Source organism: Nipponia nippon, unplaced genomic scaffold (assembly GCF_047370975.1).
Source record: "Nipponia nippon isolate SJK-2023a ecotype South Korea unplaced genomic scaffold, ASM4737097v1 scaffold_5, whole genome shotgun sequence".
Lineage (NCBI taxonomy): Eukaryota > Metazoa > Chordata > Aves > Pelecaniformes > Threskiornithidae > Nipponia > Nipponia nippon.
Window position 1 is genome coordinate 21738831 of NW_028262369.1, and position 71145 is coordinate 21809975.

At 41.5% G+C, this 71145-nt stretch overlaps 3 protein-coding genes and 1 long non-coding RNA gene across 13 annotated transcripts in view; 2 read left to right on the plus strand and 2 right to left on the minus strand.

Annotated features, from left to right (window-relative positions):
• Positions 1–3503: 3503 nt before the first annotated feature.
• On the minus strand, positions 3504–35980 carry LOC148052080 (uncharacterized). The gene is made up of 3 exons (XR_015699291.1): positions 35918–35980; positions 18572–18860; positions 3504–3992 (listed from the first exon to the last, which is right to left on the minus strand). It is a non-coding gene; the product is annotated as an uncharacterized LOC148052080 (long non-coding RNA).
• A 3550-nt stretch (positions 35981–39530) lies between these two features.
• Positions 39531–54793, plus strand: DEPDC1 (DEP domain containing 1). Of its 6 annotated transcripts, none has more exons than XM_087732193.1 (12): positions 39531–39585; positions 41557–41822; positions 42502–42652; positions 43863–43981; positions 44418–44548; positions 44869–44916; positions 48217–48357; positions 48786–49664; positions 50288–50460; positions 51418–51594; positions 51876–52061; positions 54082–54793. In XM_087732193.1, exons 2-12 carry the CDS (start codon positions 41590–41592, stop codon positions 54220–54222), a joined length of 2379 nt encoding a protein of 792 aa, XP_087588319.1. In that variant the 5' UTR covers positions 39531–39585; positions 41557–41589; the 3' UTR covers positions 54223–54793. The 6 variants fall into 6 exon arrangements, with proteins under 6 accessions (XP_087588319.1, XP_087588316.1, XP_087588318.1 ...); XM_087732190.1 differs by lacking the exon at positions 39531–39585 and adding an exon at positions 40540–40677; XM_087732192.1 differs by lacking the exon at positions 39531–39585 and adding an exon at positions 40540–40677 and having other exon boundaries at positions 48813–49664.
• Positions 54794–60124: 5331 nt separating this feature from the next.
• Positions 60125–71145, plus strand: part of RPE65 (retinoid isomerohydrolase RPE65) — a 12180-nt gene continuing 1159 nt past the window's right edge. The window contains exons 1-14 of one of the 2 annotated variants that reach the window (XM_087732938.1): positions 60125–60155; positions 61485–61567; positions 61947–62097; positions 62697–62804; positions 62895–63036; positions 63722–63869; positions 64155–64236; positions 64677–64809; positions 64932–65071; positions 65747–65876; positions 66732–66846; positions 66945–67039; positions 67148–67259; positions 68695–68852. In XM_087732938.1, the coding sequence (XP_087589064.1) occupies positions 62728–62804; positions 62895–63036; positions 63722–63869; positions 64155–64236; positions 64677–64809; positions 64932–65071; positions 65747–65876; positions 66732–66846; positions 66945–67039; positions 67148–67259; positions 68695–68846 (1326 nt within the window). In that variant the 5' untranslated portion in view covers positions 60125–60155; positions 61485–61567; positions 61947–62097; positions 62697–62727 and the 3' untranslated portion in view covers positions 68847–68852. Of the gene's footprint in view, positions 60156–60737; positions 60784–61484; positions 61568–61946; positions 62098–62696; positions 62805–62894; positions 63037–63721; positions 63870–64154; positions 64237–64676; positions 64810–64931; positions 65072–65746; positions 65877–66731; positions 66847–66944; positions 67040–67147; positions 67260–68694; positions 68894–71145 lie in introns of those variants that run through there. The other variant, XM_009461191.2, reaches the window with a different exon arrangement.
• LOC104009235 (methylcrotonoyl-CoA carboxylase beta chain, mitochondrial) overlaps positions 69304–71145 on the minus strand; it is a 14375-nt gene continuing 12533 nt past the window's right edge. The window contains exon 13 of one of the 4 annotated variants that reach the window (XM_087732935.1): positions 69304–69417. In XM_087732935.1, the coding sequence (XP_087589061.1) occupies positions 69412–69417 (6 nt within the window). In that variant the 3' untranslated portion in view covers positions 69304–69411. Of the gene's footprint in view, positions 69418–69761; positions 69892–70283; positions 70405–71145 lie in introns of those variants that run through there. The other 3 variants (XM_087732936.1, XR_015698945.1, XM_087732932.1) reach the window with 3 other exon arrangements.

Below are 71145 nucleotides of genomic sequence, written 5' to 3' on the forward strand. Positions count from 1 at the left end.
TGATTGCAACAAGTACCCCCATAGCATTCTAAATTTTTGGACATACAACAGGAAAAAAATCATTATTATCTGAGAATGCTGGTGTAAAACTGGAAAACGTAACCAGTTTCTGTGATTTAGATAAATTGAACTGCAGTAGCAAGGACAAGGTATGAACCCATACCCCTATATACTTCCTAGAAGGAGCTGGAAAACTATTTCACTGAAGTCAGGGGTTCAGCAACAGAGCTGTTGGTGCAATGTATGTCTTCTCACAAAGAGGTACCAAGCACCTGATCAGAAAAGGCATAGCAGAGAAATTCAGGGCAGCTCTGATTAAATGGATTAAATAGAAGAGATGCCCAGCTGACCATTTCATGACCCTGGAGGATGTGGTGACTGGGCTAGTGCTACCAGGGATAAGGAAGGAGGAAGAAAAACCTGACCTCAATTAATCCAACTAACAAGCTTACAGCCACCATTCTGTAACCTGTACAGTGGCCAGGTGCTGTGCTCTTGTCTGAGTGGCTCCTTAGCAGGACTGACCACATGCATCAGAGCTTTAACTGATGGTTCAACCTTTAATTAGCACCTGTCCTTCACAGGCCTTCCAGTCAATGCCATTCCTCTCGAGACAGAGATTTGTGTTTGTTTATTTTTTTAAATGTAAGATGTGTCCCTGTGTCTTTTCACATCCAAAATACCATCTCAGGATGAGAAACAATAAAATTGAAGCCAGAATAAACAACATTGGTTTCCCAGAACGTGTCTGGAGCTACCCAAACCCCTGCCAGCAGGAGCTTGGAGCCTTTTCCCACGCTCTACCTCTCACACCATCAGGTTGTCTATTTGCAGCTCTAACTCGCAAATATACATCATACGCAGGCTGTCAGCTTGACTTACAGAAAAATCTTTCAAACAAACAAAAAAAACTGCAATTGATGCTACCAACGAGCTGAGTGCCAGAGAGATGGGCAGCACAGAGCACACTGCTGTGGGGATGGGGTGCACCCAGGTGAGCAACGTGCAAAGGTGTGTTCTAGAAAAAAACCTGAAACTCACTATTTTTCATGCAAAGCAATAAGGAAACCTTATTCTTATTTAATGAAAGATAAATGCAGCTAATCACAGTATTTTGATCTATTCTGCATACTTCAGGTCCCAAGCATTCCTACACACGAGCAAACTTAATGACTAGAACAGCATCGTTACTACAAGGTAAACCTATATTTATGATGTGATAGCATCTGCTCTGCAATAGCTTTAAATTAAGAGGTTGGCATGGCAACAGATGCTCCCACACTGCTGTGTCTGCCTCGTGCTGCCATTTTGCTCAGGATCCCTGGTGGGTTTAGGATTAACCGCCTACAGTATTTCATTTTGACTAACGAAGCTGTTTTTGGCTGAAGCATCAAACAAACAGCTGAAGCCAAGTATGGACTGTGTACTTTTTGTTGCCTAGCTGCTCTGTAATTTTAAAACATGTCTTTCTGAATTCATGCTATTTTTGGTACTCCAAGCTCCTCCTCAATGCGATACCAAGCAGCCGTGACAAACCATGCTGAGGACTGGATCCTGGTGAACACCTTGTTCAACAAGTGTCATCGGTTTTTGTTTCCACATTGTCACAGCATACAGAGCAGCTCTCAGACGCTTGCGTTGTCCACGTGCTTTACCGAGGACCCAAGGAGCAATGCTGTCCCGCAGACAACGTTTTGCACAATTTTGCTCCACCCAACACCCTCACAAGCCCTCATGCGGGGGCTGATTTCACCATGTCTGAACAGCAGCATCGCAGTGTCTGCAAGTGGTTTGTTGTGTTTGGTATTTAAAATTTTAAATACAGAAGCTTTCATAGGCTTCTCCACATACACATCCGTTCCTGCCTAAGGGAGAGTAAAAATCCCATTTCTTCTCAAATAAAATGCCAAAGACCTGTCAGCAAGGAGACAGAAAATGGCCCTTTACACCACTAGGCAGACCAGCCCACCAGACATAACAGGGCAGTGTTGTGTCACTCTGCTGCCTGCTGCTTGGATGTCACTTGTGAAGAACCAGATCGAGAGGGGATGATAGCACCAAGTGCCTCTCCAGCAAGCCAAGGTGGGCAAAAGCTGCCCACAGTTAATTCCACCCAGCACTGCCAGTGAGGAGCCTCACCGCCACGCTTCCTGGTCCATTCTTCCAACATCCGACCTTAAAATCCTGTCCCAGTTCTGCTCTTTTTATTGAAATGTTATCAGTTACGCTAATGACTTTATTAACATAAGGCAAGATTTCTCCTAATACCTACTTTTATAGAGTGTTTTCTCTGTCTCTCCAAGGTACCTGCACATTACATTAAAGCACATACAGTGTCATTGCTCTGACTCCACACAACGCACTAAACAGGGCAAGGAAAACCTTCCCCAAACAGCTGCAGGTTATCCCATATGGTGTCAACCTGGCTCACTCCAAATTTCCACAGCAGAAGCAGCCACTATACTTAATGAGATATTTTTCAAAGTAAAAAAAAAAAAAATATATATATATATGTGTCTGAAGAAATAGATCACATTCTGTATACTCTGGGGGACACTGTGTACAACCTACAGCAGTTCCCACATGTCAAGATTTTGGGTTCTGTTTCACCAAACACACCTTTTCCTGTGAAGGCACCAGAGACTTCCAGTCATTACTGGGTAGAACACACATACGGGGCACATCTGATTCGTGAAGACAAAGTTACCTTGCAAGTACAGGTGGAGTAAGCATTCCGTAACAATTGCTTCCTAACTGGTCTTTCCAGAGGCCAGTTGGCTTTTTCAAGGCAATGCTGGTGGCCAGGTTGATGGAGGACCAGAGGGAGCCGTGCTCCCCAGGGCATGAAAAGACATGAAACAAAACATACCCGAACAGACATGAGCCTGCTCACTCCAGCACTCCTGGAGCAGGACATCTTAACAGCTACTGAGTGCTCAGAGAAAGGGAAGTTCATTGTCGATGAACTGGGTGCGCTGGGGGAAACAGTCTTCCTGAAAGCAGGGGAGATGATAGGTACAATAGGCAGGAGAACACCATTAAAAGCAGGGAGGGAAAACCAACCCGTTTCATGCCTTTATACTTCTTTTTGTTAAAGAGGAGGTTCTTTTATGGTTTGATTGATTCCTGAGACATTTCTCAGCAAGGTGCATCTCTCTGTTGGCAGCCTTCCCAAAGCCAGCGCTCACCGTCTGGCTTGCCGACACCCAGGCCACGGCTCTGGACTAAGCTCCAGAGCACTGCCTTAAATAACCCAGCAGACAGTGATATTATTACAAACATGAAATCAGGGATGCTCAGACAAGTGATAATTTTAGTTAGCAAGAAAAACATTGCTCATAGCAAAGTTATGAAGTTTATTCATAAACTTCATTCTTATTTTAACAGCTTTTGTCACATAGTTATTCACAAATAGCAGCACGATAAAGAAGCAGAAAGGATAGGTCAAGAATGCAGCCAAATTTTTCAAAACAATTTTTGCGAAGCACTCTACAGTTGTTAGAAGTTAATATCAAACCCCAGTACAAAAAAAGAGATCTATTAATAGCCTTAAGTTTTTCCAAAGGAAGATCAGTTCTCCCTGTAGCAAACTCCTTAATATGCAAAATCTCCTTTTCCTCACAGCACCCTCCAACCAGCCATATAAGATCTCTGCAACAATGGCACAAGGCACACCAGCTTGTAATCAACTTTCTCGCACTGTTCCTAACCTCTGCTTTTCCAGCATCCTTCTGTTGACATCTTTACCTTCCTTTTAATCATCTGAAGTCCATGCACCTGCACACCACTTCTGGGGCTTTAAGGATACCACTACATCTTTCTTCTCTTCTTTGGGGATCTTCTTTTTCCTTTCTGACCCCATTGCTCTGCTGAACAGCTTCACCGCAGCACCTCTGGGCACTGCCTGCTGTGAATTATCCACAACACTGTGCGCAGCTGGAAATGATTGAAAATACACAGCAACACTAAACCCACAGGCTGAGGTCCTTCTCCTGAACAAACAAAAAAAAATTTTTAAAAGTCAGTGAAGAGTTGAAGGCTACTTGTTGTAACTAGTGTTTAGTATAAAAAGGCATGGGATGGTCTTGGGGGTAAGTAATGCTGCTGTTGAGAAGATTTTGCCTGGATCACCATGTGCTTTGTATAACTCCTGAGTAAATGAAAAAAAGTCAAGATATGAGCTGTTTCTTGTCTACAGCAAACCCATAGCTACCATGGAAAGGTCTCTGGATGGCTTCTAGACCAGCAGGAAGAGAGGAGGAGAATTTAAGAAAACTCATTTTATTCCAAGGGTAATATTCCTACTGATCAACCAAACCAGGAGCTGCTCTGAAGCTATGAGGCATGCCAACTACCTTCCATACAAATGCTGCACAGGTAAATTTTAACTGACTTATTGTGGTGGGTTGACTTTGTCTGGGTGTCAGGTGGCACCAAGCCGCTCTATCACTCCCCTCCCCAGCAGGACCAGGCCAGGGGGGAGGAGGTGTGTGGAGAAAATGAGATTTAAAAAAAAAAACAAAACCCTCGTGGGTCAAGATAAAGGCAGTTTAATAAAAGCAAAAGCAAAGGCTGTGCACAGAAGCAAAAGGAAAACAAACATTTTATTCTCTACTTCCCATCAGCAGGTGATGTCCAGCTATTTCGCGGGAAGCAGGGCTTCAGTACGCATAGTGGTTCTCTGGAAGACAAATGCAAATAACAAATGCCCCCCATTTCTCCATCTTTCTTCTTAGCTTTTATTGCTGAGTGGGTGTCATATCATATGGAATATCCCTTTGGTCAGTCTCGGTCAGCTGTCCTGGCTATGTCCCCTCCCAAGACCTTGCCCACCTCCAGCCTACTGGTGAGGGGGGAAAAAAAATGTTGGAGAGACAGCCTTGATGCTGTGTGAGCACTGCTCAGCAGCAGCCAAACCACTGGTGTGTTATCAACATCTTTCTAGCTACCAGTACAAAGCACAGCACTATGGGGGCTGCTATGGGGAAAAATTAACTCCATCTCAGCCAGACCCAATACACTTATTTTCAAGGAAAAGTCTTCAGCAGTGAAACTATATTGGCTGTGAAATGTTGGCTGTAATTCTGGAAGCTATAGGAAAGCCAGAACAGAAACAAAACTTGAATGAGATGCCTTCAAATGTATCAACAAAACTGAGAAACAGAAAAGCAATGATTACATGGTTAATTAGGAAAATAAAAGACTCATTTAAAAATAGTGCCATCTTGTAAGGAAAGGAATTAGGAAAGATATGTACTATACAGCAGAAAACTGAGTTGCAGAGAGCATTCTGCTTGCAGAAAGGAAATATCCAAATGCATTTTCCAGAGACATAGTACTAGTCAGGGCTTAACATATCTTCAAAGCACCACATGAGCAGAAGTTTAGCTTCACACTTCATTCTTAAATTTAGTTCATTTTAAAACCCTGCATGTGGCAGAGCTCTTCCCAGAGTCAACCTCACTCCAGCTCTTTGTTTCCCTGTAATTACCCATTGCACATGTTTTAGTCTCACTGAGACCCAAAGTGAATCCAAAACGCCTGGGCTAATGCTGGGGAGAGCACAGCGCTGTCCCCAGCCCCAGGGGACAGGGTGGCAGAGTGCAGGCTCTCCCAAACTGCTGCCTGGTAGGAAACATACAGCAGAGCATCCTAAGATGAGAGATGAACTCTTCAAGCTCTACGCTGCTGGTTCTACTGGTATAGATACAGATAGGTACGTCTCTAGAGATCAAGAGATGTCCCAAGCCATAATCTATAGTTCTCACATCTGCAACAGCCATCAAGACAGGTAGGTACCAACAGGATTTCCAACAAGGCATCTCAAGTTCTCTATGCAGGCACCTCAAAACAAGCCACAGGTTAAAGACAAGCATTCGCCATGACTTAAATTCTTCTGAACATTTTGTGGCTGAATCAGGTCACGGTATGAGAAAATAACTGCAGTCCCATGGGGTTGCTCTGTGGCACCATGGACTTTAATGATCAGCTATTAAATCAGCTCAGCTGAGCTCTAGTTATTAAGCACATTGCAGTTATCACCCTCATTTACACAAACATACTACTCCTCTTACTCAATCCGTGGTTATGCTTCTATGCTGTTCATTTATCAATAATAATAACCCTAATTAGCTATGAAATCCAGTTCTTGCAGTTTAAACCACATGTTCAAACTTAACAGATTCTTTTTTTTTTTTTAACTACCCTGAATCAAGGGAAAATTTCATGGAAGTTTTCATGCAAAGAAGATCAAGATTTAACACCTCATCCAGCTAGTAAAACAAAACAGCCTCTGATTTTCAGTGAATACAAATCAGTCTACACAATGAAATCTATACAAGCCATTTAATTTTTCAATTAGGGGTCCATCCTTCTACCTCCTCCCTGAGTGCCAAGAGATACAGATGTGCTAGAGAAACAGGCCAAAACATTGTGCTTGCTGGTGCTCTGCATCCACGTGAACATATTCTTTCCATTGTTTCACACTTAAAACGATTTCACAGGATTTTGGCAATAAAGAACAAAGTTCATTTGTGGCACATTAGTTAAAGGAAACACAGAAAATTAATCCATGCACACAGCAAATGAATGTTAGTGATCAGAAAATAGCTACAAAGAAATATCCAGACATAGCAATCATTCTTAAAAAAAAAAAGGAAAAAAATAAAGGCAAATTGCACAGCAAGCTGTTTACAGAACTCAAGAACAGAAAATTACCTGAGCCCAGGAAATCTCTGCCAGGCAGAACACATGCACAAAATAAAGCAGTAGAACTACAAACACCCTGAGAGCTGATATGCCACTTCTGAAGGTGCAGAAGGTGCTCTCCCAAAGATTTATTTGGGCATGGACTCATCATGTGAAACGAATCCAAGTTAGCCTCAAATGGCACTACTTCTGCATTCTGCAAGCCCCAGACTTCAAAGACACTCCTGACCATCATCATAAAAGATCTAAAGACACTTCACACATGCTAAGCAAGTAAAATATTAAATTCAAATTCCACCTCCCTGAATTTTTAATTATTTAAATTTCAAAGATATGTTCAGACCAATATATACTAACAATAGTTTAAAAACACCTTAAAAATACCATGCCTGTAAACATAAATATATATTCGACATCTTTATGTTTCTGCCTTAAGTTTCCATGTTTTAAGGACTTACATTTACAATAAAAATAATTCTAAAAATAGACACAAAAGCAATTGCTCCACCTATTCTACCCTGCTCAGGAATCCAGTCCCTGCCTTGCATCAGGAGGGACACATGTTGCAGGGTTTGCCGCTGACTCCGGACAACAGCAATCTCATGAGCGGAGACATGGAAGGGGAGTCCAGAAACCTCTGGCAAAGCTGGCACTGGTTTTGCTTCATGGGCATTTTCACGGCTAGCAAAGATTTTTGTTACTGTTAATTGGTACAAGACAAAATAATCCCAATAAAACCTATTGCAATACTGGGTTAATCACACACCACAAAGGGTGCTGGCAGTCAACAGCAGCCACATCTGCAGGCATGAGCCTTTTTCCTCCATCAGTGCAGTAACAATACCTGCACGGACAACAGGTCTTCGGTACTTAAGTCCCAGCAGCAGCCAGTGAATGCCATGCTCCAGACAGCCCAACATAAACAGGTAGCTTTGGGCTAGGAAGGCCCTAAAAGTGCTGTGGAAGAGGCACATTCTTGCAGTGAAAGCAATGACACCACTATGCCATCAAAAGGGGCACCTGATAGCTACCACCCACATCTACGCCTTGCTCATCAGCAGTGGAAAACGTTCAGGTGTCCTGACCCACCTCTTCCCCTAGACATATATAATGTTTCTTGGACACCACCTCAACCAGACCTCTCCCTAAGACTATCTGGTTGTTTTACTGGGAAATGAAAGCCACAGGCTTTGTGTAGGTGCCTCTGTCCCTGCAGGAGAAGACTTGGGTCTTTCTACTGGAGAACCGAGAGGAAGAAGTTCTGGGCATGCTGCACAGCCTACAGCCAAGGTGACAATACACCCAGTGTATGGTGACTGTGTCTGATATGTACGCAATATATTCTGTAGAGATACTGATTATATCTGAATAATGTACTCAGGACAGATTTATACACCAAAAACTGCTTGTCTCAAGTTTGCTCCTTGCCACAAGCCAGCGGGGTGCTGCTCCAGCCAGAGAGTGTCACTGGGCAGAGGCAGCTTTGAGAGTGTTTTCAATTCTCAACTTTTTTCCCCTGAACACATCATTACCCACAGGTGCGGCCCACATTCAGCCAAAAACTCTTCCCCTGGCTTGTTCTCAGCCCCTGCTCCACCAGCTCTGGGCTTTCCTTTTTACTTTTTCATAACCTCCAAGTTTGGGGGGTTTACGTGATTATTATTTTTTTCCTCCTTTTCCAGACCTACACAAACTTAAAATGCAATTACCAGCAAAATCCTCCTGCCCCCAGTTATTCTGCCATTAGCTGGCTTTCCTACAGGACAGCATTGGAGCAAAGGCTGTTAGCAGCTGAGGCCAAGCAACTGAACTATCACATGGGTAATCCCCCCCCTTCGAGCCTGGGGCAGCCACAGATAACACCTTATCACCCTGTTCATCTCCAGGAGAAGGCAGCACTGTAGATAATATGCTTTTATTCAAGTACTTTATCAGTTGAGATTTTTTTTAATTACATCTTTTTAAATATTATGCCACAGCACACAAAGAAACACTCCCAAGGAAGTTAATTGGGATTAGGTATGGAAAGAGCAGTGGCTCTTTACTTGGAGGCTCTCTGCCTTGCAGACCGCCCTGCACAGGGGAGGCAGCAGCCCTGCCCTGCCTGCACCCCTGCCCCCAGGATGGGGGGCAAAGGGTCTCACCAGGGGGCCCAGGCTCTGCCAAGCATCAGGAAAGAAAAAGTCAAACACTAAAGACATTAAGCAGTTCTGCTGTGAACCTTGTATGCGCATGGCAGAGTATTTTTCCTTTAATTAGATTTTTCTACAGCTCAGAGGACGCTGTGGGACCATTACAATCTCTGCTACGACACAAGAAAACAAAGCTTGCAGTTCCACACTTACAACATCTGAATAATATAAACGGAGTGGCTTACAAAGCAGCAATTTACCTAGGCACAGTTCATACAGCCTCTGTCGTGATACATTGGATAAATGGGCTGTTAAGCCAGAAGGGATATTGGTATTCCTAAATTGCCCCAATTTTAGACACTTCAAAGCTCCACGGAAATGCCATAGTGTATGAGCATCCAGGCAATGGCTTTTCAACACACAAATATTTAAAGGACACTTCAGATAGGTGCTGCTGATGCCTGAGATGCATTCAGTGAAAAAAGCAGAAATCCAACTGCAGCCACCAGAGAAGCAGAAACACTAAAAACCTAAAAAGAGACGGAAATGGGCACTTGCAGGGGAGCTCAGGTACCCACCGGTGCCTCAAGAGAAGCTCTATTTAAGAAAAGGACCCTCCAGAAAGCAGCCTTCGGGGGTGGCGAGCACAGGGGTGTTTGGGAAGGCGCTGCAGGCAGGGTCCCCCCCGCAGGCGCTCTGCCAGAGGGTTGCACTGGCTGAGCTCTGCTGCATCGAACAGTGCTGGAGTCTTTCAGGATGGCCCTCAAATTTCAAGAGCAATGTGCTAACTTCAGATGAAGCAAAAGCATATGAAAGAAGGGAAGTTTTTAAGGTTGTCGCTATGAGAACATTACTTATTCCGCTGCTCTACCCAGGCCTCATCTCATTGCTAAGCAACGCGCAACCATGCTGACGCCGCAAGCGCTAGCACCTACTTTCCTTCTCCATTCCCAGCGCTGCTTCCTTGGGATGCTGCAGTTTCACCCTTGCACCTTGAGCTCCCCATTCTTCTTCTCACTGCAGCGGACCTCCACAGCTTCTCCTGCCACCACCTCCCAACACACCAGCTTGCTGGGGAGCTCCTCCTGGGGGTTGCCCTGGACCTGGCCCTGCCTGGCATTTTTGGTTTCTTCGGGGGGTATGGGAGTTTGTTTGGTTTTTGTTAAGCTGAATCCATCTGCTGCCTCACAGCACAGCTGCACAAGCAGTTGTGCTGGCCGGTTCAAGGCCAGGGGAGCATAGGAACAAGCAGGGAAGGGCCAGGAGTGCCCCAAGCCAGGTTGCCAAGTACTCTGCAGCACACAACCCCGGGCTCAACAAAATCCCCAAGCACGAGACACAGCAGTTACCTGCCATAGCAAACACCAGCCAGGCCCCATAGCAAACACCAGCCAGGCCCCATCAACTGCTCTGTGCTCCTTCCAGAGAGCTTAAATGTTGCTGCAGTACTATTAACATATTGGATTTGGGGAGCCCTTTGATGCTGCTCCCCTTCACCTTCTTTTATCTGATCTGTTCTGAAATTCTCTTTTGTTACTGAACCCATAACCAGCCCATTTCAGTCCATATGACCCCATAGTCCGCTCACTCACATGTTTTACAGCTTCGTTTTACCATGCTGGCACAAGTGTCTGAAGCAGCTTATGGCTGCGGCTTCCAACATTTCACATTTCCTTATCGGCATCTCACTCCTCACTCATTACACTCTAAAATCAACTATAGAAAAATGGATAACACTAATACTTTTAGTAGCATGTACCTCCTCACATCACATACAAAAGGGGCTTTTCCAAATGAATGTAGCAGTTTGTATGGTAGCAGGTCTCCCCTGCTTACAGAAATAAGCTTCCAAGATCATTCTGGCTCTTGCTTTTTTGCCTCTAGCCATGCTGGGACTCCTATTACATTTCATATCTATCTTCTTTTTATTGCATATTTTCTTCTGGTTGAATTGCACACTGAAGTTTGGATCTTCATGAAATTCTTACATCTTCTCAAAACACTTTCCTCTGAAAAGCAATTTTGTAAAAAGGCTCCACCTGCCTCAGCAGGTTTGCTCCCTGCATGCATTCAAAGTGCTATCTGCTGACATCAGTGACAAAAATTAGTTTTACTGAGTTTTATTTCCACAAACTCTGTGGTTTTCACATAGCTGAGACTGAAAGGATGTCTGCTCTACCCCAAAGGTCACCACTAAGCCACTGCTACTGAAATTAAGAGGTGTCACAGGTTTTATTAATGGCTTGAGCTGGAGCTTGCTCTGAGAGTTCAGGCTGCATTTCCAGGGATGGCAGTTAGAAAAATATTTATGCTGAAAACCACTGATACACGCCACCTCGAACCTCACTCCATCGCTATCACAAGGCAATTTTTCAGACCGGAATTGCACTTCAGAGCTGTCCACCTTATCAGGCATTGCTCGCACTCACTGTTGTCCAACACTGCAGCAAAATGTCATCTTTTTTTTCTTGGGCTCTTATTCTTCCAGTGCATTGATAAGTTTCATATTGCTCCCACTTCCTTTCTTAAATTCTGTCTAATAAAGTGTCACATCATTCTGGCACCCAGTACCTGTTTCCTTCAGGAGCTGTGGTATTTGTACAACCAGGCTTTCATACCTGGCCCTTCTACACAGACTTCAGAGACCTCTTCAGTTCATGCCGTCTGCTGGTTTGTGCATTTACAGCAATATCATAGAGGATTTGATAATGCAAAACACAGGGTGAAGCATGGGACAGGAGACCATGTGGGATGTCCCTGCGCAGCCTTTCTGCAAACGCTCCAGGAAATATTTCACTGCAGCACGGGGCAGAGAAGAGGACAGCATCTCAGGCTTCAGCCTTTGTGGTGAGCTTCGATACACTGAGAACCAGGTGAAAACACTTGCGATCCAAGCCTTCAGGCTCCAACCACACAAATCTTTCCAGAGATATACGTAAATAAATGATTCAGACCTGCAAGGAACCTGTGCCTTTAAAAATGCAAAGAACTCTAAAATGCTACTGAGCACCTCATGTTCCTCCACCACCAGCAAGAAAACATTCCTTGCACAGGACATTTTAACAAAGACTGTTACTCTAGGCATTCCTCATGCAAGAGATATCAGTGAATGCAGTGGATATTACTGAAAGTTACAGAAAGCTCTATAGAAACAAGAAAGATTTCTTGATCTGGTTACAGGCAGTAAGAAGACAGCAGGACTTTGCTATACACCTACTCTTGGCCTCCTGGACTGTTAGAGCATCTCTCCATGGAGCCCAGGGCTGCCCTTGCTCTCCAAAGCAAGGATCGCTGTGGCCATTCCCTGACCAGCCTGTACAAACTGCCCAAAATATCTCACAAAGCCTGCTCAGGTACAAGGCTGCTTCTCACATGGCAACAGCATCACGTCTACAGCAGTGCCCACCTGTACGAGAGAACATCAAAGCTGGGAAGAGCAGGACAACACAGGGATGGAGGAGATGGCAACGAGCTGCCCTAATTTAATGCTGGTTTTGAGACCTCTCTCTAAAATCTGGGACTATGACATGATACATCAGGCATCCCCACATCCAGCATGCCACCACATCCAACCTACCACTATCAATATTACCGACCCTGAACAGTGCTAGTATTAACTTTCGTTTAAACTACAAGAAATATCTTCTAATTCTAATATATTTAATGACAGATGCAACTAATTTTCAGAGCTCCCACATACAAGTATGTCCATTCAAGTAATATAAAGTTTTGCAATTCAAAAAGCATTTCTTCCCAAAATTCACTCCGGGTACCTTAACTATAAAATACAATGGCCATATCTATGCAACATTGCATAGTTTTAGTGGATAATCATAGTCCATTTGGAATTAAATCAGTTACACATATTAAGTCTTCATATTTTATTAACACATCAATTTAAATTCAATATCAAAATTAAATAACAAATTTTGTTCCGAATCATTATGAGCAAACTCAAAATATGGTGGGGTTTCTGTTTCCTTTTTGGAGGCAGCAGATACAATTTCTCAATACTTGAATGGCAAATGAAGAGCATAACCTTGTTTCAGGAGGCTCCTTCTCTTGTGGGTTTTAAATAGACTGTCACGAATGCAGACCTGCATCTCCTTTCTGCATACCAACGTAAAGCACTATGTGCACTACCTTATGGGCTGAAAAAAGACTCAGGACTCGGCAACTTCCCATTAAAACTACAACCAGTTTTAAAGGAAATGTCACAGCCAACTCAAATCTACCCATATTAATAAAAAGTTTTGTCTATTTTCTATTCTGTTTCAAAATTAAAGAAATCTATGGTTGCCTTAATAATCCCAGGAAAAGGCAGCTGTGTAGCAGAGCACTAGCCTGTTAATAGCACTCTTGCTTTCACAGTTTTACCATTTTCCTTGGTATAACTGCTTGGAACAGAGAAGCCCCTTTCATTTGTGCTCAAGTTTGATTGATGAGGAACAAGACAACCCTTCTCCTGGGTAATTACAATTTAGTCTCCTCCCCCCCCCCCTTTTTTTTTTTTTAAAGATTTCCCTTTACTTCATTATTTTTTCTCTGAAAAATAAGTAAATAAAACCACACCTCCATTATAGACAGTGCCCAGCCCAGACGTCCCAGTCAATCCAGCCGCCAAGAACACACCCTGAGGACATGCCCCCTGCTAGGGAGGACGCAGGGAGTGGGGGCCCAGCACCCAAACCTCCACTGCTGGGGGCCCTGAACCATGACTGCAGCACTTCCAGCAAGCAAAGAAACCAAACATTTTGAAACCCACATGGAAAGCAGAGAGATACCCCTCCCAGGACACAGATTCCTCTGGTTCAGGCACCAGCCACCCATCGCACCCAAGCCAGGCTTTCAGATGTACACTGTGGTCCTGAACCAAGGCTGAGGACGTTGTTATCACTTCTCTTTTGGTATTAAGGAATAACAGCTTAACATATTTTGCATGAATTAAGGTATGCTTAATACCTGCCTCTTAAATAAATGAAACCTAACTTTCAATTCTAAGGAAATACTACAGCACTGCAAGTCTCCATTCAAATGCATCTCTGAAAATACAGCCTGAGGGAAAATAAATATTGCTCAGTTTAGTAGTGTGTCACATGAAGTTTAAAAAATACAATTTCTCATCTCCCTGAAAACCCACCAGCTATAAGGATATGCTAACCAACAGACACCATGCTGCACTATGCTGATCAAATCAGAAAAACAATTTTACCAGTCAGTGAAAAAATGGCAGTACTTCACCTGCTAGTTCTCACCCAGACAGCCAGCTAAGCCCTCGAGATCTATTCCTTGGGAGATAAGCAAAAGCAAACGCATAATCCAAAGCAACAGTTCCCTTCTTTACATTTAATCTACCCAGTCTTGCTCTCTGCAAGTTAGCCCTCATGCCTTGTCAGCTCATCCCATTTCTAAAGTGCAATACACAGTGCCTCTCCAGACAAAGGATGGTGCTTTTAATGGAGGCTTCATATGTCAAAAACATGTATTTTTAATTAACAACAGAGCTTGACATCATGGGTAATTCACTACCCACACATCTGACTAATACACTGTCTCCAGACCAGCTGAAGAGATAAAAACTCACAAAAATAATAAAAGCAGCTTTTTTTTTTTAAATCCAAGCACAAAAGAGCTTTAGATACAAAGCTGGACAGTAAGCACACATTATTGTTGTTTCCTACGCTGGCTTTTCTCATCAGCAAGGTGGCTTTTTCCAATCACATATTATAGAATAAAGAGATTTACAAATCAAGAGCATCAGAGAGCTGCTAGGCAGGGAAATCGCAGAGTTTTTGCTTATCTCAGTACCTTAGCAGCATGTACACTGCATAAAATACAATGTTGACATTCTGCCAGTAAAACTGTGGGAACTCAAGCATCAGATTATTTTCTCTTCTCACAGTTTCTAGGCTTTTCAAACAAAAATTTAAAGCAGTAGATTAGGTAGGAGTGATTCCCATTGAAACCACCAAGCCACATACCCATCCCTTCTTATTCAGGAGATGCAAGAGCCACACTCAGAACAGAGTTTGCATAAGTTTTGCTCCTGTCTCAGGGTTACAGTTTGGAATCTAAAGTACAAGGAGCTCAAATTTAGGAGAAATAGAATTTGGTCCCATAAGTTTCCCCCATACATGCATGATAAGAAAACAGGACTGCTGCAGGAAGAGTGTGCTTTCCTTCAACACATGCACGAGCTACAGAAGAGGAAACCCCTGGCCAGCTGCAGGACAAAAGGTGGGCAGAGAGCACCGAGGCTGCGGTGGGCTCTGCCCACAGGAGATCACCTGGCTGTGCCATTGTGCCAAGTCCCCACTGCAAGTTGCCAGAGGTAGGGTCAAGTAGGCTAGAAGGGTTCCGTTTTGCTGAAGCGTATGATTAAAGAGTTTATTCTTTGTGATGCTGGAGACAGGCATGGACTTCAGGGCTGGTTTGCCAGGAGGCTTGAAGTTTGGATGCAGGGATTCAGGGCAGGAGCACCCTAAACAAGTGCACACAGAGGATGGACGTCTAACCCCAGAGAGACAAAAGGCACGACAGATTCAGATCCAAATTGGGAGGGACGAGAGGAGAAGAGGAAGGAAGGTAAACTGATACATCAGAGAATTTCCATTGAAAGTGTAATTTAACAAGTCTTGATAATCCATTTTCCTCAACTAAATCAATGAGGTGAGCTGGGCGCCTAAGCCAACAGGTCCTCATGTGGCCAGTCTTTTCTCCATTTAATCTGTAAAATATCACCTATGTCGTGTTTACACAATAATATATGGCACTAATATATGACATTTCAGATTGCAACACAATATTGAATAGAACATAAAAGAAGTCAGAGAAACAGTGGCCTGCATGTGCAAGCAAAAATAAACCCTAGACCAGCAGGAAAAAAATACATAGTCTTTAAATACATTTTCTTTATTCAAATTCTGTTAAGTATTATGAAGTGATCTTAAACATCCAAGTAAGACTCAAATAACCTATAAATATAGAATTAATACAACTCATTAAGAGCCAGGTTGGTATGTTTATGGATGAGCCTGGGCACAAAGGAAGCAGTGAAGATAAACCAGAGAAATACAAGATGTAAAATGTCGGGGGGGGGGCTGCAAAAGGACATGGGATCTGGCTGCTCGCTCCCACTGGCACTGCAGAAACCCAGCGAAGGAACCTGTGGGCTGGAAAGACTCTCACAGGTCATGATTGTCAGCGAGCTGGAAGCCTTCAAAACCAACAGATACAGCCCCACACCATGCCTTACAAGAAGTACAAAGGGAAGGAAAACTGCTGCTACCCATGCAAGAAGCCCAGAGAGCAGCAGCCCCTTCCAGGGTGAGGGCTTGCGGGCACAGCCAGCCTCTGCTCCACACACCCCAGCTGCTCCACAGGAGCCCTGCTCCACCACAGGCCCTGCACTGCTGGGGTGCTCCATACCAAAACCCCATCACAGGGGAGCATTGGCATGATCCATCAGAATTATTTATTTACAGAAAGGAAGCCAGAGGCAAGTCTATCCTAAAAACTGCTGGGGCGGCCATTAGACATGCTAAAACATATAAATTCTGTTCAGTATAAATGCATGGAGACACAATACACTCCCAACCCCACAATATATGAAGGCAAGGTACACTCAAACTTCACTACAATGAACAGGAGATGCTCTAGAGATAACAAGAAGTTGTATATAAATATTGAACAAAGGCTTCCTTGTTCCAGCCCTGTTAACTGACAGTCACTGAAGGCATTCAATTGTTATGATAATATTGAGTACCCAGCAGGAAGGTCCAGAAAGATGCATGTAGTGTGAGAAGAGAAAAAAGGTATGTGGGAGGGAGCAGCAGACACCTGCACAAGCAAAGGCTTTCAGAAGAGTCTTCTTAGCAGATAGTGGGGTGTCACCAAATACTACCTACACCCGCACTCTTCTTACAGCACGCTGCAAAGCAACTTGGAGAGGGAGCCGCAGGGTACTTATAGCCTTCACTCAAACTACACCTGAAGGGTTTTGCTTTTCCAGCCAGGGAGGATATATCTGGCCCCACTACTGTATTTAGTTTGACAGAACTGCTGCCACTGTTTTTTCCACGCAGTAACTAAGCAGGGCTGCAGCAGCCACCCACTGCTGCGCAGCAGCCAGCAGGCACAAAACAATGCAAGTGTCGGGTACCCACATGCATCCATCCCCGGCAGTTCCTCCAAGAGGAAGGCAACGAGGAACACAACATTGCTCCCCAACCACAGCCCCCCCACCCTGGCCTTTTTCACAGCACACAGGACAAGAGATACAGCTAAATAATGGAAATCTCATCTATTGTGTCACATACTTGGTGACTTCACTGTGTTATAATGAGCACTGGAAATAGCTGCCTTGGCCAGAACCTAAAAAATTGTTATCTCCAATAAAGTCCAGTAATACTGATATTCCCTACTGAAGTCAATACCAGTCCCAGATATGCACAGTGACTGAAAGAGGAGAGAAGCCCCACTTTCCAGCAGGTACAGAGATCCAAAGCAGCTCCAAGGCCTCTTTTCTCTTCAGGCTGAGCTGCAAGATAAGTGATGCTGCTTTGATATTAATGGCTTGGAAAGCTCACCCGAGAGCATGGCAACTCCAGCAAGGAAATGTGGGTCAATTCTCAGAGCCCTTGAACTGAAGCCTTTGTAGAAGCTGAAGGCAAAAAGAGCCCACCAAACAGAGAGCTTCATAGGTAGGTAGGTATGTGGCCTTTGGTTGTAACCCATAGCTTCTCCCTGATGAGGCAGAAAATGGAGATGGATAGAGCAAGGGAGCAAAAGGAAAGCAGAGAAGTAGCATGAAAGGGGCTGAATGGTTGAAATCCAGAGAGTATCTGGGTTAAATGAGGTCAGCATATCAGGAATGATCCCCTGGACTCAGCACTGCTTTCAGTAGTTCGGCCAAACTCTACAAAGAGCCAATCGACACCTGATTTTGCTTTGACCTTAGGTGTGGATTAGTTGGGGAAAACAAAACCAAAAAAAACCACAGATGAGTTCTCATGGCTAAGCCAGCATACACAGTTTTATATTTAAAGTCTTTCATGAATTGGTGACTTTAGCATAGCAACCGTATCTGCAGTAATCCTCATCTGTATGGTCTTCCAGCTCTGCCGTGGCCTCCATGAACTTAGCGAAGGCAGACGCCTCCTCAGAAAGCCAGGTTTTCCTCAGTGCACTCTGAAGGCCTGGCCAAGCAGCACTGAGCTACAGCAGGAGCCAGAAAAGAGGTTTGCCCTTAGCAGAAAGAGATGGCAAAATTAAAGTCCCCATAAACAAAGCTGGAAGTCAGAAACAGAGGACAAAAAAATCAGCAGGCCTCATGCTTTGACTTCAAGTAACTAGGAAACTGCACAGCCCAGGTCATCCTAAGAGAAAGACAACAACATGCAAAATCCTAGCATAAGTTCCTAAATATTCTGATCACTATCGCCTCCCAGAAGGATGAATTTTTTTTCCCGCCCCATAGGTAGGAAAACACATTTTTGTTTCATCAGCAAAATGTATTTTAGCCCCTATCTGCACCAAAAATCAGGATGTACAATAAAAGGCAAAACTATGACTGTAGAATTATAGAAATAGCATAATTAAAAATCTCATACAATGTAACCTGGTGACAGCCACTGATAATGTGATAATCCTGCTCCCATGCCATCAGTGCTGTGGCACTGCTAGAACAAGGAAATGCCACTTGGAGAGGGAAGCAAAGTAAAGACACTCACCATCCTGCAGGCTCCAATCCCCCGAAATTCAGGGTCGGTGCAGACCCTCTGTGTGCGGAGACAAGCAGCTGTCAGGTAACACCTCGGGCTGCAATCCAACTTAATACCGATGTTCTGGATCACTCCTTGGGCAGTTCAGCATCCAAGCTCCATGGCACAAACAAGGATCCATAAAGCAATTCAGGGCCACGGCAGAAACTGGCAGCCTCCTCTGCAGTTTGGGCAGTTACATCCTGTGGGACAGACCAGTGCCCACAACTGGGAATTCGGGGTCTGGCAGTCAGTTGCCCTGGGGAGGATGAAGGAAGAACACAAACTTAGAAGTGTCGTAGAGAAAAGTGCATCCAGAAGATGGAAATCCAGAACACCATTATAGATCTCTGCTGTCACAAGCAAAAATAATTTAGTGTCGTGTTAGAAGTTTACAACCAGCTGCCATATTAACATATGACTGAAGGCTTAAAAGGTCTTAAGGGTGAAATATCTTATTAGCAACACAAGAAAAAATATTCTGCAGATAACTGGTGATAAATGGTTTCTGAAAAGTTTCACATAAATAAGCTTGAAGTTGCAATTTTTCAGCACTGCTGTCAGTCTCACACCAGAATATGTCAATGAATATCGTATTTGTCTTTTGGAGGCTTTTTCAGTTGAGATTTGTTTTGTTTTAGCAGTGAGACATGATGGGAAAAATAACTCTTTGCAGGATTACATTTCCCATCCTAAAGAAAAAGTAAGTGTTCTCACTAAAGCAGGGAAAATGGGAACATTGTATTAGTTAATCCTGTTTGAGACAATTCCTTTAGTTATTAATGTTAATCATTACTTCTATTTCTGTGTCATACTAGAGGGATATAAACAAAGATTCATAAATTGTCTAATAAGATTTTGCTCATGACTAAATCAAGCAAAAGGTAACCTGGACAACAAAAGAGTAGCTGTTTTTTCTACTGAAAAACATTTACCTGATTTTATGTATTTCCTTCTCCTGTATACAAGTATGGGTTGCAACTATCAAATGCAACTGCCAGCAATCAGCAGTGCATAGCTGAACCCATACCGAACAGCAGTGTCAGGCAAAAACTGTTCATTATGCAATGACTAATGCCACAGGGGATCGCTGGAGAAGCAGCAGGATTATTGATCCATGTTGGACAAAGTGGGAACTGCAGTTGTTAAAAAACAGAATTCAGATTTTGAATGTGTTATAGTTCTAGTTTCAGATGGGTTTGTCCATCCACTGATCTGCCCTATCAGTCTATGCTATGTTGGATCCAAGCACCAGAAAGCTGGTTTCTTTTTTCCAATTCAGTCTTTGAAATAGGAGATTGTCCTGAGACATTTCCAGACCCAAGCCCCAAATTCTGCTCTGAGCCTGACCTGTTTAATTACCTCTTCTGCCTCCAGACCTGCACTCACCTACCTCCTGGTTACTGTATGTCGACAGCTCATTGCCAGAGGGACAAACTGTGGGGTTCAGAGGGAATAAACTGAAATTAAGAGATGGATGGAGTTGGTGTATTAAAAAAATGAGTTAATTTTAGCTGCCACCGTTGTGCATACTAACTTGTCTGAACAGCACAGGGGAAGTCACTCTAAAAATATCTGAAGGGACTAAATACCCAGGATGCACTATTCAGAAAAATAAGGGAAGAGTACTGGAATTAATATTAAAGATGAGCTGCCAAGTATTTTAAAAACACTCTTCTTTTGCCTGAATTTGTTTCTTTATGTGGGCTTGAAAGACTGTCTAGAATGGCTTTGCTGGATTTGTTCTTTGTTTTATCCTTAAAATATTAGGAATGCCAACATTAGCCTGTTTTTCTACACAATTATTGAAGATCCCAAGGATGTATTTTTAAGTAAGCCTTAAGGAGAGATGCTGGATTTTTAGCAAAGCCTTCCTTTCTCTGAAATGTTAATTAGCCACTGAAGTGGAAAAAATAGGAAAAAAGCAAAAAGCAGAAATTCACAATATTTCCCTCTCAACCTTTCCCTTTTAAGCACAGAGTTTTCACTTCTTTTCTTCTTGAAACTTTATCTTCACATAATTTATCAGGTTTTTGTAAACCAGACACCTGAGAAGTTTAAAATAAATACCCTTCAGCCCCTTAAAGCCTTTTTCCAGCTACCAATATCTAATTCATTACGTGGCCTAGCTTATTAAGGGAGCCGACAGAACCCTATTTTCGAGGTATTTAGAAATTCAATAAGCAAGAGAATATAATTCTCAAATTTCCTACGATTTGTCATTATAAACATCCATTCTCACAGCCGTTTGCTTATGTTGGAAACGTATCATGAATTCTGGGAAAACGACCTTGACTGACAGTATTTCCAGACAAGCTATGAGTCTGTCTTTTAGTACAAGGCAACTGCTAACAAGTAAAGTTATTCAGCTAATTGTAGGATCGTATTCTAAAAAGTCAGTGTGGGATTTTCCCTTAATGGCTTCCAGCTTGTCTCCCTTTCCAGCAACAACTTGAACAACAACAACAACAAAAAAAGCATCATGATATAAAGAACAGATGAAAGGAAAACCGAGGGTCTGCAATGGCCCTTTTATCTGCAGGTCTTCAAAAATAACTCTAGGGCAAATACTTCTGATTCCTCCTGAAGCAACTGAGCCCCAGCAGCAGCTCTGTGCTGCAAACAAGCACAGCAGCAGAGACCTGCTGGTACCTTGGGCTGGAGTTTGGAAAATGTTGCATCCCACTTGAAACTTTTTAGGGAAAGTTTTCTTCCGAGAAGTTTACATTGGGACAGGATTTCTTTTCAAGAGAGAAGATGGCAACCTTGGTGTAACTAACTCCAGCTAATCCAAATTTATCCTAGCTACACCTGCATCTCACACTGCCTGCAGAAAGCATATGGCAAAGGCAGGCAGGGACCCAGAAACAGAGAAGGGGCAGAAGCCTGGCTGGAGCCTTCCCCATGCCCCTGGCTCCAGACTTGGCTCTGCAGGGCTCACAAGCATTAAACCCCTACTTACAAGATGCTGCTACCAAACATAACTTCTCCCAGTGTCCTTACAGAGATCTATTGTGCATTTCCAGTGTCAGGAAATATTTTTTCTAATTTTAAGCACAGGTTCAGCACACGCCAGAGGTGGGCACAGCCAGCTGAAGAGGGTTGTGCCATAGAGGATGAGCACTGGTGCTAATGGAGGAGGCACGACTCCCCCCAGAATCCGTTCTGCAACATGTGCTTCCTTGCAACTGACACCGAGACCAAATTCATTTGTCATCTGAGCCATGCAGTAGATTAATTATTCTCTGCTTGATGCAGCATTTCAAACTCCCTTTTCTTTTGGACTTCATCTGGCAAACAGATACACACCTTGAAAACTGAGGTTTCAATGCTCAGCTTGGCTAGAGCCATTCAGCCTGGGCCTGCACTCATCATCCACAATATCTGCATTGCTAACACAAAAGCACCACTTTCATATCTACAGTCCTAATCCCACAATACATGGGCTATTTTTGCAAATAAAGTCATTGCCAAGTAGTATACTATCTGGCTCTGCTCTGTTTAACTGAATAATTTGCTAGGACTGAATTACTATAGCCTGTATTAAATGTTGAGATTATCAAACATGTGCTTGTACTGAATTAATATTTTATCACTCCTGAGTCCTGTGTGGGCTGGCTGTTCTCCTGGAGTGCTTTAGCACCATGGAAACATTGGGAGATATTTTCTTAATTGCATGAATGGTTGACAGATAACAGTACAGTACCATGGAATTAAGCCCCGATTGCTGATGAATTCTGATGAGCTGCTGCACTGTTGCTGTTGTTTTAATTTTATTTTTAAACCTGGTAACACCTGTCCTTGTCCATTATAATTTCTGAAAGCTTTGATGTCAGTAGGTATCTGTATGACAGTTAATATATAATTACCACAACTACAACTCACACAGAGGTGAACCCTTTAAACTTAAGGGAGAATTTCAGTTAAGAAAGAAAAGAATAAAAATGTCTTGAGTGATCAAAAACTCCAATGAAATGTTTCTTTTCCTTTAAATTTGTATTTTTATGGCAAGGCTGATTCACTAAATAATAACCCCTTGGTTTTAGAATTTCCAAGAAAATAGTGTTTAAGCACTATTATTCAAAACTATTGTCAGCAAATACAGGTAGCTGGTTATAGATCAACTTTTTGTATTTCTCAGGTTAGGATTGTTCAATATCTTGTAGGACAGAGCCCTAGAATTCACTGAGCATTATTATATAATGAAGCAGTTTTGCAGAGTGCCTTTTTTTTAAGCATAGTTTGTGCTGCATGATTCACCCTACTGTAACTGTTCAGGATGCATATTATATCTTTGCAAAAATATTTTATCTGCCCATATAAGTTTGTGACACACACTTTCTCTGCATCACTTGTCTGCGTTACAGGGTATTGCTGAAGTATCCCATGTACATTTGCTCAACATCCTGTGACTGTTTGATGGATAACAAATTGTAGTAATTATCCCTAACAATACAAACAAAAGGCAACTCCATTCTGCAAATGAGACGAGACATATAGTACCAAAACTAAGCACAGCAACAATCCCTTTCTGATGCCACAATAAGCATCTACTGCTAGCACTTGCAGTTGAATGGACAAGCTTTACAGCGTGCTGGCAGGCTGATGACACAGGGACAGCGAGTTCCCCAAAGCACCTTCCACGCACAAATACAGCAGTGTTTTCCTGAAGTGTGCATGCTTCAGCTTGTCACTGCTGGGTTTGGGACTAGATAGTTCAGCCTGCTCTTGGGGTTGGTTGGACTGGTGTCTATCAAAATCAGAACAAGAAGGAACAACAGGTTTTGGATTGGTTTTAATTAATTTTCACAGGAATCTTGTGTAATCAGCAAGCTATATTCCTTAGGACATCAGAAATCAGGTAATGAATCTCACCAAATTGCATAAAGTTTTTGCTATTTTATAAGAGCAGAGCATTAAGTGTTATATCACCAAAGCTGTGGCTGAGTCTCAGCCCCAAATTAAATACCAGTCTAAATCCATACTCTGAATCTAATCTGTACCCATATACTGCTTCAAGGATCCACTGCTCCTCAAAAGTTTTCTTGGCACTTTAAACATAGCAAGCTTTAAAGTATTTTCAAAATACTTCCCTGATTTTAATCAGAGCACATATGGAGAAACTGAACTCTGTCTACAGGTGACAGACGGATAGTCTGGAAGGGATCGACAGATTTTTATTCACCCTGCCTGTATAAGAGCAGGGAAATGGAGCACACATGATAAAGGGGCAGGTTTGAGAACTGGGAGATCATGTGGTCATTGTGCCCACTTGCTTCACAGTCTCTGCCAGAACTCTCAAGGAGTCCTTATATAAGAAACCAAACTATATTAATGCCATTTATCATTATCATCATTAATATAATATGCCATTAGAAACTTCCAATAAAACAGTTTGGGTTTTTTTTTTAAATAATATGGATTTGAGCCAAATGCCAGATTTGAAATGAAGTGTTTCTGAAAACCCATGTAATTCCAGTTCTGTATTTAGTCTAAACCCAATTTTGTCATTGTGCCCTTTTTTAAATATGCAGCGGTAACACCTGGATCTAGTCAGAATCTCAGATTTCTAGTGTTCAAAATCCAGGTTTGAGCTATACACTCTGAACTCACCTCTGCTACCAGTGAGGGACAGTACCTATAAACAAAGCCTTTAAGAAAAATAGACTATTGTATACCCATTCCTCCCCGTTCCCCATGTCACCAGGCAGCTCCGTACAGACTAGCACAGGAACAGTGTCCACGTCTCCATCTGGAGGAGGCAGGACACTGTCCTACAGGTGCTGCTGACCCCAGTAACAGCAGGACAGGTTGCCTGCTTTCATAATACTCCACCTTTTGTGCTGTGATACAAAAGCACAAAGATGTTAATAAAAACACACTCAAACAGGAATGCAGTGCTGCTGAATCCTCAGAATCTTGCTTTTAGAGAGCCAAAGGCAACAGGCCTGAATTTTCTACCACAGGTGCCCCATGCACAAATGCACACACATTTACTGCAGCTAGGTTTACATGGAGCCGTACAAACGGCATAGGCTCTCTCGCCCTGGGAAGACACAAGTAACAGCAACACATCCCAGTGCTCTCCAGCCCCCTGCGAGAGCTGGGTGTTCATGCTGCTGGGGGTCCTGGAGATCACCCCCTCCCACATCTGGTTCCTGCATGCTTTCCTTTGAAAACAACAAGGCAACAATTATGTTTTAAAAGGTCTAAATTCAGTAAAGCAAGAGCTAAACATGGCCATGATCATTTCATAACACATCTGTTTATTCTCTACAGTTGTTAAGAAAATGACACCATTATCTATATTTTAAAACATGGTAAACTACCTTTAAAATGCTTATCTGCTGAGGGAAGAGTTTGATTTTTCCATGACAGTTAATGGCCCAAACAGAAGAAAAGCTTTTTTATCAGCCAAACAAGAAAGTTCTATCATTAGTTAAGCTGCAGTCATTTCTCCTGCGTTTACAGGATTGTAGGTAAACACATATTTATGAATTGTCACTCTCCTGTGGGGGAAGCCTCCCCTGAATAATAGATTCCTATTTTCTTAAAATTTCATCTATATGAGGACAGAAGAGTCATGATCTAAAGACTTCAGAAGCTGAACTGCCCAAATCTGGCACTTCCAAGAAGAAATGCTCAAAGTGTTGCACAGTGTTTAACTTGCATTGAAATCAAGAGTTGCTGTGAAGCTAAAACCTTGCATGTGCTTTGAAAGTGCAGGATTAATGTAAATATGGCACGGCTTTGTCTGATCTCAAGTAGAAAAGCGTTTAACACTCTGTGCAGCTTCTACCCAGTCTGAATTCAGATTACAGATTTAAGGAGCATTTCTGTCAGCTCCTATGCACAACCCCCATTAACAGCAATGTTAATGCCCTGCAAACCATAATGTGAACATTAATAAAATAAATTATTGCACAAATGGAGAAATAGACCCCTTTGGGTGAAAAGCAGAGCTCAGTGCAGTGACTAGGCTATGGACACTATGACAAATAGTCAGGTAAGCAGACATTTGTTCTGCACACATGAAGCTGAAAATATACGTAACTGGCAATGCAAAAGCATGACTCCTTCAGATTGCTCTTTGACTGTATAAATGTGGGTAGTTTGGCACATTTCCATCAGCATCATTCAAGTTTAAATCAAATAAATTTTCAGCATATTACTACACCACTTCTGGCATTGCTGAATCTGCATACATATATCTAGTCTAAAATTAGAATTGTTGGAAGTACGTTATCGGGAGAAAAAAATTTGACTGAAAAGAATGGATACCAAGCTAATTACAGATGGGGCTGGTTGTATTTCCTGTTACTTTGATTGCTCAACACTTAAGACAGGGTTTTAACAACACTTAAGAAAGAGGTCTCTCATCAGAAAACATTTGGTATTCCATTACTGTTCCCATTCTACTTCAGGTAGAAAAGAAAGTGCCTGTAATTTTTAAATACAAGCCCAGAGGGAAAAACCTCACTTTCCTAAAGAAGCATTTAACCTGGAGTTCAGGCACTTGTATGAGATAGATGAGAACTTCTAGGCAGACCAAGGACATGACCTCCCATCTACCATAATCTCTATGCTACTAACTATGCTGGACAGGATGTCTCCAAGTCATTCCTGTTGGACTGTTTTACTGCTCATAAATATTCACCAGGCCAGAAACAGAAGCTGAAGAGAAGCCAGGGCATGAATATCTTAGACTGGATAGCCAAAGAGACTAGAACAACAGAATTTTGAAGGAAAGATGCACTTGGGGCATATGCCTAAGGTGAGAGGAGCCAGACTTCAGAGATGGACACAAAGGTTCATATTTATTAGGATACACCATCAAATGGGGCCCAACATGAAACATGAGACTACTACAAGTTCCCTGCTGTCCTCTGGAGCAGTTCCCAGTTCTATCATGTTGGTTTCTTTGCTGATCTGTCCTTCTCCTTCCATCCTTCCTAGGCTCTCTGGTTATTCACGAGAGTCTTCCTAACCCAATTATTTACACAGAGAGGACCAAGCCCTTTGTCCCCTCTTTTCAGCTGCCCCAACAGCTGGCACTAAACCTGGAGCAGTCCTAGAATTTCTTCATGTTCTCAAGCTCATCAGCTCAGTTAATGGTTGAGCAATTCTTTTGGTCTATCAAAATCTGCTCTGCTGAAATGGAGAACTTATATTTAGCCTTCTATTTAAACAAAATAACCTACTATTGCATGAAGGTCATTTTTAACAACAAGCTCCAACAATTTCAGAATAGCATCTCCTCTTTTTGAGTCAGTGAATATTTATTTTAAAAAATTGTTGGCTAGAAACTGAATAGTTGTAATCTGATGTAAAGGATACCAGCTGATAATAGTGTACAGTGACCTAGAAAAAAATTAAAAAGACTGATATTTTTGTCCATAGCTTACAAGCAAATTAAGTACAAAAATTTGAAGAAGTTTAACTCCATACAACTAACTCAAACCCTACTCATAGTAAATTACACTGTAGCGTTGCTATGAGTCTGTGGCAAGTATGCAAGAGTTACATTGACAGAATGCTCGTGGAAAAGTACTGCCAGTGCTAGAGCCTGCACAGTGAGGATAATGCTGTCCCTGACTGCAAACAGTTAGAAAAATGCCTTCTTTTTTGAACATCTATTGAAATGAACTTTCATATTAATACAACAGAGTACACATGACAAGCAGTATCATCAACTGCACAATGCTTTATTTTAGCTTTACAAGAACTAGTACATATGCTATGAAGATCAGAATCATTAGGCAATGTAATAGAAATGTAAGTGGGCTTCCTTGGGGCAATGGGGCAAGGGAGAGGCAGCAGCAAAAACTTCAACAGCAGCCCTCTCTCTCATCAGAAGTAGGGGTACTGGTGTGTTAATTGTGTGAATGTTTATCAAGCCTCTCACTTCCTCAGTGTATTAACCGTGTCCTTGTTTCACATGGCCAATTTGTTCCCTCCATCTTCCCTCCAAGATTTTTCTTAGAGTCTGTTGTTTATAATCAAATCATGATGATTTTCAAGTGGTTTCTTTTTTATTTAGAAGATTACATTTTTTCTGCATTAGCCCTCCAAGATAAATACTTGCATAAATAAGGTCTACCTTCTAGAAACCTTCTGCATAGACATCACCTGTGGATCAGGAAGAAATACAGTAGTGGGGACACCAAAATCCCAGAGGAAGGAGATGGACAGAGCTTGCTGCTACAGAATAAACTTTGTATTGTCACTTATCTTCTGCCAGTGCTGCCAGTCCAGGCAGCTACTTGCACAGATGCTCTGGGACTCCCTCCACATGGTCTTGACCTGTCTGGCTGCCCCTTCTCCTTGCCAGGAGGCTCCATAACTGGGAAGGGGACAGGAGTGATGCAAGTGCTTTCACTGTGGCTCCTGGTTCCATTGCTTTCTCCTTTTGTCCAAGGAGGTACTCTGTTTTCTGGTAGGACAAAAATCAGATGACTATTTCAAGGTCAGTTTTACAGTGTTCATGAGAAACCCAAATAGAAGTGGCACCTGACCTTACCACTAAGCTACAGCACACAAGAAGTTTTCAGAACAAGACTAACAAGGAATGGAGGAACATATGCCATGTCACTTTTTCCATTGACTAGAATAATTTTTTTAAAATTTGAATTCCTACTTGAGCTCCTGCTTTAAATCCCAGCCTGTAAACATAGAAAGCTATGGACTGATGATTTCAAGGACTTTTCAATTACCTCTTTTTCTCATAGTCTTCTCTGGCTACTTCAGAGACTTTCAGGAAGGCTTTCATATCCTTACAGGGCCTGCAAGATATTTGGTGAATGAGATCTGGACCATAGCCTACTTGAGGAGCCCAGGGACCACACACAGAAGCTACAACTACCTCTGTCTGCTACTGAGCATCACTGCACGAATCATCCTCCCCTAGCAAGATGGTTACCAGGCTGCCAAGCAAGATATCTTAGCAGATTTCAGCCTGTGCCAACATGAATTTGAACAAATACATTCCTTATAACATGATGCCTAAACCACCTTTTTACAAGCAAAAGCTTTAATTTTATAAAATGATGCCTAATGAGTCAAAGTGTTGATAAGTTCTCTTTGAAAAAAAGGGCTCATCTCTTCTTCTCTATAGGGACAAAGCAGCAACAGACCACCAAATGCAGTGAAAATATTGGATGCAAAGGACTGGGAAGCTGGCAAACAGATCTGTTTTATATTGATGACATAGTACTATTACACCCTGGCTGCAAAAGTAACGTGAAAATTGCATGAACATATATTAAAATCAACATGTTATCACTAAGTTGCATTTAACAAATAAAGCAGTTTTCATTGCTGCAGCTGGTCTTAGAAACAACTTTTCATGATTAGAAAAAAGCAACACCACCACCGTGTGGCAGAAATCAATCACATCACAAGGAAGTGATACAGAAAGACAGGACTTGAATCCAGAAAAGCAAGGGCTTGCTCCATTTTCTTTTTAATTAGTCACACATCCTACAGCAGGTTCCTGAATTCACTTGAAGAAAGCAAGGTTTCATATGGGTATATATGGACTTCTGCTATTTTCTCCCTGTGCAGTACAGGGCATCATACTTTAAACTCAGCGTCATGGATTACTTGTCTGCTTTGACTTTCTAGATTACCTTGCAGCTGTCCCCAGTTCTCATTACATTTTTCAGGTATTAAAAGATACAAGACTATGGCTATCATACAAAGGTATGCCTATACCTTTGGGGGAAATGGGGAACATACACTATCAAATAAACACCAGTGGAATTATAAGGCTGGAGCAGGGGTAGACTGTGGCCCTACAGTTCATCAGTTGGTTTTTATATTGACCACATTCTTCCAAGCAGCTGGGTAGAAACAGGCTATTTTCAAAGCTTTGATTCAATTTACAATAGAGCATTCTATGAACAGGATGGAAACAACAGCTCACACCCAGGTAATAAGCCAAGTAATTAGGAAATGAGCTTTCCTAGCTGCAACAGTCCCAGGCAGAAGGCTTGCTCCAAGTCAGCTTCCAGGGAGCTCCATCTACACCAGGGTGCCCAAGGAGAGCAATTTTCCCTCCCCTCTTCAACAGAGACAGTTATCTGTCTGGGCACACATCTCCCCCTCCAGCCAGAGCTCACAATAAAGTTTCCTGCATGCAACTCCTTGAACCCTCCCGTGCTAGAATGTATATCTACCTGATCTCAGACCCAGTAAGTGATTTTCCCCAGTGTGAAATGGATCCTGATGTGGTTGGATCCAGGAGACTAACCAGGCAGTAAATCCTAGTGATTTCCTCCCTCATGCACGAACTTCCCAAACATCTCTGCAGAAATTTGTAGCATTTGAAAAGACCATGGACTATTCCCAAGAACAACTTGTCCTTTGTGTTTTCTTGATATGTTCTCCTATTGTTTTTTTCAAGTTGTTTGGATCTTCTGATCCAAAAAGACTTTACTAGGTCAAGAGATAGCTGTATTTCAAATTCTCAATTAAAACAGTGCAGCCTCAGATGATGGAAGCAGCACAATTAACACCAGCAGTAACAACCTTAAGGCTGTGTGCATGCAAAAGCTACTCACTTTGTGCTGGAGTCCTTTAGACACTACAGAAGATCTAGGAAAATCCTGAAAAAAAATCTTTGTAAATATTTAGTTATATTTCCTAGTGATCAAGACAGTTTCTTCCTTGGTTCCTGCCAACATCCCCTTTTCCCGACTGTTTAACATGCCTGACAGCTGCCACCTTCCACTCGAGGAACATCTGCATTTCAGAGACTTGCAGAGAATGAGTGAAGCACCAAGAACCATTGAGATGAATGCCTGAAAACATGTACAATATTCATGTTTTCTCACTGCTTCCAAATACCATTACAATGAAAACTCTAGTCTGAGAATTCTCCCCTTTTGATATAAGTACCTGCTTTTTACTAACAGCCAAGAGTTGTGAATACATATGGTAAGGAGACCATACTCCATATGTGATCCCATCCTTTGATCTTTTGAGCAACTGGCTTCCAAATTGCTGTAGTATGAAGCATTTTAATGTATACTTTGTACGGATGGTTACAACCAAATGAATGATTTAGTAACAAAGTGTTTGGAGTAAACCAATTGAGTAAAACTGCAGAGGGCATGTGCAATCAGGCTGGATTTGAGCAACAGCTGCTACACATTTGTAGAATAATAGATCTGATGAACCAATTTGTGAGAAAAACTGGGTGCAGCTGTGATACAGCTCACAAATGAAAAGCAACAAATTGTAAGCAACTGCATAAAAGGACTGTTTTTCAGACCAACTTCACTAAAACTGCATGTAGATGTGTTTTGTTTGTTGGTTTGTTTTGTTTTTTGTGGTTTTTTTTTTTAATTAGATAGTTTGGTGGATAAGAGAACCAGAGGAGAAATGCCTGTATCTGAAGTAACTGCTATTAAAGGTCTGCAGCAGAGTCAGAAAGTCAGTTTTCTTTTATAGTACAGGAGTAATTCAATTGAGTTCAATAAAAACTATGTGAACAAATAGACACATTGAAGGCAAATTCTGCATTTTTCCAGAGAAATACCATAGATCAAAATTCTGAGCATACTTAGTACAGATATTAAATTATCAGAGGGAACTTTCATTTGCTATTACACCCAAAAGGAAGCTACAGTTTGCAGCTTCCCACCTTGCCTTCTAAAAACCATCTCAAGAGTGGATGACACACAATACAGGCGTCACAAGATTTGCGCAAAGCCATTAGAGAAGCACATGCCAATGGATTATTACAGATTCAGTGCCATATAAACATAACTATGCCAAAGTTAAAGATAGTTATAAATATCTTTTTAAAAGATCTGAGTTGAAATAATACTGTTTCATCAGTACAGATGTATATTTCTGCTAAGCAAAGCCAAAACCAAATCATACAGACACACATAATGTTAGATCAATAGAAATGATAAAAGGAGCTTAAAAATAAATTCCTTAGAAAGAGTCCTTGCTGAATTGAAACAGCACTGATGATTGCTTTATAGCATAACCCCTTAACTATGGATTGCTATATGAATGCGGCCCTCTCTCCCTTACTAGGAGGCTGCCTAGCTAGCAGCCCCCTTGCTGTACTGATGTATGGGGTCAGCCCATTCCAGGTGCAGGACTCCACATTGTTTCCTTCCTTTCTTCACTTTATAAGGAGCTACAATTCTCTACTCATCCTTACTCCCTCCCAGAAAAAAGCTGATTAAAAAACATGTAGTTAGCTGTTTTCCCTCTATTTTCATCTGTTTTCTTTTATGAGAAAGTAAAAGGATGTCCAGCCTTCCTGGATGAAGTTGTTGGATAATTCGAGGCATTGCCAGTTTTTCATTTCATTACATATTTTCACAGAGCTAATAGATTATCATAAGCAAGAACAACAAAAGTCATTGACATTTCCATAAAACATCCAAATAACAAGGGGGGGGGGGGGGGGTTATTATTATAGCTGTAACCAAAATTATTTGAGAAGCGGTTTTCAGAGAGAAGATAAATATCCAGAGGAATTTCCTCCTGTTTGGAGGGAAGAGTCCATCCAGATAGCAGCCAGAAACATCCAGCTTACCTTTGTAATTGTGCTAACAATCTGGAGGCACTGCACAGCAATAATGGTCTACAGAACAGAGATAAAGTTCTAAATTATTCCTAGAACATACATAAGAGAAATTATTTTACTAATAACCTGCTGCAGTACACACAATAATACAGCAGCCCACACAGTACAGTTGATGGTATCAAAGGGAATGATTTAACACAAGAAAAGCAATGAGGTTCAACAAAGCTCAGTGCTGGGTCCTGCACTTGGGTCACAACAACCCCATGCAACGCTACAGGCTTGGGGAAGAGCGGCTGGAGAGCTGCCTGGCAGAAAAGGACCTGGGGGTTCTGGTCGAAAGTCAGCTGAATATGAGCCAGCAGTGTGCCCAGGTGGCCAAGAAGGCCAATAGCATCCTGGCTTGTATCAGGAATAGTGCAGCCAGCAGGACTAGGGAAGTGATCATCTCCCTGTACTCAGCAATGGTGAGGCTGCACCTCGAATACTGTGTTCAGGTTTGGGCCCTTCAGTACAAGAAGGACACTGAGGTGCTGGAGCGTGTCCAAAGAAGGGCAACAAAGCTGATGAAGGGTCTGGAGCACAAGTCATGCAAGGAGCGGCTGAGGGAGCTGAGGTGGTTTAGTTTGGAAAAGAGGAGGCTGAGGGGAGACCTTATTGTCCTCTACAACTACCTGAAAGGAGGCTGTAGTGAGGTGGGGTCAGTCTCTTCTCCCAAGTAACAAGCAATAGGACAAGAGGAAGGCCGCAAGTTGCTCCAGGGCAGGTTTAGATTGGGTATTAAGAAAAATTTCTTCATCGAAAGGATAGTCAGGCACTGGAACAGGCTGCCCAGGAAGTGGTTGAGTCCCCATCCCTGGAGGTATTTAAAAGACAGGTAGATGTGGTGCTTAGAGACGTGGTTTAGTGGTAGACTTGGCAGTGCTAGGTTAACGGTTGGACTTGATGATCTTAAAGGTCCCTTCCAACCTAAACAATTCCATGAATCAATACTATGTATTGCAGCAGAGGTGCCTTGCTTCCAGGTCTAGATCTCTCCTGCTCCCTCTGCCTATTTGTCCATTCCAAGGCTTCATTCTGCATCTTGCTGGTGCAGAAGCCGTAGCGTTCAACATGTAATAGCAAAATTTTCAATAACCTCAAGCCATCCAAATCTCACTATGAGAAACTGAAGAGCCATTGCTCTAACAGTCTCTGTCAGATGTACAGTCACATACCATGCAGGATCAGTGTGCCTTGTACTAGTTGAGTCTTTCTATGCTGCAATTACCTAAAAAATCTCCCATAGTTTCCCCACACAAGTAGCAAGCATATCAGTGGAGGCAGCTCAACATTTTAAACCATTATATTATTTAGGAAAAGAGCTTTCCAACACATTTATATATTTAGAGTAACCACCAAACTCAGATTGTCAAAAGCACAGAGAATGGCTGGGTGCATAACTCATTAAAAAAATTGTTACAATTCAGAAGCCAAAATTTTAGACAGATATTCATCTACGTAACAGTGCAAACTATAAATGCTTTACACCCCCGCCTCTTGTTTCAAAAATTTTACAGATTTCATTTCTGTCAGCGCCCATCTGCTGACTATACAGTTTTACTAGAGTGTATACATCTTTGTTAGTGCTCTGTATATTCATTATCTAAGCTGGAAAAACTTACATCTCTAAGCACAGTCACACCCTGCAGAGCAAAATTAAAAACTCTGTCCAAGGAAAGTCCTGTAATGACAAAGAGCTGGGGGACTGCTCCAGCATAATAGTTTGTCACCACAGGAAACACACAGCCCGCATTCCTGCTCTACCTGGTAGATAATTTATGCTAAACTGAGTTTTACTAGGTTAAATTATCTCATGTCTTCATTAAATTATCAATATCTTTGAGGATCTTCATGTCAAGCATAACAGCATTACACAGAGCAAGAAGAAAAATCCTGTAAACACTCAGGTCTCTGAACCAAGATGGTTGGGAATTATAAAATTCCTCAGCGCATCTAAATACTTTTCAAAAACTTCATTTATGAATCTGATAAATTCAAATGACATTTAAGAGATACAATAACAGTGAAACACATTTTATGATAAAATGTTGCAGTGGAAAACACAACACTACAGTAAAAAAACAAAACAACAAAGAAAACCAACACAACAATCAACTTTATAAATCTGTACATTGGTTTGAAATGTCTGGACTGCAGCTGACAGCATTAGAACTTGCAATCTCTTCCACATAAAGAAAAAGACAGCTAAATGACATCTAGCCATTACTTTATTTTTGTCTCAGTTGGGATATCAAGGGGCCTGCACTGTATGTACCTAACTTGCATATAAACATGGGTGCCTGAGTCATGGAGACATCCTCTCCAGGGAGGGACCAGTGTTCCCTCAGGTAGTCACAGAGACCAATGCCTTTCAGATCTCCAGATAGAGAAACCATTCACTTATGAAGGCAAATATTTTCTCTATGTTGGTCCCTCTGTACAGAGAGCATAGTTACTTACTCCTGAGGGGCTACTTAGGGCTGTATTAGGCATCTAAAACTGAGGTACTTCTGTGCTTCAGTGAATGGTCTGGATCCCACACCAAGGAAGGATGTACTACCAACATAGTGGAGTCAGCAAGCAGCTTCAGTGCTCATCCTGTGCACCTGAGCTAGCAAGAAGCAAACTCAGCTGCATCCCTTCACTAAACTATACTTAACATCCACTATTTAATTAAGTCTTAAGCCAAATGACTGGGGGAGAAAAAGCACAAGTTAATTAACATATCATGATGCAGTATATAAAAAGCCCTTTGACAGGATAATAAATAATATATGAAAGGCAAAGCAAAAGGGCTCTGATTTAGGATTGGTTCAAAAATACCTCAAGCCTCACGCTGTCTCTATTAATTGTGTTTGAAGCCAGGACATCCCATGTCTATACATGCAAAGGTTTTATTTAAAGCTAAAGCTTCAGATGCATAGTTAGTATCAATCCTTAACAATCTCAGGTATAGCAGCTGAAACAGATACTGCTATGTCATTTATGTGTGCAATATCTTTGAATCCTATTAAAAATAAAATAGGCTTTCATTAAAGCTGCAGCCTTCATCTACAATGGTTGCAAGCACTAGTTGTTAATTATAGATTAAACATTTCTGCAAGACTTTGAAACTGTACTTGAAACTAACCCAAATAAACTGAGCTCCAAGCTCAGTATTTCTGAAAATTCAAAGATCACACAACTTGATACACATTTTAATTGTTTCCACATATTTAACGTTATATGAGTTTTCTCTTGCAAAAGGGCTCTTTGTGCACATCATCCTATAGTAGTATAATGCTTATCTTACAACTACTCCTGCTATAGCTACTTACGCTGTTATGCACAATCCCCTCATCCACTTGATAGGTTTTTTCCTTTTATAACAATTAATAATAACAAATACATGGCTGTTAATTAATTGTTATTTCTACACTAACAGTGTTGCAAACATGCCTTCTTAACATTTTTATTCAGCTCAAAATTAAGAGCTAGTTACCTTATAAGAGATATTTACATTCTTGAAGTAATAATACAAACACAAATTAAACTCCTACAAGGTTAAGGGATTGTATATCCATAAAACCCAATATTATTAAAGACTTCAAGGCTTTCCTTTATGACTTCTATAAAACATCAGCACATTTTCACATTTTTGTAAACCACTGCAGAAGAGCAACCTTAGAACTGTGCTAGAGAAACAGGACTAAGACCAGTGAGGGAACTGAGTAACATTTTCTTACCCAGCATCATAAAGGCTTATAATCTTGGTGACCACTATTAGGCAAACTGCTAGGAGAGCTCCGTCAGGAAACACCTCAAGCAAGTCTGCAGTCAGACGGTATGCTTTATAGACTATGCATTACTTCTGTTAACCAACACATTAGCGGGGAAGTGACCCCACCCCTCTGCTGCAGATGGGATCCAAACCATACTTAGCAGAAGGTGGGGATGAAGGGCAGTGTCCTGAGCAGCTCATGAGGCTCTTGTTAACTCATTGAGAAGGTAGAAGGCTAGGTAAATGCATTGGATGATGTGAAAATTTAGTAAGAAAAGGTGCAGGGTATTTCTCAGTATGTACGAGAGGTAAGTAGAACAGGATGCTGGTCCATTGTCATTCAGAGGAAAGAAAATAACACGGTGCTCAGGTTGCTTGTGTTTAGGGGGTGATGGTACACAGAATTCTTCAGCATTTGTGGGAGAGAGGAAAGTGCTTGGGGATCCTGAGTTACTGAGGGGTAGAGCTGAACAATAGCAGGATTTATCTTATGTGTTTGTTTTGTTTTTTCTACACTACTGCATAAAAACTCCCCTCTAAGTGTTTTTTGTACAAGCTACTGACTCTACATGGGGTAAAGTTCAGTAGGAGCAGAAAAAGATATGGTTCTCAGCCAAGATTTTTCTTTTCTCTCAAATTCTCACATGCACATTTTCATGACAACCTTCACAGGCATTCTCCTCTATTCTTCCTACACCAATCCTTCTGAAAAGTGTCTGCACTGTCACTATAAAAGTAAGTCACTCCATCTCCAGAAAGCAGCAAATCAGCTGAAAAGTTGTTATCTGAAAGCTGGTAAATTCGACAGAATTGCTTTTCTAAGAAAAAAATTTATTGTAATGAAATAATAGTAATTGCTGCAGTTTGTCTTCAATGTGGACTTTTCCCCCAGGCACATCCTGCCTGGATTAGATTCTTTGTCTACAAAATGTTGCTTTTATAAAGTCTGTACTACACATTTAAAAAAAAAAAAAATCCAGCCCTCACCATTTAATATCCTCAAAGAATGATGCATAATGTTCTTGGGGAAAAAAAAAAAATTGTTTAAATGTTTCATCTGGAAATGTAAATGGCTGAGTTCTTACCTTGTTACCTCAATGACACAATGAGAACTTTGCGTTAAGGACTTGCATATCTTTCAACTGTTACACACGTTTATGCTTCTTGTTTCTTTTCACTAAATATCAGGCAATTTGTTTCACCTACTGTAAGCATAGAAGCTAACCCCCTAAAATCAAAATTTAAACAGACGTGCATGAAAGATTAGCAGCAGCGCATAAGCATGGCATGTTTCTGAAATCTTCACAGCACTTTACGAACATTGTGCTGGGCCCCACTCTTAGCTTTCCTACTGACTGTGCTTACACCAGCAAATTCAAAGACTTCAGTTCTTTATCACTGCTCCTAATTGTCCCAGCAGCAGTATTGTCACGGCTGCTATTACGATCATATATGCTTTACCTTACCAGACATCAAAACCAAACCTTAGCTATGGTAAAGAGAAAGTCATAAACACAGAGGCCAAAGAACAGTCCTGCAGGGTCAACAGTTGCGTCTGTTTTGGGATGTGGGCCGGGTATCTGTGTTAGTTTGGACACAGGCTACCGAATTTTCTTTCACTGGAAGCTCAAAGAATGCAGTCCGCGCAGGGCTAGCACACCAAGTCCTGCCAAGGCTCTAAGTCTCTGGTCACTGCAATAGTTCCAAGGGGAAGAATGGCCCATTTACAGCATCATCCTCCAAACCAAGTGGAATATGTATTTGTAAAAGTATATGTATTTGTATTCCTTAATGACAAATACAGAAAGCTTGTTATCACTAGCAGCCTCCACAATCTATTCCCTTATGTTTTAAAATCACTCTCTATTTGAACCTAAGGGCAAGAATGTTAATTCAGCTGCACTAAACATCAGGAGACCAATATTAAGTACTTCCAGTTAGCTTTATTCCTATGTCTAAAACAAGTAAAACAAAGACCTACAGCATATACAGTGCACACCTCTTCTTCTGTTTAGTAACACAGACAGTGAAAAACAATCCAGAGGGACAGACACAACCTTGATATTTTAAATGAACTCTATCAATCTCTATTTACCTTCTACTGTTACTAGTAGCAGGCACCATTATCAAACAATTATAAAGGTGAAACAGAAAATAACACTTTTTCCATTACTTTCGCTCATGTGTTTTGCAGAACTTTTTATGTGAAGAGTTAGACTGATGCCCTCCTATAGCTAAGCTGGGTTGGTATTTGTACAGGTATGCACTAGGTATTTCGTATTCTCTAATGAGAATTAAAAAAAGAAAAACACTGAAAGATAAGGAAATCTCATTGTAAAGCCATAAAACTGGCTCTAAGAATATTTTTAGTGACCTGAAGGTACTCTCCAATCATTTTAAAACACTCCTTATATTTCCAGTTGGTTGTATCTATTCACGACTGTGTAGTGATAAAAATACAGAACACCTGCCTCTGTGTAGTCATTTTTCTTTAAGTAGGGAAAACTACAAGCAAGAGTAGACTTGAAATTGAATTGTAAAAGCAGGAAGAGCTCTAGTTTTTGTCTCCCAGGAAATTAATTAAAACACCCTAGACTACAAGAGTGTAACACTGCTTACACTAGTATGAAAAAGATGGACCGTCACGTTTCCCAGACTATTCCAGTTATCACTTTTACTGTATTTGCTAGACATGTCCCTAAAATCTCTTTACTTGATCTAAGATATGAAGTTTTACAAAATGCAGATCATCTATAGGCAGTAGGTTGAATGCAAATACATCAAGCGTTATATTTTTTTTTAATGACCTGAGAGAGAGAGTACGGGAAGTAATCCATAGTGGAACAGCTGTAGTCATCACTTTCTGCAGGTTTTAGTCGTGGAGATTTCCCTAAGATAATCAGTAAATTGATTTATACTCTTGAACAGGTTTAAAGCCTGGGTCATTGGAAAAATCAATACCACTTTCTATCTTGGCAACCACTCATCAAGCAATTTTGTTAGAAAGGAAAACAGGAGGTGAGTTGTTGACATATATAAGTGATGAAGAGTATCTCTAAAGTTTTGAATCCAGTGAGAGTATCCACATCTTTCTTCTTCTAATCAGATGCAAAATGTAAGTGAAATAACACAGCTTCACTGAATTTTGAATTGTTTGCTATACTGATGCATTAATTGAACAACTGCTGGCTTACCAGCAAGTGCTACAGCTCACAGATCTGACAGAAGTTATTAGGAGACAGCTTTGACTGGCTCCTGCAACTCATTTGTTAAGCACATAAAAGCAGAATAGCCATCCCTTCCTTAAGAGAGTACTTTGTTGAGAAATTGGTTTCCTCAGTGCTGCTCTAGTCCTGGGTGTGCTGGGAGGCACTACCTAGGTTGCTGCATGTTTTGGTGCTTCGGCTATCTATTTCTTTTTTTTTTTTCCTGGGTTGCAGCTTTGGGTCTTATTGCTTAAATCCACTTGTTATGCTTGTGTGTTTTCTCACAGCAGTGGTGATTTTATCTCTTCTTATAAAAGTGTCTGAGGTATTTGTCTGTCTTTGTTGACTATAAAAGAAGTTTAAGTGATGAGCCTAAAATGTCTGAGCAATGGATGGCTATGTCAAGATGAGATAAAACACTCACAAGGTATTTATAGCTCTCAGGTTACAAGTATACTTGGTCTACAGGCCCTCAGAAAGAGAATGCCTTAAAAAAAAAAAAAAAAAAACCAACAAAAAAACCCTGTAAAAGCTATGTTGCAATGTTTGTTAGGTTGTTTGCTGGTGCTTTGCGTTGTTTGGGTTTTGGTTTGTTTTCTTGTTTTTTGGGTTTTTTGTTTTGTTTGGGGGGGGGGGGGGGGGGGAGGGTCTCTGTTATACCTGTATCTGCAGGACATCAACAGGGTGTGACAGGGTAGTTGAAAGAATGTGCCTTCTTCTGAAAGCAGCTAGCATATGTGTTCAGGCAGTTGTGTGTAAGCTACGTGCTAGTCTCACAGGACCCAAGAAGTGTGTAAGCCACACCTGCCTCTTGAAGTGTTGCCTGTGAAAATGCTCTGAAAACCAAGTTAAGTCATGTAACATGAGTTGGCTTTTTCTCCCTCATCTTAACAAATAACCAAGGTGAGTTTCTGAGGACTGACCTGTGGCTGTTTTATGTGCCTGTACGTGGCTTCTACCACACTCTGCTACTCCATGCCTGCAGGTAAGGCAAGTATTTTGGCCCTCGGCTGAGAGGAACAGCCATCACCTGAGCAACTCCCGTGCAGGCTGACACTGCTGCCAGCAGGCAAGGCCGAGCAGTATGAAGTGGCTTGGCCCCCTGAGGGACAGCTTAGCTCAGTCGATGTTGCAGGGAGAAAACAGTTAATTAAAGCGTCCATCTGTAAAGGCCTGACGAATGCCCCGGTAGCTCTGCGGCTGCTTGGGAAATGTTTATCTTCCTGTGGGGAGGACCCATTCGGCCATCGGGCCCACAACGCACCTCCTCCCTCACCTCCCGGCCCTTCCCCTCAGGTCGCCAGCGCCCGCGTCACGTGAGGCGGCACGTGCCCGCTCGGCTCGCCCAATCCGCTTCCGCGAGCGGCTCGCGCAGCGAATTCAAACCGCGGTGCGGCCGTTAGGCCGCTTGGCGGGGGGGGCGCGGTGGCTGCCGCCCACCCCGGCGGCCGGAGGGGCCACGCCGAGCGACATGGAGAGCCGGCCGGCCGCCCCGGGGCCATACCGCGCCACCAAGCTGGTGAGGACGCCGGGCCGGGGGTGCGGAGCCGGCCGGGGCAGCCTGGCGGCGGGGTCGGTGGGGCGGGAGGGGGAAAGTCGGCGGTTGCCTCGGCGCCCGGGCCTCTGCCTCACGGGTAAAGCACAAATTAATATTAACCCTTCGGGGCCCCCGCCCTCAGGTAAATTTCTGGCGTGCCCGGAGCAGCGTGCGGCCGTTGGGCTTTCGGGGTGACCGCGCTGGCTGCAGTCTGAATGCAACGCGTGGAAGCCTGGGCGCTGTGGGGCAGGAGGTGGCTCGGCCCCCCGCGACCGCTGTCACGCAGCGTCCGGCGCCCTGCGACCCTCCCCGGGCAGGGCCTGCGGCGGTGGCAGCGCCTTGCTCCTCGAAAACCGGGCGACAGCTTAGTAAGAGGAGCCTGCTAATTATAGCGTGTCATCTAATTTTGTGCGAGTAAATAGGAAGGGAAGAAAATACTTTAAAATTTAAAACTGGTGTTTATGTACTCTGACAGCTGGATTCATCTCACATCTGAGAGCTGCTCCAAATCTGAAGGCTGTGGTTAGACAGTGCCTCAGGAAACTGAGTTGGTGTAAATGCTAGGCATGTGCAGACCGGGTCAATAAAGCTCGTTATGTTTGTGACGCTCTAACCTTATTTTCAGTAACAGAAGAATGAGATAAAAACCTAAATGAAATGTTGATGTATTTTTTAATCTGAACTTTAATGTTTCTATGTTAATACTACTAAGTTATTTAGTATAACTATCAATATTTGTTAGTATTAATATTGTGATTTCATTTATATACTTAACTAATATAATATTGTTTTAATTGATACTTACAATGATGAACTTCAGGCTTTAATCTTACATTCTTTCCTGTTTTGTTTCCCATCCAGTGGAATGAAATTACAAAATATTTCCGAGCAGGCATGCCATTAAGGAAACACAGGCAACATTTCAAAAAACATGGAAGTTGTTTTACTGCATCAGAAGCTGTAGACTGGCTCCATGAAGTACTAAGGGATAACAGTAACTTTGGTCCTGAAGTTACTAGGCAGCAGACTGTTCAGTTATTAAGAAAGTTTCTCAAGAATCATGTAATTGAAGATATAAAAGGGAGATGGGGATCTGAAAATTTAGAAGACAATGGTGCACTATACAGGTACTGAAATGAAGACCAGTTAACAGAGCTCTTCAGGTTGAGAACTTTATTGAAAAATCTTAATGCTGAGATTCTCAAAAACATCTTGCTTCGGGTTGAGCCAAAAGTTGGGCCAAAAATTAATTATTAGCACCATTTTACTCCACTCACTGTTTTACTTTACTCTGACTTGCAGTATAGACCATACATCCCGTAGGCTGAAGGCTGTTTCCATGCTAATGTCTAGTGAAGTTTTTCACTGGCATGTGTGCTATGCTCAAGTGCTTTGGAGGGGAGCCGAGGAAAATTTATTGTAGTAGCACCATGCTGTGCTACCAGTCCTGTGTTTACTTCTCTTGTACGTTTTACAGAAAGTCTAAGTGGGAAACAGTCTTTCCTAAGTTCTTAAATTAAAGGTATTAATGGCCCTCACTTCTCAAATTCTGCTTTCAGTGCTGTATAAATATCTGTGTATCTTCCACTTGACTTTGGAATCGAGAAAAGTAGCCCAAAGCTAATTTATAATATGATAATGTTAAACAACGTTCTAAAGAGAAAATTTCAGCATTTTTCTTCTTAATTTCCTGAATCTTTTCAGAATCTTATGGAATCACACTGATAGGGTGTGGTTTTGGTTAAGCGACTTCTTACATTTCTAATATATTCTAAATGTATTTAACGTCTCTCTTGCTCATTACAGATTTCCTTCAACATCTCCAGTTAAACCTCTACCAAGCTCATGTCCACCAAAAGAGAACTTGGAAAACTTCTCTAGAGAGAAAGAAAGACTTTTTAAACTGCCACATATATCCAGGAGAACTTTTAAAAAACATGAGTTACTACAGTCTCTGGTAATAACTTGTGTTTCTTACATAATTACAGTTGCCATGTATTTTCTTTATTCTTTAAAAAAATAAAACTAGAAGCAATCATCTTTTAGTGACACTGTTTTGTTGTGTCATCTTTCCTTCTACCTTAAGAAATAAATCGGTAGGTTCTTCTAGACAGTGAAATAGAACATTTATATAGGCATAATAGAAAGACACAGCTATATTTTATAATAAAGTGTCTTGGTGACCTGTGCTGTTTCTCCTCAATGTACAAAAAGAGGTTTTGTTAAATAACTTGTTAATATTCAAACAAAATATATACATGTAAAATCATAGCTGTAACTGTAACATGGCATTTTTGAAATGCTGGCAGCAAGTGAAAGGGATTATGCATTTGACAGAAGAAATTACGCTCTTAAAACTATATGAAGCTGTTTTTTCTAAACTTACTGGCAATAGTTTGTTGGGAATATAAATGGGGGGTAGAGTTATTAATGCAGCCATGTTACTTAATGAGAAAGAAGGGTCATTTGACGCACACACGCCCTCATTCCAGTATAGGGCTAATTTTACATCAATATGATCTGAGATTACATAGAGTTTTAATTGTGTATATATGTGTCAGCAATTGAGCATCTTAGGTCATTGGTATGGGAGGGTTTTTGTTTTCTTTCGGATTATTTTGTTTTGTCTCCTCGGTGCAAAATTGTCTCTGCTACAGTATTTTAAAGTATTGGGAGGGCTGGAAGGTGGAGTCCTAGAAATGATCTGGACAATGTGTCCTTGTTGAAATTTAACATATTTTTTTGTTTAGGACAAATAAAAGGCACAAATTATTTAACTGTTCTGCTTACTTTTTGAAAAAGATTGAATGTGAGTGTTTGGCCCTTTATTCTTTTGAGATTTGTGTGTGTGTGCATACTTTCTGAATTTAGATTGTGATACTAAAGGAGAATACTTTGCTTACTAATACATTTGGATTTGATGTGCTTCTACCTTTTAAATTGCTGACTTCTGAGTTGATCAGGTCTTCTTTCATAGTGTCCGCTTTTGCTTTTTAGATTGGGTATGCTTACATTTCAGTGCTGAGACTATTAGGGTTACTCCATGGATCATGTTTTGGAATTTTATGTTCCACAGAATGCCCTATACTTCTGAGAACAATTTTTACTTAACTTTGAATTATTTTAAGAGGCTTGTTTATCTCACAGTATAAACCACTCATTTTCAGGAAAATTTGGAAAAGCCAAAACCTGATATAATAGAAGAAAACAAGGAAGACACACTGCATAGGAAGGAAATAAGCCAGGAATATGTGCAAGAAACTTGGAGAAATATCATTCTAATCCAGTAAGTAATACATTATAAAAAACACCTTCTCGTAGACGTGCTTTGGGTATGTAATGGCCCAATCAAGCTTTTGGCTTGCAACTTTTTTGAAATTTTTAAAATTACATTTTAAGTTTAATGTTTTACTAAGTATTGTTTACATATGGTTTCTCATGTACTTACTAACATTGGATTCTTGCATTTAAGAAATGTATTGAAATTTATTGTTGCTGGTGTTGAAGTATATTTTAAGTACCACAGGTGCTCTTTCTGACTGACTTTTGGTGTTTGTCCCAGTAAAAAGTGCATCCGCAAAGTGTCCTTCTGGAAGTGAGAACTTATTAAACAGCAAACTAGCTTATCAAGTAACTGTTGTTTGAATAGATATGGAAAGAACTTGTTTTCATTCATTACTAGCAAACCTTTTAGAAAACATCTGCTTTGTTACTCCCCACAGTTTGCAAACCATTTTAGGCCTCCCAACTTTGGAAGAAGTTTTGCAGCCAACACAGATAGTTCCTGAGTATGTCATATACAACATGACTAACACGAGCAAACATGGTGTTGTTATTTTGCAGAATAAATCAGGTAAGATTTTTTTTTTCTGGTTTTGTTTAAAGATTCTGTGTGGTGTAATCACAACACACAATAAATAATAATTAAAGTAATATGTTTCATAGTCTGTCTTTTACACTTTTTTCCCCAAACTACAATACAGTTCAGTATATCTGTCTAGAAGGTTTTGTAGGTATGTTGCATTTACTTTTAAATTACATGTGTAGCAATATTTAGTTTTAAATTTGATCTTTTTATTTGAGGTATTGTTTAATACATGTGTGCCTTTATTTGTATTAGTTATTAAGTCTTTGGGCTTATGTATAAATAATGTACTTGTTTGTTTGTTTTAGAAGACCTCCCGCACTGGGTGTTGTCAGCTATGAAATGCCTTGCATACTGTAAGTCACTGAATAGCTTCTAAGCTCCAGAAACCTATTTTGAGTTGAAAGTGAAATATACTTGCATGTTAACCTTAATTGTGATGTTTCATTTTGGAAATTCAAATAATCTAAGTGCCTTGATATGCTAAGAAGCAATGACAGCAATCCATATCAAATTATTGCACAGAAATGTAACCTAAAAAAAGTTAACACATGTTAAAGATGTTAGATTTCAGGTAACAAAGATATCAGTCCTTTAGTAGTCTAGCTAGTTATCCTGGTTTTAGGCTGCATTTATGCTGATTCTGCATATGAATTTTTGGCAACGTGAACAGATTAAATTGATGGAAGAAGAGGGGCTTCAGTGTTCCTTAATCCATGAAATGTACAGGAGAATGAATTAAACTCTGTAAGCTTTCAGTGGAAGCATGCTGTCCAAGGCCATGAAAAAGCTAAGGACTGTTTTTTACAAAAATAATTCCTATTAACAAGGAGTCAGGCAGGAAGAAAACTTGAGTAGTTGGGCAAAACCTGCATGTGGTTTCTTCTAATGCAGTTTTTCAGGAGTGAAGGGACTTTCCTTTTCCAGTTACTGGCTTTGAGCTGGACTAAAACAGTTCCTGCATTTCATATTAAACTGGGAGGCCAATTCACAGAAAACAAGTTAGTTTTGTATTTGTCTTAGAAGAAATCAAACAAAATTTTGCAAAGGGTTTGAGATAAAAGTATGCTCATATAGTCAGGTTTATAGTCTACTAAATTTGTCATGACAATAGAAGGAAGAGTTCTGCTCATTTGTTCCTGGATCCTGGACTTGGAGTATAGCTCCTCTGGTACCTCCTTATCTGCTCCCAAACTTTTTCTCCAAATGGTCTTTAGAAAAAGCTTATGCTTAAAACCCCGTAAGACACCTTATATAGTTACGGTTCAGCTGTGGAAAATGAAGGCCTTTTATGTCTTACAAATCGCTGCCTAGTAGATGGGAAGGATTTTTAAAGTCAGACATTTTAGCTGTTAAATGTGTCTTGTGACAACTGAACTTACATTGTCCGCAGACTGAGAGTCAGTCTGCACTCACCTCTTACTTTGGTGTTAATGTATGAAATATCAAGCAGCAAAACTGAAAGTGGTTACAACTTACAGAAAACTCAGTGCTTCTGGTTTGTTTTCTCTGTGTATTTGCTTAAATGGAAAATTTAGAATAGCATGATGTTAAATCTTGAACTTCAGAAAAGAAGAATCAGTTACCTAAGGCATCACTGTTATGTGTACTTCAGCAGCTGCCTTGGAACTACTGGCAAAGTACTTACTGTGGAGTAATACAATTAACACGGGTTTTCACACGTTGCGGGCGGGGGGGAAGTACTTTCACAGTGAACCTAATGAAGTTCAGTTTCTAATGGCTCACTCTGATGTGGATTCTCTTGCTAATAAAGGAGTAGTTTTGCTCTTCATCATGTTCTGTAGCAGACCTGTGTGGTATGAGTAGTCTTTCTCATTTACAGTGCCACTGATTTGTATGAAACTTCACAGAATCTAACTGTCTTGGGGGCTTCCTTAGTCAGATGTGTTTGAAATTGTTACAAACGCATACAGATCATGATTATGGAAGCTTTGCATCTTTATGAAGCAGGCTTTGAAAAGATTCTGGAGAAGCAGAGAACAATTAGACTGACTTTTTTCTTTTTTTTCTTTTTTTTTTTTTTATAAAACTCCCTGTTTAAATGGCTAACAGGGTATGCTAGAGTTAGATGAGTGCTTCTCAAATTAAATCAGAGATGATGAGTTCTTTTTATATGTGTGCTTGCCCTGCTGTTTAACTCTTGCCGCTATTCTTTGCAATCTCCTTCGTTAGCTCCCCTCAAAGCTGTACTAGCTATAACGTGGTTGGATGGTGTGTGTTTACACATCTGCGTATATCTCTGGCTGCTCAGTGGAACTGTGGCAGGGGTCCATGCAGGGTTAGTGTGGCTTCAGAAGTTCAGTTTGCAGCATATGCTCTTGTGAAAATGACCCTTTTTTTTTTTCTTCAACAGCATTCCCAAAAACATAGAGCCTTTTACATGAAGAGCACTATTGGGAAAAGCAGGACAGGGAAGAGCTTGGTGAATGGATTTAAATCAAAGTGGAAAATATAGTTGAGCACTAGTCTTTGAGCATTTCAATACCTTAATTCCCCCGTCAGTCCTGTAGTTAGAACTAATAGGTCTTTGTATTCATGAGACAAAAGCTACAAGCAAGCTTTCTGGTTTTTTGAATTCTCAATTTCTAATTTGAGTGAATTAGTTCAAGTGGAGATTTTATCTCTGCATCTGCTAGCTATACTGTAACCAAATGATTAAGGCAGTAGTTATTTGCACAGTGAAAACTAAAAATACTTACACTGGCAGGGGAATACTACTCTACTGTATTTTTAGTGTAGTGTGTGGTAATGTGATTATAAAGTTTGATCATATCAAAAGTTAAGTTTTCCCTGGTTCTATGTGTAATTAAAACTGCTATTTCCTAATTCATTAGAATTGGCTTTGTAAGGTAGCTTATTTCATTTGTAGGAGTTCAGTGGAGTATGATAATGTTAGGGTTAAAAGATCTACACAATGTCAAATTTTATTTGTACCGTGACCCCTTTCATTCATTCTTCTTCTTGTCTGTAGCAACATGGGCAAAGTTTATTAACCAGATCCCTTAGATTATAGGAATGCTCATCTGCCCACTTGTGAAGAAAATTAGTTGTAGGTAGCTGTGATTCACCATGGGAGTAGTGGTGAACAGAACTTTCTCTTGGTGAACCATTTGAATACAGGAGTTGAAAAGAGGACGTCCTCACAAAGGGAAGACACTGACCAGCTCTGCGTGGCCTATTCACAAAGCAACATTTATATATTGGCTGGCTTCTCAACTTGCCCATTCTTCAAAGTTGGCTATAGCACGAGTAGCTTCTTGATCTAGAAGCTAGAGCTCCCTGTGGGAGAACTGGGATTACTGTAGTTTGGAAATGAAGGAAAATACTAAAAGTTTGTTTATTATTTTGCTGAGGAACCTATAAGGGGCATAAATGAGTTTTCATTTATTTTCTTGGTGTAGAACAGCTTGTTGAAACTGAGCACAACTCCTCAGTGGCTACACAGAATATTTTACACTGTTTTTGCTTACAAATGGTACAGTGCTGAACTAAACAAAATATTTGTATATTGCTGACATGATAAACAGTAATTTCTACAAGAATAAACTTACACTGATTTTTTTTTTTTTAAATTTCTTTTGTAATGGAATTGTGACCTTTTTTTGTGTGACTTTTCTTTCTTCGTCTCTTTTTAGGGCCTAGAAATAATGACATGAGCCAACCAACTTACAGTGGGTTTGAACGGGATGTATTCAGAATGGTTGCTGATTACTTTCTCAATCTTCCTGAACCATTACTGACTTTTGAATACTATGAACTTTTTGTTAATATTTTAGGTATGTATGAATTTAGAAATAATCAGTGCAAGCTGTAAGTTTATATCAACTGGGGAACAAATCTGTAATTGAGTAGATCTTGACCCCCTAATCTGTATGGCAGCTTGAATCTGAGGATCATCAATGCTATCATTCTGATTTACAGTATTAATTGAATGCAGTTCTGTCTCATAATATCCTATATAAATTGCTGTTTGAGCTAACATTCTAAATATGCAATAACCATAATTTAAAAATATGTGCTCGTTCCTGTCTGTTCCTTGCTATTGCAGTGTGTTAACTTTCTTTATTCTTGCATGTTGGTTGCAATTACCTTGTTAGATTGCTTTTGAACTGAGCTAAATTTTTCTTAATGCAACTTTATTTCTTTCTGAACTTGTTCATTTTCATACCACTTGCATCTTAACTTATATTTCATTTCCTGATAGTTATGTGTGGCTACATCACAATTCCAGATATATGCAGTGGAAAACATTCTGTCCCAGATGAGAAATGTGACCCACAACCTTCAAAAATTCTTCACTTGAACTCTTTCAAGTCAACAGAATGTCTTCTTCTAAGCCTACTTCGCAAAGAGCCTGACAAAAAAAAGAAGGAATATGAAGCTTCCAGGAAGTCCTTTTCAGAAGAGCTAATTATTCAAAAACAATGTGCAAAGAAATTGCAGCAATGTAAACTGACATGTAAACAAGGTAGTGCTGATAATTTAATAGGAGGAAGTTGTCAAAATCTTTCAGGTTTCAAGAATGAACAAGATCCACCCCTAAAATTTAGGACAAGGTGTTACTCTTTGGAAAGAATTGGAGATACTGCCTCAAGTGTATGTAATAAAGGAGAATCTGATTCTCTCAGGCAAAGGGATGTGAACACCATCCTGGGCACAAGAAATGGAAAACAATCACTAACGTATGAGCCTAAAGCTAATTCTGTATTGGAGCTTGGTTTTGATAACACATGTCAAATACAAACCCGTGGCATCAAGAGAGTATCTGCCTCAACTCTTGCGGATAAAGAGCTGTTTAACGAAAATCACAGGTCAAAGCAAGTATGCAGATCTCTCAGCTTACTTGGCAAGAGGAGCTCCAAAAGTTGTGCTAGCATTAATATACCAGTTGCTGAAATCACAGTAAAGCCAAGGTCTCAACTTTGTGGGCAAGGAAAACCAAATACCTCTGGTGTGGCTTCTTCAGTGGACATCAGGACTGAGGCTTCTGATACCACCATCAAAAAGAGACTCTGCAAAAGTACCATAGAACTCTCAGAACACTCTTTCACTCACTCTTCTTATATGTTGACTGGCACGCAAAGTAAGGTGGCTTTCTAAAGCATGTTGTATTGGCTTATTGTGTTGACTAACTAATCTCTGCTTCCTTAATCTTTGGCACTGTTGCTAGTTTTTTTTGATATGCATATAACATGATTGGTGGGTTTTTAAAAAAAATTCTGGTTGCTAAATTGCACTGTTTAAAGGTAGTCCTTTGTACCTCTGCTAACAAAGAGTAGCGTGTAGTATCTTTGGAGTCTTAAACTTGATGTGTCAGTATGTCACCTTTCTGTTCAGGTAAGTGATAAGTAATTCTATCCTAGATACTGTCTAAGAGTGAGACAGGGAATTTGCACAGACTTGCCTGTTGGAGGAGACGTCTCTTTCTGGTCTTTGAAACACATTTTCTGGAAATACTTCTGGGAATAACATTAGTGTCATTTCTTAATTGTATTATGGTCTTAATTGTACCTGCAGTTTATCATAATGAAGCAAGTTGAAGATGACCACACAAAAAAAGGACACATAACATTTACTATGTTACAACTGATTTGTATGAAACATAAATTATCATCATTGAAAAAAATTAAATTTCTTGTAGAGATAAAAATACCCTGAAAGTTGGTTCAAATCTTAATCGCAGCTGTCTTTACAATTAACTTGTAGATCTCCTTCAGCCTCATTTAGAAAGAATTGCTGTTGAAGCACTACAGATATGTTGTTTATTGCTTCCACCACCAAATCGTAGAAAGATTCAGCTCCTAATGCGTATGATCTCTCGGATCAGTGAAAATGTTGATATGCCACGACTGCATGATGCAATGGGCACACGTTCTTTGGTAAGAGAATCACGAGTGCAGCGTATCTATTAAGAACATGGCTGAAGTAATGCTGAGAATACTAGCAGTATTCCATGCTTGAGGTTCTTGTCTCATTGCAATTAAATAGTGCTTAACAGGCAGATTTTTCATCTCCAGGATATTTACAAAAATCTGACTTGAAGCAAGCACTTTCTTGTCTCCATCCTAATATATTTCAAATATTGTTGTTGCTTTTGTTTACTTCAGGAGGAGAAGGGAAATAATTTCTTAAAAGAATGTAAATGATTGTTTAGTCTGATTTCTCACCCAACTGCCATTTAACTTAAAAGGTGTTGACAAAGTGTCTGTAGAAAAGCTTTCTTGGGCTAAACATTTGTGTATGTGAAGTTATGACAAAAACAGTTCCAAAGAAGTAAAGTTTCTGCCTAGTGAGTTTTAAAAACTAGCTTCAAGGTCTGAAGCTTTCATTGGAAGGACTAAAGATTATTGTCAAACAAGATTAGATAAAACAAATTACATGCTAATGTAAAATAAGCCTGCTAAAAGCTGGAAATATGAAAGCTGTAAACCATGGTTTTTTAAAGCTCTTTAAAGCTGGATCTTGGTGTGCATTAGATCTTGGTTAGGTTGGCTCTGCAGTTTTTTTATCATCTCACTTGCCTCAAGATGGCTAATTGAAGATGTACACTTTTTTATAGCGGAAGACTTTTTCTTATTATTACCTCTTTAAAATATGTATTTCTTAATTGAAAATACTGTTCAATTTTAAAAAGTACAAGTCTAATGTTATAAGAAGTTACTTTATTTCAATGAGGAAAAAATTATAATCAGTTTTCCTCCTCTCTTGACTAGCGGTGCAGGCAAGAGAGATTGCAATGAAAGTTGGTATTGGAGAATTCATTGTGCCACTGTGTAGACTGGAAAGAAGGCAAATCCCTCAACTTCACGTACTAATGATCTGCTAAACACTTCTAGATGATACAGACTTTTTCTCGATGTGTGCTATGCTGTGCAGAAGAAGTAGATCTTGATGAGCTACTATCTACACGATTAGTTTCATTTCTAATGGATCACCAACAAGAAATATTTAAAGTACCAACTTACCTCCAGGTTGCAGTGCAAGATCACATAGAATACATGAAGATGGCTCAGGTTGGTGGCATGACAGAAGTTTAAGTTCCTTTGCTAATTGCAGAGTATTTGTTACTTCTGAAGGTGGGATGGGAAAACTGCAAATAAAACCACTATGTTTTGAATGCAAACTTTTATTAAACTGTTGATGCAATCATAGATATTAGCTATGTTATAATGTATTGCAACTTGTGACATCACTGTAAGTTAGTGTGCTTGGGGATGTTTGTTAGGTACCTTCTTACTGAAATAACACATAATCATCTGAATATATGCAGTACATACTTCAACTCTTGTTTCAGTGCAAATATCCAGAGGAAGAAATTTGTGCCATATTGCCAACATACTCATACTGCAAACAAATAACTCCTCAGGAGTTTGAAGAACAAAAGGTTTCTACCTCTCAAGCTGCAGTGGCAGAGCTCTTGGAGAACATTATCAAAGATAAAAACTTGTCTGTGAAAGACAAAAAGAAAAAGTTAAAACAGGTGAGAAACTTGGTGGATATTTCATCTACTTCTGAAAATGCCTTTGTGAGGGAAGGATCTCAGTCACTAGACCCTGGTACAGAACAAGAGCAGACTGTATAGAGGGAAATGCTTGTTTTGTAGAAGAGAGCTGTTCAATGTTTTTTGATTGTGTGCTCTGATTGGGATTTTAAAGACAGTGTCTAATACAGCATTTGATGCTGTTTGGCAGCAGTGGTGTTCAAACAATGTTTTACAACCAGTATAAAATTATTCCGAGATACTGCTTTCTGTTAAATAATACATGATAGAATTATAGCATGGTTTCTTGTGGTGCACTGGCTATACAAGTTACCATTAAAATGCCATAGGTGGGCTTAAAATCAATGGGTGTTAAAAACAGTGATTTCTTGCTTTAAGAGGTCAAGCTCTATCTGTTCACAATTTTGAAACATTCTTTTCTGTGGACTTAGCTTTGTGTTTTGTAACATGTATATTGCTCAAGATTATCTGGTACTTCTATGGCCTAATACTAAAGCTAAAATACAGTAATTCTGGCAGGATTTAATACTGGAGGGGTTTTTCTTTTTCAGAAAACCTTTGGCAAGTATTTCTGACCAATTGAATAGTATAGTACTTGTCCTAGAATCTCCTAAGCAAGTCTTGTGACTCAAATTTGAAAAAGCAGCTTTTCAGAGCAAACACATTTCTTTCTTTTTGGGGCCCCTCCGCCACCCTCTGCAACACTGACTTTTATAGGTGATGTGAAAACTTTCCGGTTCTGTAAAAATGAAGGCTGGACTGTTGTCCAAGTTCATTAAAACTTCCTGCATGTAAAGAAGAGTAGTTAATTACAGTCAATTAAAGCTTGCAGTAAGTAAGCAGTAAGAAGCAATACACAGCAGCACTTTAAGCAGGTGAAGTGGGGAGGAAGGAAATAAACTAAAATCCTCTAATAGTAAAACTTGAAGTACATACTTAAATTTTTGGTGAGTTCCCACCAAAGTCCAGAAGCAGCTTGTACTGTAAGGGCCACATGTTAGCGAAATTTATTTTTAAAATTTGCAGAGCTATATCATTATAGTCTTGCCATATGTGCTGGGATAGGTAGTGGTGTGATAAATCACAACTTTTTTGAGTGATTATTCAGTTTTGATACTTTGAATTGGGGGAAGCCAAATACATGGTGCTTACTAGAGGGTTAGGTCCAACTTGTATCAACACCAAAAGTTACAAATGGTGTCATTTTCCCTCGTCTGAGTCAATCAGCAGAAAGCTTTGGCTGATGCATAGATGTATGTATCATTATTCCTTCCTTACATAGGAAACAGGCAAAATGTCAAAAACATATCTCTGAAGCCAGGTATTTTTGTTTAGTTGTATGTACATCTGCAGGAACTGAAAAATAACTCCCTTGTTTAAGTAGTAAGCTTTCCTGAAAGAATACCTTCAAAATCTGCTGAATCTTAACTTCTATTTAGGTAAAACGCTCATAATTGTGATTCTTGAAAGATAGCTTTCCAAGCATAAACAGAATAGATACCAATGCTGGCTGGACAGTGCGGCTTCACATTGGTGGCTACCATGCCTTGCTTGGGGGCGGAAAGCTGGTCACGCTGTTCAAACAATATGCAGCATTACTGTTGCTCAGCTGATGAACAACACGGGGAGCAACTGCAGACTGTCACTGCAAATGGAGATCTAGGCAGTTAGAACAGTACAGCGTTTGCTCACAGCGCTATTCCAGTCACAACAGCTAAAAATCCTTGGGAATAAAATGTGATTAGAAGCTTTTCTCATTTCAACCGAAGATGAAGTGCCTGAGAAAATTTCTATTTGACTCATTGTTTATCAGTTGTGAACTTGTAAGCACAAGGGACTACAGCTTTGGTCAAGTGTCACAGCAGAGTTACTTTCCATGCTCATAGCCTTGCTCCTCCTGCTGGTATGCATCCTTACAAGGTGATTCATGCTCAAGCCCTGCGCAGCTGGAGTTTTTGGTGGAGTCTGATATTTTAATTTTTGCTTTTGTGATTTCTAGTTTCAGAAGGAATACCCTTTGATCTACCAGAACAGATTTCCAACTACAGAAAATGAAGCAATGCTATTTGAGAACAAACCTACCATCAAACAACCGATGCTTAGCCTAAGAAAACCAAGATTTCGTAGCCTAAGATATTAATTTCACCATGCTTCAGCTGCTTTTTTATTTGATGTATGTATGTATGTATGAGTGATTTACCAAAGGGCACTTGCTACAGAAATTTGATGGTGGCTATGTGTGTAGAAGGAAGAAATGTTTACATGGACACTATGTTGAAAGGTGCCAAAACAACTTTTTTTTTTTTTGTGCAGATAACTTTTGAATGACTGCTAAGAGAGAAAAAAATATTTATCTGTTTACAAATTATTACAATATATTGTGTTCAGTAAAATAAATGTGAAAATAAACATGAAGCTATTAGTAACCAAAAACTTACATATGGTTTTCATACTGGAAACTAATGATACGCATATTGTTTTAACTTTTTAAATGCCTGTTCAGGAATTCATGCCATTTATTATAATTTGTGTAGGTTTTTAAATGTCTGTATGTTGTGAATAAGTGCCTTCCTTGTATTCTCAAAATATTTGTCTTTAAACAAAACAATGTTCTTTGAGTTTGGGACTAATTTAAAAGTTGGTTCTGTTGTTTCCAAGGGAGCCAGAAATTCACCATTAATAAATTTATTATCTGACTCCATAAAATACGTCTGTTCATCTCATCTGTAAAATTCACATAAGCTTTGGTATATTTATTTATATTAAAAGTCTTGGGTATATTTCTGACATTTTCATGGAAAACTTATTTTGGATCTGTACTGTACTTCTCAAAATAATAGAAGTGATGGATGATACATGAAGTGACAACGAATGGAATCAGAATACACTAAACTTCCCTATTTTCTTTCCAAAGTTAGGGGTTTGCTTATTAATTCTGATGGGGCCAAAGCTCCCCCACAAGAGTATAAATCTACATGAGTATTTCTGTGAGAGAACAATTCAAAGTAAGTGTTTTCATAAAGGACATCCCAGCTTAATATTTAGACAGATATGCTTCAGGCAAAAGTCACAAGTGGTGAGTGATGTTAATGTTCAATACTGGGCTTGGAGAGAAATGGGTGCTTTTCTCCCCCATGTTTGTATCCATCAAAAAAGAAGCCTGAAATCCTTTTGTTTGTTTTTCCAAACAGACACTGATAGCATGTAGGGGTAAAGCCTGGGTAGTCAAGGGCATTTTAAGTAAGATTTAATGGGGGGGAAAAAAAAAATCCTCTTAACAGAGTAAAAATAGTGTGGTATAGCAAAAAAGATGGATGAACATTTAAGGATTCAATGAAGCATTGTTTATATTTAAAAGTATTGTTGTTTTGGAAAGATGTGATTTGTAACTATAGTCAGCTGACATGCCAAGCACAAGCTCTGCCATGAGACCTATGGATATTGTTGCTTGTAATCTGGAAACAGGACCATTATGTACTGGAATGATTTTGAGTTATGTGTATGATAATGTTTTTATAGAGCATGTCCTGCAAGTAAGAGCACTCATGGGTCTGCCTCTTGGTCTGAACACAACTCTCATCACCTTGTTATCTTAATCTAAGGAGAGGAGAATGTGACAACAGGGCTTGGAAACAGTGCTGGTAAGGGTGTAGCTGCATCTGTGAACAGTTAGCAAGTGGGGAGATCAGTTGATAAGTAGCACAGGTGAACAGTACAAGGCCACTAAAGGTCCTTGGAGGGAATGATGCCACCATGTTAAAATATAATTTCTGTAAATTCTCTTGTTAATATCCATTATTTTTTGTATATTCCATTACTGTACCAAAACTATGCCTTACTAGTAAGGAACAATGTATATCTTCTTTATGTAAGTGTTTGTTGCACTGGGTTTTATTAGCCATATATATGCCCTTCAGGGTCACGAATGTTAACTGTTCGCATATTTCTGTGCTTCAGCTTCTCAGAGTTGTCGGATGACTTGGTTGTCAGGCCCACGGTCCAAGCTGTGACCTGTCCCTCACATAAGCCAAGCTGATATTCAGGTGGGCTTCTCGCTGCAGAGTACTTTCACGTTGCTCTTCAGTTAAGGTTTCTTTAAGCTCATGGTATCGCAATCAACAATGCGCCATACACTGAAACCATTCTGCATTTGGAACAGCGTCAAAACTGGGTTTTGTTGTGAGGAATTTGTGTCCATGTTACACATCAGTTGTAATATTGCTTCTAGTTAAGTCTTAAACTGTTTGCTTATTTCAGCTGTTCTTGCAAAAAAGACGGAAGGGATGCACTGCAAGCATTGGACCGCAGAAGAAGGTACATTTGAAGTCCAAGTTTGTTTTCACTTTAAGGGTTATTTGTCTGGTGGGTTTGGGGTTTTGTTTGTTTCATTGTTTTTTTTTATCTAATGGAATCAGGTATTTTAGAGATGAGTGCTTTTCCTTTGTGTGAGCTGTTTAGTTGTCTGTTATCTTGTTTGGTTATCTTACACAGTTCTGAGCCGTGCAGTGTAGGCATATCCGTTTTGCTTTGTCTTGTCTTGCCCATTCCTAGAACAAGAAACTGAATTGTAGTGGTACCTGCACACGTAGACTCTTACAGTAATTGTCGTAAAACCAATCATCAAAATTAAAATTAAAGCAAATCTCAAGTATTCATCTCTACCTGGTCTCGGTTCGTTTGGGTTTTTTTGGCGTCTTATGGGGGAGGCTCAGTGAGAGTAAATACGTATACCAAATTAGTCTTATGTTAGCTTTACAGGGGTGGGGGGTTGGTGCAGAAAATTTCTTTCTGATAGCTGGGGTATATCTGCACAATACCTATTTTGCAATATATCGTTTTGCTCTTTTCCTTATGAGGAGGAAGGCTTTGTAAATGAGAAACTAAGATTAGCCCAGTTTTAGCCAGTATTAGTAACGCTTTAATGTCCTGTAGGTAACTTTACACTTGCATAACAGGCGACAGATGTTCATCCTCTGTAACGCCTGTAGTCAACTACTTTGAAAAATCCAGTACCTGCCTAAACTTGCTTCTAATTTTCCTCAACCTGTTAAGTGTTGCATAAATGCTTTATTTATTTATGTGTTCTAGTTAAGCAACTTATTAGGCAAGAAGCTCACATTTCTTAGGATTTAGGTTTCAAAGGACTGCCCTCATTATTTAGAGTTCTTGATCCATCTTATTTAATGTTCCCTTCTAAGGTTTTGACAGAACTTAACAAAAATGTGAGTAAATAGACAAACTGACTAGCTATGGGACAATTAAAACATTCCAAATGAATGACAGATACAAATTTAATTTTAATCTAAACCTGTCTTTGAGCTATCATTTTCTCTTGAGTGAAATTTTTTACTGGAAGCCTTTTATATTTTTTTTTCTTTAAGTATCATATTGCAAAAACTGCAATTCTGTATGGGGAGCAGTTCATCCGAAGTGAATTCGCAGTTGCCTGTAATCTATCAGTTGTGTACAAAGTGGTGTAGCAGAATTCCCTGTTCCCTGAAGTACAGTTTTGTTCTGAAAACTGGCACTGCAAGAAGGATTCATGGTTGTCTTACACTGACTCGAGAAGAGAAAATGCTGTCGCGGTCCAGCGCTGAACCACACGTGCTGCTAGCAAGGGTTCTGGGCTGGGGGCTCAGGCAACGGTTCCACTGGGCTTTGCTCCCTTCCTCTGTTCTGAGGCGGTGGGGTGGGCTGGGCAAGGGGCTTAGGGGCTGGTTCTCAATTTTTAGTCTCTTACTTATAAAAGACTGTGTGCAGCGCACATGCGCTGTGGCTGTTTAACTTTCATTGTGGAAAAATCAAGCTCATATAAACTGTTTAGGCTTTTTTTTTTTTAAACTCACTTGAAATGGACTAAGTTTATTTAAAAACATGTTCAGCAGAGATGTAATATCCAGCTCTTGTTAGCTCTCATAAATACTGTCTTGGACAAATCAGAAGCTGATCGCTCAGCATGTGGCCGATTCAGGGGCACTGCCATGGCAGGCAACTTCGGTTTCAAATATGTACTTACTGTTTTGCATACACAGATCCAAAATTCTCTTCTCCTTTGCTTAAGTGTTTTAGAGCTATTATTTGTGATTGCTACCTGCAATACCACCTGGTCTGCTGGCAATCAGAGGTAAAGAAAGTTGTTGCGTCCCTTTCCTGCAGGAAAGGCAGGATGAGATGCTGCTGTTTGTGCTTAGCAGCACCTTTTTTGCTAATTAGTGCCAATAACTCCTTTTTAGTTGTATTAGTTGCAAGGAAGAACAGTTTTATAATGCATTGGTAGGTTATATGCTGTCCTATGCTGTTCTTGGTGTTAGTGTCAATCCAGAAGTTGCCTGGTCTAGCGTTGGCTGGTGTGCAGTGGCACCTGGTGATTCCAAGAAAGCAACTGGTAGAAAACAGCCAGGAGGTTACACGGATAAAATGTTAATGGCTAATCTCAGCATTGAGTCATGATGCAACTGTGCACTCCAAATTTAACTGCATGTGGGCAGCAGACAGAAGTGGCAAAATTAATACTTTAAGGGGATGGGGGGAAATACTGAACATCATAGGATTGTGATTTTGGTGGGAAAGGGACCTTCAGAAGCCATTTAGTCCAAACCCTGTTTACAATGGATCTAATTAAATGAAGTTACTTGGGGCAGTGTTGAGTCTTGAATACCTCCAAGCTCTGCAGCACAAAGTGCTTTTTGAATTTTATTTTCTCATACCAGTCTAAAGCATCAAGACCAAAGCTATCTGTGAGCAGCTCATCTGGCCGTGGCTCCTGGGGAGGGGGTCCTGGCTGGCAGATGCCATCCGAGTAATGGTGAGTGAAAAGGGAGGAGGGCTACAGGGGCTGGATGGAGGCTGCCTGTGGTGGCCATCCTTCTAACGGTTGCCACCAAGTCCGCTGGGCTGGATCGTGCTTGGTACGGGTAAGAGGCAGAAGGAGGAAAACTTGGCTGCTGGTGTGTGGGGTCAGGGACATTTTTGGATCTCTGCTTCCCGAGCCTACTGGAGGAGGATGGGGCCTGGGAAGATGCTGTCACCATGGAAACAGTGAATTTTCATGACACCAAAGATTAGGACACTGTTTTGAGTCCTTATCCTGGGGTTAATTAAAAAACTCTGTGTTATTTACACTGCTAAGAGGCCTTGAATTTGCACTGAAGTTTATATTGAATATATTTATTGCTAGTATGATTCCACAGACAAGTTACCATATAATTAAGGTCATTTAACACGAAGGGTTAATGGGAGGCCTCAGTCACTAAGAGCTCAGTATCTTGTTTTTCAGTTAGAAGCCTTAGATGAACCCTCAGTCCAAAAGGAAATACTCTATCTTGTAAAGAGAAGAAAGAAAGAAAAGAAAAAAAAAAACTACAAGAGAGAGAAGTCAACATTTCACTTAATGGTTGTAGCAGCAGATCTAACATGGGGGCTGTTTAATGTCTAATTTTCTCCTTTCACGACTGTTTTCATCACTTCTGTTTCTACGGGAGGAGTGCCCAAAGGTATGTGGTATTATGAAATGTATTCATCCTGTACCACGGGCTACCCGTGAGTGGGAGAGCAGTAATCTTTCTAATCTCGTTAATCTTTGAAATTACTCCTTACAGCACCATTGTTTTCATAAACATCTATTCTTACTAGAGATGTTTTCTAAAGCGATCTTCAGGCCATCTCTGACAGTGACTGCTGTGCTGCATATAAAACATACGATGATCAAGTTTGAAGTCTTTCTGAGTGTGCAGGGTTGTTAACGCCCCGTGTAAAAAAATACTACTTTATGTGCATTAGACTTAAGAAATCTGCCTTATGCAGCAACTAGAGCTGCTGGCATGTGCCACCGTACTGAAACACACTGAAGTAAAGCAAGGGGGAGGAGAGGGAAACAATGGCCGTAAGCAGACAGCAATGTACAGCAACGCTAAGAGCAGCCATCGTGGATGATGATGCTCCCTGATGCCCTCCTGGTTGGTGGGTAGTGGTTTAGTCTTGCTGTACTTGTACCAACGTGTGGAAGCCTGCAAAGACATTCTTCCACGGAAGCCCAGGATGGAGGAAAAAGCTGGTGGCTGATCTGTATGGGAGGTAGGAATGATGATATTTGACACTGAGATCTTATTTCTTAGTATCTCTAATGTCATGTCATTTGTAGGTGAAGCACTGATCCTCGTTTTGCAGGCGGGCAGGTGCAGAGGAGTGCTCTGTTACATGGGATCGAGATGATTTTGCAGGGAGGAGCAGTTTCTTGCTGCCCTCGGTCTGTGTTGGAGCTGAGAAGGTCTCCCTGTGGCACAGGGCCAGTGTTGTGCCCACCAGTGAAGAGCTGAGTGGCCATGCCAAGCACCCGGCATGTCACTCAGCACGACTCCAGCACGCTCTGTTTCACTCCTTTCTGGTTTTTTTTTCCCTTGTTTTTTGTTTTTTGTTTTTTTCTTTGTAATCACTTCTGCTTGGGAAGAATTTAGGTCTCAGAAAAACATTCAAAGCCCTTTTTTGTATGAACGGCAAGACAAAACCTCTCAAAGCCCAGGGAGGATTTTGGTGGTGAAAGCCTGCTCTGTTCCCAGGGTGCGCTCATTGGCGGGGCGGTTTCAGGAGCAGGGCTCCCCTCAGCGGGGCTCAGCGCCTCATAAATACCCAGTGCACGGCTCTTGCTGCGTGCTTGGCTGCCGGAGGCTCAGGCCCTTCATCAGGGAGAGAAAATGTACAGCCAGTGAGTATTCCTGCGGGCTTTCCTCTGCAGGAGCAAGTCACCGATCGCCATTGCAGTGCAGCATTGGCTGGGGGGGGTTGCTGTGAGGTTGGGGGTCAGGGCGGTCCGGAGGAGAGGAGGAGGTGGGGTTCTCTGTGTGTGGGTGTCTGTGCTGACGCATCCCATGTAGCGGCGTGATTCTGGTCCAGGGGGACAGGCTCACCTCCAGGTACCAGAGAATGGTCCGTACTTTGGAGGGGAAGGACAGTGCCCCGCACAGCCTGTCTGGTGTGTCTTCATGGGCTCTGCAGTAGATCAGAACTGGAACCTAACGAACAATTCTCAGCTATGCACTCAAGTACACTTTGCTCAAAGAAAAAAGGAAAAAAAATGCTTATCCAAGACCTGAGAGATACAAGCTGGACTTTGCTTCCTGATGATTCAGGATATCCTGAATTTGTCCATTTCAGCACGGGCTGTCCCATTAGTATTCTCTATTCCTCCATTGTGCGCTCAGGCCTGGGGTCTGGTCAGTTCGCAGGTGGCTGCAGTAGCTGGTTAGAGACCTCAGAGCCTTTCCCCCCACAAAGGCTGGTGCTTCCTCCTGATCTCTCAAGTTATTTGCAAGTCCATCCAGAAACAAACCTACCTCTCTCAGAGTGGGGAGTGGTTCCAAAGCTATCCCAAAACTGCGCTAACCCCAAGTCTGCTGGCCCTTTCAGAGTCGAGCATCCTGCTGGAGGCTACAAGAAGCTCTTTGAGACCGTGGAGGAGCTGTCCTCTCCGGTGACTGCCCACGTCACAGGTTGGTGTGGGCTCTCTGATCTCCTCCTGCTTGGCTTGTGTTCTTGGGGGCTCATCAGCCACCAGAGCTCAGAGGCTTTCCAAGGGCTGGAGCACAGGGTCGGAGACAAAGGACCTAACAGGGCTGGTGTATTTGGGGTAGAGGAAGGACAGATTGGATGGGGGATCTTTAGGCATTTCAATACTGAATGTCTTGGTCTACAGTAGGTGTGTAGGTGAAAAAAACAGCATAGTTTAGAGCTCATGTGTGTTTAAAAAGCAAGTTTAATAAACATGAAAAAAAAATAGTTTGAAGTTTTTTTCTTTTTGTTGACACAATAAAAATTACCTGGTCTGATTTGCTGTGAGCTGTGCACGTACCAACACTGCATCTTCCGCAGGCAGGATTCCCACCTGGCTGCGAGGAAGCCTCCTGAGATGTGGTCCCGGCTTGTTCGAGGTGGGCGCGGAGCCATTCTATCACCTCTTTGATGGCCAGGCGCTCCTCCACAAGTTCGACTTCAAGGAGGGGCACGTTACCTATCACCGAAGGTATGTGGCGATTTTCCAAGCAAAAAAAAAAAATAACGAAGCATTTGCTCGACTGCAAGTGCTGGGGATGGGCTCTGCTGCCCAGCACGTGGGAGGCGGCGCTGGTTATTTCAAGTCCGTGTGGTTATTGGAAGAGCTCTAACAGTGAGATCACTAAAACTGGCTGAAAATAACTGAAACTTACTCATAGTTAGCAGAAATGCAACTTTTTGTACAGATTACAAAACACCTGGGAGGGGAGAGGAGGGAGGGCTTGGATGTAGCTGCAGCCAGTGACAGAATTACAACATTTCTGAAAAATGAAATGTGTTTTCAGTTACAAGCTGCTGAGCTATCGGCTTTCAGGTCTTTGGCGCAGAACATTTAGACGAAGCGCTGTGTTTCCCATCAGCTTCAGCTCTCTGCCAGCCATCCTTTCCCAGGGCCGTGGTGCGGGGGTGGTTGCTGGACCCCACGTGCTCCAGATGCACCATGAGGCTGCAGGGACCTGTGGCTTTCAGAGGTCTCACAAGGCTCATCACAAGGATCGTCGTATTTTAATTGCATAGCCCCTTGCATTTTACGGCTACACCTGTTACGTGCCTTCTCACCCTCCCTAGGTTTGTCAGGACTGATGCTTACGTGAGAGCGATGACCGAGAAAAGGATCGTGATAACAGAATTTGGCACCTACGCGTACCCAGACCCATGCAAGAACATCTTTTCCAGGTACCTCGGGGTTGCAGACATTGCAGCAATGTCCTACGGTGCTTCCACTTCCAAGAAGCCCCTGACTGCCTGTCCATTTTCTCTGCTCAGGTTTTTTTCGTACTTCAAAGGTGTGGAGGTCACTGATAACGCCCTCGTTAATGTCTACCCTGTCGGCGAAGATTATTATGCCTGTACTGAGACCAACTTTATAACCAAAATTAACCCAGATACATTAGAGACAATTAAGCAGGTGGGTCTTTATACTGTGCTTCTAAATATGTGGAGGAGTAAAACTAAAATGAAAATATTTAATAATAGCCTCTTACAACAAGGGAAGAGTTGGGGTTTGTCAGGGAGAGGATGCAGAAACGAAGCCAGCTGTGAGGGTTAATGAGAGCAGAGAATCAGAATGAGCTTGTAAATGAACTCACTACTGCTGCTCTGAGTAATATTTCATTAGGAGGCGATGGGGGTCCATGGTCTGTATCCTCATGCTTGGGTTAGGGTTGGAAAACTGGAGCTACATTGCAGCCTGGCCAAAGGGGACTGTAACCGGAGGGCTCCTACCAGAGCTTTACTGCTGCCTTCATTTACATTGAAGCTGAGCAACATTCAGCCTGCAGAACTGTATGTAATGCAGAATGCATGTTTGATGTTTTTCTTTGCTGTGTTAGCAATGTCCAGCCTGTGGAGCCTTTCCTTTTGGACCCCAGGATCCCGAACCTCTCCCTGTAACCATATCAGCTCACCTGACTGTCTCAAATTGCTTGGCTTTGCCGATCTTCTCCTTTTCACAAAATGGACGGTGATTTGGGCTTAGAGAAGAACTTTCCATGGCTGAAGCGAGGGCGTATTGACCTGCGACACCTTCCAGAGCTGGTGACATCCCATCTCCTGCCAAGCTCCCTCCTGACTTTCTGCATCTTCTTCTCCAGGTGGATCTCTGTAAATACGTGTCTGTCAATGGGGCAACAGCACATCCCCACATTGAAAACGATGGGACGGTTTACAACATCGGCAATTGCTTCGGAAAAAACTTCGCGCTTGCCTATAATATCATACGGATTCCTCCGCTTCAGGCAGGTCAGTTAATCCCATCTCTGAGTGAACTGAGAAAATCTTGTCCTATAAATCATTTTTTTTATCCTTCAAATGAGTTTCGTCATCAAGTTACTTTTTTTTAATCTTTAGATTTTATTTGCTTTTTTAAGTAACAGAAATGTTATCTTTAAAACAATTATTTACGTGGTTTCTAAATCACGAACTGTCTTTGTGTTAAAGGCAGAAACTTGCTGGGTAAACACCACAAATACAGACTAAGTAAGTATGGGTGAAACCCTCCATAACCCTTCAACTGTCCTGTTCCAGACAAGGAAGACCCGATAAACAAGTCGGAGGTGGTGGTGCAGTTCCCTTGCAGCGACAGGTTTAAGCCCTCTTACGTTCACAGGTAACGTTTGGTGGGGTCAGTAGACTGATGATGCAGGTCGGCTGAAAAGAGGGATGCTGCTCACGTGTGCCACGCAGCGTGTTCCTGTGGCAAAGCAGCTGCCCCGAGCAGTGAGTGCAGATGAACAGAGCCCCCTTTTATTTCTGCAAGCACACAAAGGCGGGGTACGCGTGTACAGCATCGCTGGCGTTGTACGTGTACGCATGTACACTGTACAGGTACGCATGTACAGCATCTCTACAGAAGCGGCACGCAGGGCTTGTTCTCACATCTAATCAGCAATTAAAATTCGGTGATTTACCAAAATCAGGATGTTTATATTCCTGTCATTTTAAGCGATGATCTGCATTCTATATTCAGTGCTTAAGACGAACTACTACATGGGTTTTGTCCAAACTAACTACAGTGGCTTGATGTGCTCCTCGTACGTTTCCAAACAGCTTTGGGCTGACCTCAAACTACATAGTGTTTGTTGAAACACCGGTGAAAATCAACCTCCTCAAGTTCCTCTCCTCCTGGAGCCTTTGGGGAGCCAACTACATGGACTGCTTCGAGTCCAATGAAACCATGGGGGTAAGCGGCGGGTCATACCAAACTGGGCTGTACTGGGCAGCCAGCCCTGGACCGGGAGGCCCATCATATCGGTTTCACCTTCATTTTTCTGAGTCTACACCAAGCAGCTGCTTGCTTTTCAGGTCTGGCTTCATGTAGCAGAGAAAAAGAAAGGCAGGCTCCTCAACATCAAGTACCGTACCTCGGCTTTCAACCTCTTCCATCACATTAACACCTACGAAGATAACGGATTTCTGATCGTCGACCTCTGCACCTGGAAGGGGTAAGTCTTGGCGGTGCTGAGCCTGGAGGCAGCCGAGGGACCCTGCAGCATCGCGCCTCCCCCTGCACGAGCTGGGGGGGGCAGCAGGGCCCCAGCACCAGGCACGCCGGTGCCTGCACTGGCGCATCCCTTCCCCTTCGGAATTGCCTGCGGCACTCAGGCTGAATCCCTCCAACCCATCTAAATATTCACGCATGGTGACACATAGACTATGCAGCATGGAAGTTACCTGGAGGTGCAGAGAGCCTGTTTGAAACTCATTTTCCGAGACCTTGTTTGCCTTTAATAAATGTTAGTGACTACGCAAGGGCTGATGCTATTTCGGATCCTGGGGCTGCAATGAGCAGAATCTAGTTGAAGTTTGAATACTGCTTTTCATGTTAACACAGAGAAACATTGCACCAAAATGGTGATGCCCAACCCCGTCTTGGCTGCGTAGCCAGGACGCCCTGAGCTGAGGTGGTGCTGGCCACTGCCGCAGCGTGCCTGGGGCGAAACCAGCAGTCGCCGGGTTTCCTCGCAGGGGAAATGGTCGCACGCACAGCTCACTTCTGCCAAGGAGCTGGACCAGGACTCATCTTACTCCATTGAATTTTAGGAAAAAACAGCTGCATTTGAATCCCCTCACTTGCAAATGACATCTTTGTTTCTGTTTGTGATCCCATTTTTGTGCAGGTTTGAGTTTGTTTACAATTACCTCTACTTAGCCAACTTACGAGCAAACTGGGATGAAGTGAAACGACAGGCAGAGAAAGCCCCACAGCCCGAAGCCCGCAGATACGTGCTGCCCCTGAACATCGACAAGGTACCAGCATGGCTCTGCGTCACCGCAGCTGCCAGCGGGGCTTGGAGACACTGGTGTCTGCCTGACTCCTCTGCAGGGCTTATGGCCAAGTGTTGCTAGTGCTCTGCCTGACCCCATTTAATTCAAATTAAATGGGGGGGGTGGGTGGGGCAGAACTTAAAGTATGGGTCTTCAGAGAAACTTTCTATTTTCTTCAGCTGATCAATGTTATTCTATTTTATTTCCCATAAGTTACTGTTCAAATCAGAGACCGTGGGGTGGCAGCTAATCCCAGAGGGTGCTGCTTGCCGGGAGCGAAGAAGGGAGCAGCCGCAGCTGGAGCGCATGTAGTTAAATCCTCCAGCCCCAACTCATGGTGTGAGGTCCACCAAGCGGCCAGCCTGATGCAAAGCTCGCTGGCTTGCAATTGCTGGATTTTTTTTCCAGTGACCACGCTCATGGTCATTGGCAGGTGGGCTGAGGGCTGCCGGGGGGATGCAAGTCAGCCGAGGTGCTTGCGGAGCTGCAAAGCTCACGGGCATCTCTGCTTGCATTGCCCATCGAGCAAAAAGTGCAACCCTACGTGGCAGTGCTCAATTAAAAACCTCTGAATGCCTTAAGGAAGGGAAAAAAGTTATGTATGTGTTTATGAGCACAGGGAAGGCTGACATACAGCTTGGTTTTAGCAACAGGCACTCTTACTAACTCAGAAAATGGAAGAAGCAGCCGTCACTGAGCATATTGCCACTCTGCAGCTTGATGAGCCTCTGCTGCACATTGCTGCCTTCACTGTTCAATACAGTTTGCAACAGATCTCTGCAAACAGGCTAAGAAATCTGTTTCTCCATTTCTCTTGGGTATTCTTCTTTGTCCCAGGCTGACACAGGCAAGAACTTGGTCACCCTGCCCTACACGACAGCTACGGCGACCCTGCGCAGTGACGAGACCATTTGGCTGGAGCCAGAAGTTATTTTCTCCGGGCCGCGCCACGGTAAGATGATGACCTTGAAGCACAGCCAGCGGCAATGCAAATACCCCTGCACTCTGCGTCCCACTAATCCTCACACATACGTATTTTTTTTATTGTAGCCTTTGAATTTCCACAGATCAATTACAAGAAATACGGTGGGAAACCTTACACGTATACGTATGGGCTGGGGCTGAATCACTTTGTCCCAGACAGGGTAACTATCAACCAACGGGTGAGGCACGTCTTTTCCGTGAGCTTTCAATTTAAGGACGAGAAAGAATACTTCTGAGATGTGGGGTTTTTGTTTTTTCTGCACCTTTAGCTTTGCAAGCTGAATGTTAAAACAAAGGAGACCTGGGTGTGGCAGGAGCCAGATTCGTACCCTTCAGAGCCCATCTTCGTTTCCCATCCAGATGCCCTGGAGGAAGACGATGGTAATACTGATTTTATTTTGGTCAACAGCATCGCGATTTGAAAAGCTTGTGTCTGCTGGCCCTGGGGGCTGTCTGCAAGGCTGTGCCAGAGGCGGGCAGAGCAGAACCCGCAGGCAGCTCCCAGGCACAACGTACCTTGTTCTAACGCTGGTGGGAAGCTTCCGAGGAGAACGTGGGAGAATTAAGACTGAATGAAAACAAAGGAGGAGAAAGACCTCTAGGTTTAGATGATCTGTTGTCCTCATTTCCTAGCCCTTTTCCATCAGGAATTGCAATATTTAAAGAATTCCAGGTGGCGGAACTTTGTGAAACTTAACCTCTCTTAAACCAGGCATGGTTTCTATTCCTAACCCATCCTCCTGGTGCAGGACTGGAGTGAATTCAGGCTTTGTCACTTGAGGGCCCGTAGTTGTTTTCACGCCGAGCACTGTACGTGTTTCTTCGCACATCCCCAGCCCCGTGCCTACTTCCGAAGGCGAGTGGCAGCACTCGGCCTGAGAGGGTGTCCACTTATTCCCTGAATTCCTCATCTCCGAAAAGGATTACATAAAGCTGGAAGTCTTGGCTCTGCTGAACTTAAGAGCCAACTCCCACTGGTTTATAGTGAGAGTTTCATATTTTATAGCCAAAATATTTCATATTTCAGAGCAAAGTTTCAATATTATCTGTTCCCAGTTCAGGAAAGTGCTTATGCAGGGGCTTAAGTGCCACTGAAATGAAAAGGTTTTAAGCTTGTTCTTAAAAGCTTTCCTTAACTGAAGCAGACAATGTGCATTCTAGGAATATGTTTAAGTCTCTCTCCCTGGGACTCAAGCCCCTGCAGAAGCACTCTCCGAAAGCTGAGTTAACACCGGCCTCCATGCTCACATTTCTGTCGTCTTCCCCAAGGCTGTGTTTGATGCTGTGACGGGCTACGGTGTATGGTTGTTCCCATGTTCTCCGGCAACAACTGACCCAGAGAGTACACAAATCAGCAAACAACCTAAGAGCTAGGATGTCCCATCCATTCCACATAGGGATGCCAGGATCCCTCAGAAGCAGAATTATAAAGTAATTTATACACATATAAAGTAATTCATAATGTTGAAAAAATTAATGGACAAATTTTATATACATTCCAGTAAATGATGTTTGTCGTCAGCCCCTGCAATAGCTTTTCATAGTTCTTTTTCAGAATAGAAATATTTTTCAGTTTTAAAAAGAAAGTCTATAGGAGCTACTGTGCCACAGCACACCAGGCTGGCAAGCTGATGACGGCAAGAACCCAAAATAGTATGAGAAATGAATAATCAATCTCAGTCTACTTCAGAACTGATGATCATGCAATAATAACGGGATTTGCTGGTGTCCTGTGTGCGAGTGGCTACTCCTCCCTTGAGCAGCCCAAGTGCAAGCGCACACCTGGGACAGGCTTATCGTTTTTCTCACCTACTAGGGGTGGTGCTGAGCATCGTGATCAGCCCGGGCGCAGGGCCGAAGCCCGCCTACCTCCTGATCCTGAACGCCAAAGACATGAGCGAGGTTGCCAGGGCTGAAGTGGAGGTGAATATTCCTGTGACTTTCCACGGACTCTTCAAAAGAGCGTGACCGCTGCCTGCAACTCATCGCGTTAGGTTTCTTCCAGCTCCGAAAAGGTGCAGTCTCCGTTTATAAGCACTCAAATGACCTAAATTTCTTCAACATCACTTTTTATTTGTATGGCTACTTAATTAAGATTGAGCATTTCAGTTTTGTTGGTAATTCTTCAAAATACTTAACCACATATTTTTCAAATACCCCCTTTGGCATAATTTCAAGATGTACAGTGATAAGAACTACACAGTTAACACAAGTTTGGGGTAGTGGGGAGGAGTGTTTTGTTTTTACAAAATCAAACTTTGCAGCTGCAGCAGAGTTAAAGATGCCTAACACGGCACAGTGTAAACTCAATACCTGTACACATGGTAACGTTATGTAAACAGTCTCTGTGCTCTGTTACACACCTTGAGAAGAGGTAATTTTTAGTCTATACTGAAGTATTACGGATTTAAATCACCTCCTGGTCACGCCTTTAGTATCCTCAGAGCAATCCAAGTGGAGCCTTTCCATAGCTGCTTTGGAAATCTGAACTGGCAGGCCCAAGGCTGTGTGGCAGGCAGCATTTTGTCCTTTACTAAGGCTGAAAACCACACACATTAGCTTATGTGTTTTCTCTTTCACATTTCTTTTATCAAAGTGCAGTTTCTTGAGTTCTGGATTTCATACTAAAACATCAATATGGAAAAAAATCAAGCAATTGTTACAGCTTGGGACGAATTTGCTTCCTTAGTGTGCTATAGACTCTCAGCTTAATCCTTCCTTTTCACAAAATAAATTTTCAACTAATGTAATAAGAGGCTATGGTTCAAAATACAATCTTATTGCTAACAGACTTAGAATCCAGGATTCTTGTTTGCAATGGTTTAACATTTTTATTAACGGTATCAAAGAATTAGAAAATCATTGACATTAAAGATTTCTAGTGCACAGTGCTAACTTTAAAAGGGTGATTATTTGAAAATGGCTGCAGTCACATTCTGATGACAGGATATTGATACGGAGATACGACCTGGTACTTCTGCTGTTCTATAATCTCTAAGCACTGTGCAATTACCTAATTAAAAACAAAAGACAATATAAGCAATGGGCCTCTGAAAGAAAAAATTAGTAAAACTTACTAGTTATGCACTCATTCTGTAATGCATTTGTTTTTACTTTTTGCAAAACAATGAACATTTAAAATGAACAGTTGTCGGCTGTAGCGTTAGGGGAAATAGATGTCAGTGTAATGTACCACTGGGGCAGGGGAAATGTAAAGGAAGAAATACCCTCAGGATCCCAAAGTTTATGCATTGCATACAGAGACCACTAAACCATTTTAAAGTCACTGTGGTGACAAGAGAATTACTTTTGGAACACTGGGAAGCTATTTTGCTGTAAAACTCCAATGAAAATATATTATGTGATAATCCAATTCTGTTATTAGATAGCTATGCTCCTAAGATTCTCAATCGCATATCAAAAATTAGCAGAACATCCTCTTCTTCTGCATCCACCTTTTTCTAAGAAGTCATCTTTCTTGGTGTCTTGTGACAACAGCGACTGAAAATACAGCACTGGTTTTGGTCTTTAAAAACAAGATAATTCTCTATTAAGATTTTGTTAACTTTTATCATACGGTGTATATAATAGTCTCCTTTGCCAAAACCTTTTGTGTATCTGGTTGGAAATCAAGAGTCACAGCAAGCATTTTCCTAATTTCACTGTGCATATTCCACTGCTACTGAAGCACACATTGTCTTTTAAAGCCTACTAAGAAAAAGGCACATTAAGGATCTGAATGACCACGTGCTGTCAGTTCAGACAAACCTAAACGTAATTCCATCTATTAGCAAGAACTGGAATAAAGTAGCAAAACATTATTGTAAAAAAACAGCTGAACATGCAAACGTGAATTGTAGTGTGCCTGTGAAAATTACCTGAGAGTGACAATGATTCAACTGTCACATATTTTCTCTTCACGTGTAGTTCTGTTCCTAGAGAGAGGTAGTCTCTGGGCTCTAGTACTAGAAAATACTTCTCGGTGCTCTCCCATTATCAAAGTTCCCATAAACTCCACAGAAAATATTTAACATCTACATAGTACCATAAATATGTACCATATTTAGAAGCATTAATTGATAAGAGGCTGTATTTGTGATCTTTAAGTAAACAAGCTTCAGAAGTGCGAAGAACATTGTAAGTATTGCTAATAAACAATAGAACAAGGAAAAATAGAAGAAGAAAGGTGGCAGCTTTCAGAAAGAATCTAATGGCTGGATGTCTGTCAACTTAAAAAAATAAATAAAAAGGTGGGGGGGGGCATCCC

What these genes read in the sequence shown, in the direction of transcription:
- DEPDC1 (XM_087732190.1), top strand. Translation starts at nt 40,630, where the DNA reads ATGGAGAGCCGGCCGGCCGCCCCGGGGCCATACCGCGCCACCAAGCTG. An exon ending in CATACCGCGCCACCAAGCTG is followed by an intron (nt 40,678 to 41,556) that starts GTGAGGACGCCG and finishes TTTCCCATCCAG; the next exon opens with TGGAATGAAATTACAAAATA. An exon ending in TATTTTGCAGAATAAATCAG is followed by an intron (nt 44,549 to 44,868) that starts GTAAGATTTTTT and finishes TGTTTGTTTTAG; the next exon opens with AAGACCTCCCGCACTGGGTG.